Source organism: Lolium rigidum, chromosome 5 (assembly GCF_022539505.1).
Source record: "Lolium rigidum isolate FL_2022 chromosome 5, APGP_CSIRO_Lrig_0.1, whole genome shotgun sequence".
Lineage (NCBI taxonomy): Eukaryota > Viridiplantae > Streptophyta > Magnoliopsida > Poales > Poaceae > Lolium > Lolium rigidum.
In genome coordinates, this window is record NC_061512.1 from 63,110,273 (window position 1) to 63,179,327 (window position 69,055).

The 69,055-nt window shown below is 46.3% G+C and overlaps 9 protein-coding genes across 9 annotated transcripts; 2 read left to right on the top strand and 7 right to left on the bottom strand.

Moving 5' to 3' along the window:
• The first annotated feature begins 969 nt into the window (after window positions 1–969).
• On the top strand, window positions 970–3,936 carry LOC124654143 (RNA pseudouridine synthase 1-like). Its single transcript, XM_047193175.1, has 2 exons — window positions 970–1,312; window positions 3,050–3,936. Exons 1-2 carry the CDS (start codon window positions 970–972, stop codon window positions 3,730–3,732), a joined length of 1,026 nt encoding a protein of 341 aa, XP_047049131.1. The 3' UTR covers window positions 3,733–3,936.
• Window positions 3,937–4,992: 1,056 nt separating this feature from the next.
• LOC124654501 (DNA-directed RNA polymerases II, IV and V subunit 9B) lies at window positions 4,993–6,192 on the bottom strand. Its single transcript, XM_047193501.1, has 4 exons — window positions 6,149–6,192; window positions 5,983–6,058; window positions 5,443–5,601; window positions 4,993–5,353 (listed from the first exon to the last, which is right to left on the bottom strand). Exons 1-4 carry the CDS (start codon window positions 6,175–6,177, stop codon window positions 5,273–5,275), a joined length of 345 nt encoding a protein of 114 aa, XP_047049457.1. The 5' UTR covers window positions 6,178–6,192; the 3' UTR covers window positions 4,993–5,272.
• A 2,951-nt stretch (window positions 6,193–9,143) lies between these two features.
• On the bottom strand, window positions 9,144–11,442 carry LOC124657996 (aspartyl protease family protein 1-like). Its single transcript, XM_047196449.1, has 5 exons — window positions 11,055–11,442; window positions 10,356–10,964; window positions 9,842–10,230; window positions 9,689–9,760; window positions 9,144–9,557 (listed from the first exon to the last, which is right to left on the bottom strand). Exons 1-5 carry the CDS (start codon window positions 11,360–11,362, stop codon window positions 9,355–9,357), a joined length of 1,581 nt encoding a protein of 526 aa, XP_047052405.1. The 5' UTR covers window positions 11,363–11,442; the 3' UTR covers window positions 9,144–9,354.
• An 8,311-nt stretch (window positions 11,443–19,753) lies between these two features.
• LOC124651308 lies at window positions 19,754–26,217 on the bottom strand. Its single transcript, XM_047190408.1, has 8 exons — window positions 25,769–26,217; window positions 25,242–25,404; window positions 24,705–24,905; window positions 22,141–22,383; window positions 21,429–21,576; window positions 21,042–21,107; window positions 20,471–20,639; window positions 19,754–20,381 (listed from the first exon to the last, which is right to left on the bottom strand). Exons 1-8 carry the CDS (start codon window positions 26,196–26,198, stop codon window positions 20,020–20,022), a joined length of 1,782 nt encoding a protein of 593 aa, XP_047046364.1. The 5' UTR covers window positions 26,199–26,217; the 3' UTR covers window positions 19,754–20,019.
• Window positions 26,218–28,881: 2,664 nt separating this feature from the next.
• On the top strand, window positions 28,882–31,757 carry LOC124651309 (GTP-binding protein SAR1A-like). Its single transcript, XM_047190409.1, has 3 exons — window positions 28,882–29,090; window positions 29,983–30,114; window positions 31,164–31,757. Exons 1-3 carry the CDS (start codon window positions 28,962–28,964, stop codon window positions 31,482–31,484), a joined length of 582 nt encoding a protein of 193 aa, XP_047046365.1. The 5' UTR covers window positions 28,882–28,961; the 3' UTR covers window positions 31,485–31,757.
• A 3,560-nt stretch (window positions 31,758–35,317) lies between these two features.
• Window positions 35,318–35,890, bottom strand: LOC124656025 (mavicyanin-like). Its single transcript, XM_047194837.1, has one exon. It carries the CDS (start codon window positions 35,888–35,890, stop codon window positions 35,318–35,320), a length of 573 nt encoding a protein of 190 aa, XP_047050793.1.
• A 12,877-nt stretch (window positions 35,891–48,767) lies between these two features.
• Window positions 48,768–49,387, bottom strand: LOC124658278 (mavicyanin-like). The gene has a single exon (XM_047196653.1). The coding sequence runs from the start codon at window positions 49,385–49,387 to the stop codon at window positions 48,815–48,817; it is 573 nt and encodes a 190-aa protein (XP_047052609.1). The 3' UTR covers window positions 48,768–48,814.
• Window positions 49,388–64,816: 15,429 nt separating this feature from the next.
• On the bottom strand, window positions 64,817–65,509 carry LOC124655348 (stellacyanin-like). The gene has a single exon (XM_047194257.1). The coding sequence runs from the start codon at window positions 65,444–65,446 to the stop codon at window positions 64,874–64,876; it is 573 nt and encodes a 190-aa protein (XP_047050213.1). The 5' UTR covers window positions 65,447–65,509; the 3' UTR covers window positions 64,817–64,873.
• Window positions 65,510–66,655: 1,146 nt separating this feature from the next.
• On the bottom strand, window positions 66,656–67,364 carry LOC124655347 (mavicyanin-like). Its single transcript, XM_047194256.1, has one exon. The coding sequence runs from the start codon at window positions 67,362–67,364 to the stop codon at window positions 66,786–66,788; it is 579 nt and encodes a 192-aa protein (XP_047050212.1). The 3' UTR covers window positions 66,656–66,785.
• Between the last annotated feature and the right edge of the window lie 1,691 nt (window positions 67,365–69,055).

Genomic DNA, 69,055 nt, shown 5'->3' on the forward strand with positions numbered 1-69,055 from the left:
CATTCTGTTATGTGATACCATATTAGTGCTTACTCTAATTCCTGCCGAAGGGCGTCAAACAGCTCCCTCTTGGTCTTTTTCTCAGCGCCAGGAGTCTTCAGAACTTTGCTTTGCTCCACCATCATCATAGTATTTTTCTTCATATCCTCCTGAAATCCAATATAAAAAAAGGGTTTAGTCCCGATGTGCGAACTAACTATTCCATTAATCAATCCAATCTCACATAAAAGCAATGTGAGGAAAATGTGATGAAAAATACATTGCATAACATAGCTACTGGGCAAAAGTCAAAACTTATACATTAGTACATTGTGCAGAATTATCCTGCCACACGAAATTTCCTGTTGATCACATGAAGAAGGCACAAAAAAGAATGCTTCCAAATGACTAGGTGATTTTTTACGCTCAGCAGTAGCACAAAATGCTCGAAAGAGTCCATAGCCATGACCGTGGTGGCTTCTCTACTAATCTATACTCCATCTGCCACCTTGCAATCAGAGACCTCACAACGACGGACCTCGGCACCGAGAGCAAGATCGCAAGCAGGCGGGGGGAGAAGGGGATTAGAAAGAGGAAGGATGTGGTAGAAGGGCCGGAAGCATACGTTGGCCTTGAGCTGGGCGATGATCTTCATGCGGAGCGCGTCGACGGTGCCGTCGTTCTTGAGCGACTCCAGCACCTCCTCCGGCTGCACCACCTTCGACGACGACCCCATCCTGCCCCACTCCCCAAATCGGTAAATCACCCACCGTCACCTCCCGCTCCTCAGCCCTCGAGCTTCAGATTCGCAGCGGAACCTCTTCAGAAGACCGCAGGACGCCCAGGGCAGGTGGTGGGCGCCCGCGGCTCGCCGGAGTAGGCGGGGACGGAGGAGGTTAGGGTTGGTTTTCTTCCGCTGGGGACAGGAGAAGAGAGCGGGGAGCAAGACGACTCTTTTTTTTATTGGGTCCGGTCTCCTCTGTGGATGAAATGACGAGACTACCCCTCCTCCTCCCTCTCCTCTCGCCTCGCATCGCCTCCCCACCGCCACCCGCGCGCCGCATCGCCGTAGCCGCCGCGGTAGCAGGCGTCGAGGACGCGGCCATGTCGGCTGAGTCTACCGGGGAGTACCCGTGCCCAGTGTCCCCTCCCTACCCGGCCGCCTCCAAGGACGTGGAGCTCCGGCGCGCCATGACCGCTTCCGCCCGCTCCGGCGCCTACTCCTCCGCCACCATCGTGTTCGAGGACGAGTGGCTCTCCGTAGTCGACAAGCCCGCCGGCGTCTACTGCGAGGCCCTCCTCTCCGCCCTCCCCTGCTCCACCGAAGCTGCAGGTACATCAAAATGCTCTAGAATATAGACAGATCGCTCAGTTAGTAGGCAGTGTCAATTTTCTTTAGAGCAACCTTTTGATAGTAGCACTGTGATGCTGCTCGTGTGTGGCAATTTCAAGAGTTGTTCTTGCTGGGAAATTCAGATTTGGTTGCTTTCTGCCTACTGTAGACATGTATTTAGCAATGCCAGAGGATTGCACATTTAACTGATCTAATTGAAACATTACAACCAAGTGAACCAACAGTATTGACAATTCTGGCAGAGGAAGACCAGAAACCCACTTTTTCTTTGTGGATTCTAAGAGCAAATGCTTGCAGATTAGTTATGATTTAGGAAGTGGCAATGCACGACTAGTTTGTTGGACAAAAATTGAACTTCCTTTTCTAACAGTATGCCACCTTTTTTTTGTTAGTTATATTTACCTCTGGGAGCTCTCTTGTCGCTGGTCAGGACTTGGTCTCATTCGTAAGATTTGCTCTTATATCAGTTCACGTAGAGTTGGGTTTCTGCAAGTAGTAGTTGATATTGAAAAGTCTCCTTTTACTTGCAGACTTAAAATGCAATATGGATGTAATGCGCAGTTGCATATATACGTGTGGTGATGGACTGATGGCAAGGGTTACAGTAGTCTGCAATGTATGCAAACTAAGCTTGTAGATTGCCTAAATCTCTCTAGTTCGAAGCAGATAAGAATGAGCTACGCAGTGAACTCACTACAAGCTCAATCCCACCAGCTGAATGCTGAAACTTATGACTTCAACTAGTAAGACATGACGCTATGATGATGTGCATAATGCCACAAGCGCACATCTGAAAAACTTTTGAATCTATTCACCATTTCACACGCGTCTACAGTAAGTTTGAGCTTCATACAGCAACAGATATGAACCTGAGCAGATGAAGAAGCATAAGGGTTTTCAGAGTTCTGTAATACTCTAAAAGACTGGAAGGTATGAGTACCTTTGCAGTGTCAGACAGTTAGTTAATTGATTTTCCAAATAGAACCAACCGAAACAAATGGCTATAGGACCGAATTCATCATTTTTCTATTGGATGTAAATTGGATAGACGGGTGGGCCATATTGTGGGACTATATGTTCTATTTTTTCCCATTGGGGAATCGTATGCGCGACCATGTTCTAGTATTCTTGCACGAAATAATCTTGAAAAGTTTGTTGAGATGGTCAAATGAGTTCCCTCACTTGTTAGCAGTTCTTCTGACAGCAATTTTCTTTAGAGCAAGCTTTTGATAGCAACTGATGCCAGGCTAGGAGTTATAACCTGAGAATTCTTTTCTGAAATGTGTACAATTTAACTGCAAATAAACATTCAATATTTTAATACCTGATACTCCTTCCATTCCTATGAATAAGGCGTACAAGCATTGCAATACACAACTTTGCCAAAAAAAAAACTGATCAACCATACCTCGATTGTGTTGTATAAAGTTGATATCGTCGGATTCGTATTGAAAAACTCTTTCTAATGATACCAATTTTATATTAGATAGATAATTTTCATATATTTGGACTAATTCTTGGTCAAATAGAAATCTTGGAAAACGCATGCACCTTATTCATGGGAAAGGAGGGAGTATAGTGTAGGTGTTTAGAATATTTTGGTACAGTTAAAGTGGCCTTCACAATTTAAGGTTGTGACCTATCTATTACTGTGAGTTCCTATTGTTACTGATTTTTTCTATTTCTAACTAAATGAAACTCTTTCATTACCCACAGGGAATCCTTCAAATAGACCTAACCTTCACCTTGCCAACAGGCTGGATCGTGATACTAGTGGTCTCATGGTCATCACCAAATGCAACAAGGTTGCAGGTAAGCTGGTGAAGGCCTTTACTGAGCACAAAGTCAAGAAAACATATCTTGCTCTTTGCATAGGTTACCCACCGTCGTGGGACAAGATTAAGATATGTTCTGGCCATGGGCGATCGAAACACGGTGCTTGGCGTGTGTATGCAATGTCTGATGTTGGCCGAACACTGCCAGGGGGGTCCTCTGTAAGGGACATGAGCACAAAATTTGAATTGTTAGGAACCAATGGTAAAGGACAGTTTAGAGAACCATCTAATGTTGATAGTGATGATATAGAGTTGATTACTGTGCAAGAGAAGGCGGCTGACCATACTTCAAACGGTGATGTGAAGAACGACATGATTTTTGTTAGAGCCTATCCTCAAAGTGGTCGGACACATCAGATTCGTCTGCACTGTCAGTACCTTGGGTTCCCTATCAGAGGGGATGTAAAGTACGGAGGAGTGATCGAGTGGAACGATGTGGCTTGTGATGGTCATGCGTTGCATGCAGAGAGTTTGTCATTTGTACACCCAGTCACTGAATTGCCTGTCACATTCCGAGCACCTCTCCCTTCATGGGCAAATGAAGTTATTTCAACAATGGGATGAAATACCCTGGAGCCTATTTGTGATGCATGGCTCTCCAGTTTTACTGAAAGTTTCGACAATGTTTAACTGACAGAAGCACCTCTTGGATGTCCTCACAGAGAGCAATACTCGTCAGTGATCATGGGAAAGAGAATTCTAACACTTTTTTTGTGGCTCGATAGTAGCTTTATGGGTGAACAATCCTGGACATATGTAATTAATGATTCGAGCAAAATTTTGAATTTCGTTTTTGCTGTACAATATCGAGATTGCTCTTGTAGTATAATTATGAGATACATTGTGTAGTCTGTAGCAAGTGAGATGGTTGTTAAAGCATTATTATAGTACTGCGGTTGTAAGCGTGCATGTTGTACCATAGGGTAATCCAGTTATCCTTTTCTGCTAGACCCAACAAATTTAAGATTCAGATATGTATTTGCTCTATAAAAAAATGGTACTCCTATAATTAGATTGTTTTGGCATCTCAAATAAGATTCTGGACAGACCTGCTCCAAAAAAAGGGGTGGCCAAATTGCAATAATTGTCCGCTTTGCAACCAAATTCAAGAATCGGTTGATCACCTCCTATTTAGAATTTGAGGAAATTTTAGCTTGGACCGGTTTCCATGACACCCACCCATCCACTTTGGCAAACGAGGCAATTATTAAAGATTGGTGGACAAACCTAGCTCTGGAGAAAAGAAAAGAGAGAAGGCTATGGCCTCCTTGATTGTCCTTATGTCTTGGGAGATTTGGAAGAAGTGAAATGCAAAGGTTTTCCGGCATCATGCAACAGCCACACGGGGTTTCTTGAGTAATGTAATATCAGAGAGTAGTTTCTTTAAATACAAAGTCCTAACATGTGTCCTACGCTTTAAACCGCAAAACTATCAACTATTCTTATTTAATGAAAATGGTAAGTCTTTTGCCTTGTTTAAAAAAAAGCCAATCTAAATCATCGTTAGCTTGAATAATTCCACAGTAGCTTCAGCAGTTAATCTCAAGTACAAATAATTCCACCACTATGAATATGATGAAAACTGCGTGTCAAGCTTGTATTTGACCTGGATGAACACACTTTAAGATCTGGATTCAGCAATGTAAAATGTTTCAATATTTTGGCACCTCAAATGCAATTCTGCACAGACCAGCTTGTTGCTTGGTTTTAATGGTCATTTCAGTGATAACTGGAAAACTGTTACCTGTCCGTTCAAATTTTCAAACAGCTGCATAAGAGTATACCAGTTAATCTACAACAGAACAGCCAATGCAAATCAAAATTATTGAGTCCTCTGTTGATTGTTTGCTTGAATGAATGAAAATTCAGAACATGCTCTGTTCTCAAGATTTACTGCTTAAGCTACTGCAAAAATTGCAGAAGGGAACACAACACCAACAAAATTGTCCTCATCCCATCCTTTGATTTGATTGCTTTCCTCTCCAGATGTATTTGAAACATACGAATCAATTAATGCTACTTTGGGGAAACAATCTCTTGGGAAGAAAAAAACATCTCTCTGAATGTTGCATGAGTTGAATTCACTGGTTGGCTGATCAAAATCTCATTCTCTCCATCGATGGCCGCAGCTTGGGTTGCAGCAGACGAAGAACAGCGTCATCCCTTCTTCCCCCCTCGCGGTGGCCTACAGAACAGCAGAACCAAGGTTCAAAAACTTTGTAGCTAAACCTCTGAATAAGATCAACAATTTGTGTTTGGCTTGAATTTGTTTACCTGGAAGAAGACAGCTTCGCCGTGGCCACAGACGGCGCACCGGACCTCCTTGGTGCGGGGCAGAGTCGGGTCGCCGGCGACGTCCTGGAGCACCTGGGTGAACTCTCCGGCGCTGTGGTGCACGATGTTCCTGTAGACACAGTTGTTGTCTGCGACCTCCTGCAATTCCAGAGCATTTCAATTGATACAACAGAAGGTATAGTGTATATTGCACAAGTGAAGGAACAAGACTGTCTAGGTACAACAATAGACTAATCTAACGAGCTCTACTTCAGTAGGAGTATGTCACAAGTTTTTTGACAGCCTTGCGCACTTCCATTTCAACTCAATCTGCTCAATCTCATTTCTTCCTAAGAATAGTACGGTCAGGCCACTCCTCAATTAATCTACCACAGATTGTACAATACCGAAGGATTGCTGCTCTTCTCATCTTGTTCCACAGACATATAGACGGCACAATAGTTTCCAGGAACATAGTGATAAGACTTAAAGGGCGAAGAAATCTTTGGATGGGCTGAGGAGAGAAAGAGAAATAGAAACCTGGTGGTCGCAGTTCCTGCAGGCGAAGAGGAGCGCCTTCTGGTCCCTGTCCTCCTTGGGATACAGTATGTTGTTGCTGCCCCCACACAAAAAAGAAAAAAAGATCTGATGACCAAATCCATCGCCCAAACAAGGAAACAACAAGGAAAGCCTGGCCGCTGCTTACCATTCACGGCAAAACTTCATGGCACTCATGGCTGCTGCTACTGGTTGGGGGGCAAGTTGACGCCTGTATGCTTCCTCCCCTCCTGCTCGCCTCTCTCGGAGCTCAGATCTTTCTGTTTGAGGTGTTTCTCCGGCGGCGGGGAGCTGAGTGGGATGCTGTTCTGGACTAGATTTGGTGGAGGTCGGCTTTCACTCTTCGGGGGAGTGCTGCCTGTGGGAAGATTGAAGTCAGAGAGGTTGGCGACGACAAGAGGGGGTAAAATAGGGAACGTGTTGGAGGAGAATGTCCTTTTCCGATGCAAGTTGTCGCATGGTGTTTCTTCTCCTCTTGCGATGCTGCCTGCGTGTGGGGACACCATATGAGATCCATAGAGGGAAATGCTACGTTTAATGGCATGCTTAACTGAGCCTAATTAATAAATGCATTGATCCACTCCACCATTTGAAACATTGACCACGAAATTAACAGCACAATCCCAAACTCACGCACGCCTCCTCGTCTCTCTCGTCTCCTCCTTCTCTTTAGACTACTCATAGTGGGAGTAACTCACTAAGAATGCTAAGTCATTCAACTCAGCAGAATTTACTTTATGTGGCGAGTGAGTTAATGAGGAGAGAGGAGGATGGAGTAACATAGCTAGTTACTGTAACATCACACTTCTCAAGATACAATGAGTCTATAAGCTAATTAATGAAGACATATATGATACTACTTTGATGTTACTAACCACAATGAAGGTAGTAACATAGAGCAGTAACATGTACATGTTACTACTCTATGTTACTTCCCACTATGACTAGTCTTACTACTTATTGCTTCTCAAGCACGAGCATCGACCAGTTCTTCCCATGGGAGCTCTACCGCTAATTTTAGAGAAAATCTCCAATTTAGTTTATGAAGTTGCCCTGGATGTGCACTTTGGTCATGAATTTGCAAATCGTGAATTATGGATCAAGAAGTTGCCCCCGTGCGAGTGTTTTGGTCATTCCCTCACGACCAATGTTAGTTTGCTGGCGTGGGCAACTACTTTTTTGCAAATTGCCCACTAAAAAGTCAAACCAAGTACTAAAAAATTAGAGAAACAAATTTTAGGGGGCAAATTTTTTTTACCATGTCAGCAAACTAACGGTCACCGTGACGGAGTAACCGGGCAATTTTTTGACCTATAGTTCACAATTTGCAAGTTCGTGACCAAAATACACATCCGGGGCAACATCATAGACCAAATTGGGGGGGGGGGGTCTGCCAATCTAATTCCATCCTAGTCTGGTATTTTTGTCTATTCGTTGATACAAGGTAGTATGTTGTAGGATGCATCCACAGTACATCATCTATTTATTCCGTGTTTTCATCTCAATTTATCACACATGGATCTGCTCTGCTTCTTCCGATCAGACGATCTCCTTGCTGTTTCTTTCCGCTTGTGCAATCCGGCTCCATCAATTCAAGTTGGAGGCCTAGTTGCTTCATAATTTCATTTTCTTTCGTAATTTCCTTTTCTGTAATGTCTTCTAGAATTAGGAGACACCCTTCAGGTTATGAAAAATATCAGAGACCACAAAAGATTGAAGAACTTACTCAATCTCAAAGGAGTGCTCTTGATCATTTTTTTAGCAAAAGAATCAAATGTATCTCATGAAGAACTAATTGAAGATTTTATCTCAAGAAATGTTAGAATGATGTCACATTTCCGCTAAAGAATGGAGTACTTTTGACTTTTATAAGGTCACTGCGCTTACCCATAAGATGTAATTCATGTAAAAAAATTTGTATCACCAACTTGATAATAAAAATATTATATAAAACCCTAATTTTTAAATTGTGAATGGTTACCCATCGACGTATCTTAGTTTCACTTCAGGCGTGGAGAGGGTTCTGAATCCCTCTACCAAGTCCAGGAAGGAGATTGGTTAGAGAAACCGAACTAGCATGTGGTTGTATAGTTGTGAGGGCAGTGGGGCCTCACTCCATTAAAGTTTAAACCATGGAAAAAATAGCGCGTTCTTTCGACGTTTTAGCGGCGCTATAGCATATTTAGAAGATGAACGTTACGCTATGCATAATTTGCTCGCTATGGCGCTAATCTTGTTATAAGCGGTGCTAAGCTCGCTATTTGTTGTATCGTTATAGCGTGCTAGAAAAAAGTTATGGAACTAGAAGCAGCCCACGAGCCCCCGGTTCCAAGCTAGCGCAACTCAACTCCACGTCGGCAACCCACTAGTCGCCACTTTCGACTCCCTACGCAGCGCGGCGGTGGCGGCTACAGCAGCAGCGTAGCCTCCGCGTGCCACGTCCCGACCAAAATCACTAGGAGGACGCGTGCCTCGACCAGGAACTCGATCTGATGTTGGTCTTCGCCGTCAGGTCACCACCTCTTCCGCAGCACGCGATAGTCATATCTAGTTTTATCTAGTACCGTAAAGTAGTTCAGTAGTGGTAGCTGTAGCCCGCACACACCATGGTTTAGCTCTATAGTTCTTAGGTCAGTTCAGCTTTGTACTTCTTAGTTCAGTTCAGTTACATAGTTCGTGTCTTCGTATTTCATATTTTGTCTCTTTATAGAGGAAGGGAAAACGTGTTGATATAATTCAGTAAGAACTAGTTAATTAGTTATGCGTGTATTACTCCGGACAATTTTTTAGCTGGTGAAATCCCGACATATATGCTATACCTTTTAATTTTCTATTTTTTGCGACCTATTTTGAAAAATAGCGTGTTATTAGCACGTTATAACTTGCATAGAGTTTATAGCAGGACCATGCTATTTCATTAGAGCGCTATTTTTTTCCTTGGTACTTTAAACCCTAGGTTAACATTTTGATGTCTTTATAAAGACGAAATATTTTTTAGTGGGAGAGCGCATGTGGTGACTTTGTCAATCAAGACCACCGAATTAGTTTTCTTGAACTCAGTCTCTCAGAGATGTTGGGTAGGATGTGCGTGGGCGCATTTATAGAGGGGAGCGTATATGTATATACGTATTTACGAGTGTACATGTGTATAGAAATCTTTAGCAGGGCACACTCGCGCAAAAATTAAATACACGGCACATGAGCCTCGCCACTGTGATCCTGGTACAAAGCCGTAGAACACTTACAAATCAATCAGTAAAACTCATTCTATAAATGAACGACCTACTGTATGTGGTGTATGAATGTACATCAAAATTCAAGCCCAACTTTTAAATATGTACACCGCTTCTCCCGTCAGACCACGGCCAGGAGGGGAAGCAGCAGCGTGAGGGCGAAGGCGAGTCGGCCTCCGAGGGCACGGCGGCTGCCGCCTGACCCGGGCTGCCTCGGGGACACCGGCGCCGCGCCGGGGTATTCGCTCCGCCGCGGCTGTATTTGAGTCGCCGACGTCGGCCCGGGGGCCGCGCCGTCGTTCTCCATCGTCACGTTCTTGTAACCTGCAGTTGGTCAGTCGGTTGCAACAATTAATCAATCAAGCACTGGTCGATCATACTGCAGTTGATCAATCAGTTACAAACATTCCTCTCTTTCTTGCTGGGATTAGTGCTATGATGATCGATGAACTTACAGTCGAACTCGTGCCAGCCGAGGACGGACCTCTCCCTGTCGAACACCACCTTGAGGCCGGTCATGAAGTTCTCTGCATGTATCAGCAGCAGCCAAACAGTCAGCAACGGAAAGATGGAAGAAAGCAAAGACAGCAGCGTGTGTGCGTGCGTACGGCCAATGATGTCGACGGTGATGTCGTTCTTTAGCACGGCGAGGCAGTAGCCGAGGACGACGACCCGGCCGTCGCTAGTTTGGCCGCCGATGATGACGAAGGGCTCCTTAACCGGAAACACGGCTCCGCCACCGGTCGTGAGGGTCACCACCGGCGTGGACAGCTTCGTTTGGCCGCTGGTCACCTCGTAGCAGTACTCGAAGGGGATGTAGGCGCTGAGGTTGGCCCTCTTCTCACGGACCTGGGAGTTGAAGCTGGTGGCCAGGTCCGTGTAGGCCGGGTCGTTGAGGTAGGTGTAGGACGTGCCGGAGTCCACCACGGCGGTGAACTCCGCCGCCACCGCCTCCCCCGCCACGCTCATCCCCGTCACGCTGATGTTGTACGTCGGGCTGCAGCAAGCAAGAAAGTAGCTCAGACTTTAAAACATGGACTGGAATGCGGGCCCATCTTACTCGACAGTTTGTGCGGTGCGGTTTGTTAGTGGCAAGGCACGACTGACGGACTGAGTACTTACTGTCTGTTGCTGACGATGAAGGGCGTCTCCGCCTGGCCGCGGAGGCCGGCGTCACCGAAGTTGATGCGGCCGAGGCCGTCCGGGCTGAAGCACATGGAGAAGCTGTCGGAGGCGACGAGTCCGGCGGCGGCCAGCACGCTCGGCACCGAAACCTTCTCTATGCCGAGGCCCAGCAGGCCGTCCACGGCGGCGCCGTCCAGGAACGCGCCCGTCTGCACCTGCCCGCACCCCAACACCACCGGCGCGTCCACCGGCTCGCCGCCGACGACGCTCTCCCGTTCCCGGCTGAAGTGGATCACGTCTTCCACGAGCACCCCGGAGGAGGAGGTGTTGGCGGAGACGTACCTGACGGTGTACGGGCAGCTGCTGTTGACGGCGTTGCAGGCGTTGGGCCGGTCGCAGAGCGCGTGGCCGCAGCCCACCGGCTTGCTGGTCGACGACTTCCCGGGGCTGTACGGCCGGAGCGCAACACCTGGCGTTGACGCGTTGTTGTCCATGGGCGCGCAGTGCTTGCAGTCACAGGGCACCCAGAAGAGGTCGCTGCCGGTGTCCAGCGCCACCAGGAACGTCGCGCTCGGCGTGCCCACGGCCACCTCCGCGTAGTGGATCCTGCAAACCAGTGAGTCGATCGATCAGTGGCGGGAACTATGGAGCATGGTCAATGAATGGATGGCTGGTCCGGCGCGCGCGCTAACGTACGATCCGTCGAGTTGGTAGGTGATGTTGCCGTCGGCGAACGTGAGGAGGCCCTTCCCGCTGTCGGCGAGGCCGCGGCGGGCTATGTGGGCGCGGTCGTGGTGGTACAGCGCGGAGTAGTACTCCGGCGAGCCCTGCGCCTCGTCCCACCACGCGGCCGCCGGGTGGCCCCGCGCCTCGGCCCACCGCTTCACCACGGGGGAGGACCGGTGGTGGAGGTCGAACCCGATCCCTGCCGCCTCACCGAGAGCGGCGAGCACCGTGGCGACGGCGACGAGGTGCAGGCAGGCAGTGGTGGTGGAGCGAGCCATGGTGAGCAGGGGGAGGCGTGCTGGGACGGCAAGAGGAGCGCGGTTGGTGCACGCGGCGGCAGCATCGTCGAGCTTAAAGACGCGTACGGGACGGCGATGAAGTCAAAGTCTTCTGTGGCTGTGCTTGTCACGACGTCAACTCTGGCCTCTTGGTGGTGAGACTGGGCAGGCTTCGTCGAAGGATGGCCGGAGGAGGAAGGGACGGCGACTGGTTGGACCGACGTGGCCGAGTGAGCTTCGTGTTGGTAAGGCAGGGGATGGACCCTTCTTGCGATTATGTCCCTATTGTTTCCGCGATTTCTTATGTGTGCCATGTCCCTCAATGTGTTCATCAACAATATTTTGACGGTTTTGCTCATTCTGGGCTAGCTGAGAAATAGATTAATGCCTTGTTAGCTTTTTGCCGTTATATGCAAGTGGGTTCCACCAGCCTTATTTCTTTGGGTGTGTCTAAGTTTTAGTTGGCTGAGACTTAACTTATGTCTTAGTCAGTGTGTTTCGATGTGGGTCTAAACAAAGTAAAAACAACAACAAACACGAATATTGAAGCAGAAACAAAATCTAACAATGTAGCACGTGACTGAGACATACAGCTAGCTGAAACTTAGCAATTCCTTATTTCTTTCCCATCATTCTCAACCTTAGGAGATAAGAGAGTCGGCCACCCAACTCACTGGAGTCGGGCTAACAGGGGGCCAACGAAGAAGAAACATAGCGTTGGAGGTGCTGGTTGCTGGTTGCTGACATCATAGGAGAAGAGAACTGCTTAGAGGCCTAATCGAGGTGGTGGTAGACCGCTGAAGGAGGAGCTCGTGGTAGTGCGGGGAGGCGAGGGGAACCCTGCCGCAAGCAGGGTGGGCGGTGGTGGTTGCAAGGGAGGCGTGGCTCGCCGGAAGGTGGAGAGGAGAAGTGCCTCGCCGAAGTTAGAGAAGAACATCACAGAGAAGGAGAGGTCATGATATCAGTCGGCTTAGTTCTCGGTCGACTGGGAGCTAGAGAGACCCATATTTGGATGCTGAAATTACACAAGATTATTAAGTTCTCAAGATATTATGGTTTTTGGCTCGTCCAAAGTCCAAACCAGGGTCAAGTCTTTTTTTTATTGCGACAGGCTGGTTTTTCATCTGGCGCCGAGAGATGATGTTATTTTACCAAACTACACCATACTTTTCGATATGAAATAATTTTGACTTTGTGCCAGGCAGTTGGAGGTGCCGAGCTGGCCCACATAACCTCCAGTATAAAGAAATTCAAGCATAGAAAAATATGCTGTATTTTTCTTCTTGTTCACTGAACCTGTTCCTTTCGGTTCCTTTGTCTTTTTTTTTTTTTTTTTTTTTTTTTTTTGCGAATTCGGTTCCTTTGTCTTTGCATTGCTCAGGTAGAACATGCAGAGCCGTCAGCTCAATCGTGGCAACTGCACATCGATCGATGCGCGTAGAGTAAAATCTGAATTCAAAGAAGCGCAGAACGTCAACTAGGCAAATAGGATATTACATCGTTATTCTTCATATGTTATTGTAATCGAGATTCGAGTGTGACAAGACAACAAATCGATTGAGTCTAGAAGGACACAAGTTGACCTTGGGATGCAGATGCAGCAAGGTGTTGCAAGCTAAGCCCACATCAGAACTGTAGCGCTGTTTTGTGCATGACCAACCGACCGAGTCCACGGTTTCGTACTATCCCGTGCATCTACGTGCAGAGCATGGTGACATCGCCGACCAAGCTCCTGGATAACACAATGTCATGACTCTCGTGCACGTTGGTAACTCCTATGGTTCGCTTGAATTCTACGAAAAATTAATCGACCAAATAATGCAAAGTAATTGGAGAGAATACATCTTTTCCCGCGTTCAATTTAGTTTTATCTTTATTATTTCCTCATATCCATAATAAATATTTAGAATTAGCTCAATTTAGTCTAAATGGAAGTTGTTGATTGTGCTACATCATCGTTCAACACTTAACGCTCATCGTTACCCTACTAGGGAAACAACTATATATAGATGAGTTACTCGTGGCCAGGGCGGAGCTGGACTGAAAATTTCCCTGATGCACGTCCAAGCTTGCAACCTTGCTAGCTGATTTTTTTTCCTCCATGATGCAACTTTTCTCACGGTAATCTGATGCACTTGCCTTATAAATCTCACAAAGTAGTAATAATTTTTTCTTTTACCTGCATCAGGTCAGCCTATGCAGATCCACCCCTGCTCGTGGCGCATCAAAAAAGTAGTGCCGCCACAACTATATAACTGCAACGCACTAGGAAATGATGTGTGTGCCCTATGGCGCACCTCTAATACTAGTGTGCCACGCCTATCCTTTGGCCTAGCTGGTAGATGCGCCCCCCTTAGCCGATTTTTTAGATTCTTCAAAATTAAAAAGGAACATAGAGTTTTTCAAGTTTTAGATTTCGATACAAAAAAAGATTACCCGTAGCGCACCAAAATGGGAGTGCGCCCTACTCCCGCTAAGTAAGCCATATCCTCACCCCCATCCACACAACCTTTATCCTTCGGATCCTTCCTCTCTCACCTTTCTCTTCTTCCTCCCTCTCTCTCGGACACATGAGATATGGAGGCTTTCCTCTCCGACGACCCCTGCCTCCTTCTCATGCCGCCTGACGTCGCCAGCCTCCAGCGATGGCCCTGCCTCCTCAAGCGTCGGTCCTACCTCCTCAAGCATCGGCCGTCCGCCCACCCCTCAATCCTCAAGCGCCAGCCATCGGCACCTGCCTCCTCAAGCGTCGACCGCCCATCCCTCCCACGTCCCTCCTCTCCGCAGCCACATTCCCCTCCCTGCACCACGGCTAGGGTTACGATAATGAACATATTAATAAACAATTCGCAAAAAACGGCAAAAAATTGCAAAGAAAAATTGCAAATAAATTGAATTTAAAAATGTACCCGTGGTGCACCGAGTTTCCTTACCCGTGGTGCACGACGCGGTGCGCCACAACTACCTGCATTACCCATGGTGCACCAAACCATGCACCACGACTACTTTCTACCAGTGGCGCGCTAGCCGTGGCGCACGGATGATGTTCCACAGGTAGCAAAATCCGATGCGCTAAGATAACCTTTTCCCTAGTAGTGTTACACGTATCGAGACCGCCAATTTGCATCGGATGTCACAAAGTTTTCAACATAAAAGTAAAAGTAAGTTAAAAAAATCACCACACAATCCAAAATCAGAAATTTAGTTGTTTTTCCCTAACTAATTCATCCTACGCTATCGAAAAATCTTTACTGCTCCTTACATCTAATGTATAGGTCTTAGGTGTATCCTTAGTTAGGTTATCAATACTAAAACTATATGCACTGGAACGGAGAGAGTATTAAAGCGTCGGTGGTATGACAGTTTTCTTATGGGAAGCGCAGGCCGTCGGTCGGCGGATCTGGGCGTGAAAATCGGTTGCAGTCCGCGCCGTCCGATCGTGATCTAACGATCAGCATAAGCCACGACGTAGTTTTGCATTCTGGTCCTCATTTTTTGAGAAATCAACCCGCGGTCCTAACTTCTTCGGCTAATACGGAAGGGGTGTACCTTTTAGGCCATGTCTTTCCCGATATTTACAACAAATATGCCACCGTGCAGATTTATCCCTAGGACTGAGGGTATTACAACAAAAATAATCACCCGGTATACAAAAAAAATACCATTACAACAAAAATGATTGAACATTTATAAAAATGTAAAATTACAATAAAGTGGTTAAACAAAATAGTTTTTTGCTCCATATTTATTTGCAACAAAATTCCCCAACAGTTTTATCAAAAGTCATAGTCTATTACAACAAAATATGTATGTTTACAAAAAGTGCAAAGTGGTCAAGCAACAAATAATATGCTACAAATTAAATTACAACAAAAATCACCTACTATTTTATCCAAAGTCACAAATGGTTACAACAAATAAAAATTCACTTGGTTATTAGCATCAACAAAAAAATAAAAAATGTTATCTCTTTACAACAATTGTTAACAACAATTCCTACAAAAATTACTGGTTGTTTACAACAATAATTCATCATCTTACTCATGTGTTTTACAGTGAAAACATTGTTGGACCTAAAAAAGTAAGCCCATATAAACCGACGAGCGAGCCAGGACGACCGATCGCTGGTCGTCCCGTATATCGCAACCAAATCAAATCTCGGTCAGCTATCCTCGCCTAAAATATCCTCCTCTAATCCCGTATCTGTCAGTTGTACCTGCAGTTTACTACACCTTCCTATCCTCGCACGATGTGTTACACTTCCGGCAGCGGAAGGTCAACACCGGCAGCCTGGTCGACCCTGTCGTCATTGCTGCTGCTCGTAGACAACTGACTCTCAGCGGCCTGCAAACCAAGCTAGGCGCAATAGGCAATACAACAAGAGTACACCACACAGGGCTACGACACATCATCTGATTACGTAGGTCTGCTTCCGTCAAGATTATTATTAAGGTAATTTCTTCTAGTTCTCGTGCATCGATCAGGTGTCTGGGCTCGCCGTCCGCATCAGTTGTTTCGCGCTTGCTCGCCCTGAGTGGCCGACGATTGTCATCTGTTTCTGATCTTGTTGCCGTGGATAGGGTTTGCGCATCAGGTACCTTCTCTTGGCTCAGATTGGTCGACGGCTTTATTTGTTTTATCAATATACTTAAAGTTTATCAAAGAAGATGAATTTCTATATTTCTTTTCTTGTGTGGGCATGATCCCCAAGAGTTATACAGAGAGAATGTCAAAAAACTGCGGGAAAGAAGTGGGATTCCATCACCCAGCATCTGTCGAATCACACTCCACCCGACCTTTGCCAAAGAGCATCTGAAGAAGATATGGCTGGTAGTTTCCTCTTCTCCGCAAAGTGCGCATCGCCCATTCAATGGCCCTCTGCGGTGTGCAATCAACTCTGTCATCGGCAGTCTGTCCAAAGCTAACTGCCAGGTGAAAATATGAACTTTTAGCGGGATCTTGGCAGCCCACATGTCCCTAAAGTGGGCCACTGAAGCTCCGCGAGACAGCGCATTGTACATCGAGCTAACCGTGTACACTCCAGAGGGATCAAGCGTCCAGGAGACCTTGTCGTGACCAAGAAGGAGGTGTGTGTTATCTAGGAGGGCATGTTGCTGATCCCATTCCGCTCTACCCTGTCCATCAAGGGTCCGTCAAGTCTGAGGTGGTCCTGTCCTTCACATGGCTGAGCTACCGAGATCCTCTGATTCTCACAAATACTAAAGATAAGCGGGAAGCGCTCCCTCAACACTCCCCCACCTCAGCCCATCTATCATACCAGAATTGAGTCTATTGACCATTATGGACTTCGTGCTTAGCCCCGATCTTGAAAAGGTCTTTGATCTGATGCAAGCTATTCCAGAATGCCGAGCCCCCGTGTCCTCTACATGCAAAGATATCTTCCGTGTCAGTGTATTTTGCCCTAATCAGCCTTGCCCAAATGGATCCATCGTCCTGATACAGCTTCCACACCCATTTTAACATCAAGGCGATGTTCATCTTCTTGGAGTTGAGAAGGCCCAGCCCTCCCACTTCGCGAGGTCTACACACTCCCGGTCAGCTAACCTAACCATATGGTATTTCCGTTTAGGGCATGTCCCCTCCCAGAAAAACTTGGCTCTAAGGGTGTCAAATCTTGCATGGATCCCGTCCTGAAGTAAGAACATTCCCATTGTGAACATTGGAAGGCTGGCCATTGCGAACATATAGAGGCAAGACTTGTGACTTCATGAGGCAAGAATCATAATGACTTGGAATACAAGAAGCGTTAGAATCCTTAAAGAGCTCCTAGTATATATTCTAACATCTCCCTCTGTCGTAGCGGAAAGTAAACTGAAGCGAACGATTACGGCTGGATTTGAAGTCTCGCATTTCCATCATGTCTTGTCATCATCAGTGTCCTCTTATGGAGCCTTCTCTTCCCTCCCGCAATCACGACGGAGTGTCATGGACGCAAGTAATATGACGCGGACGCTTTGACTGGGTTTGTTGCCGATGACTTGTTGTAGATTTTCTCCTTTATGTCGATGTCGGGGTAGTCGGTCGTGAACTCGTGATGTAGTCATGCTCGATGATATAGTCATCGTAGGTGTAGCCATTCCGGGCGCAAGACGGAGGTTTAGTCATGGAAGAGGAGGCACCTTGCAGATACATTCCGAGACCGACATTTTGCATCTTAAAAGGTATCGTCGGGGCCATGTTTTGCACCTTGAGGGGTACCGTCGCATGATATTTAGCGGATGCCAGAGAACGATGTAGTAGGTGAGTACAACTAGTTTTGTCTCGACTTGAGGTAGTCCACCAAGCAGACAACAAATTATGCGCGAGGATGGAGTGTGTGACACGTGCATGGTGCGCCACCGATTCATGCACCGACTTGATGCTTGAGATGCGCGTGCAAATTAAAGTGATGGCAGTGTTGCCGCACAGGTGGAGATAAGAAGCGGCAGCACAAGGCGTAGGTCGTCGATGTAGAGTCGACGTGCGAATGGGGTTTGTTGTAGCCAACCAGATCTGATCGCCGTGGAGCCAAAGCGACTCGGTTGTGATCCGTGTTTCGGCGTCCAGACCGCATGCGTGTGTTGCCCTAGCCAGGCACGTGAAAATGGTCCGACTCAGATCTGGCCTTAGACTTGGCCCTGTTGGCCTCGAGGCCAATTTAAAAGTCCATAGGCCGGCCCATTACTGAAAAGTTAATGACCTCCTTGGCTCGATAGGTGTTCCGGGTCGACCCAAATTTTAGCTTTTGTAGCAATTGCTCTGGCGAAGGATGTCGATGCCCGACGCGTTAGGGTCACGAGTGATTGTAAAAATGTCATCCAAAGCATAGCAGAAGGCATGATGGGAGTCTATGCTCAATTTGTGCGGGAGATTAGAGATCGAGGCCCGCAACGAGTTCATCGAGCTTGAGTTTAGTCATGAAGGTCGTGGATCAAATAAAGAAGCGCATAGCCTGGCTCGTAGTGTAGTTTATGAGAGGCAGGGTCGTAGAGTTTGGTTGTTAAGGACCTGTTTGGTTCCCAGCCACACTTTGCCAAGCCAAAGTTTGGCAATTTGGCATGTGTTTGGTTCTCGCCACACTTTAGAGCTGCCACACTTCACTATCCATATGGCCTACTTATCATAGAGTGATTTTTTTGCCAACTTTTGCCACACTTTGTGGCTTCCAAAATCCCAGCCACACTTTTGTGGCTGCCACACTTGCCAAAATTAGGCTTGGCAAAGTGTGGCTGGGAACCAAACAGGCCCTAAATCCGCCGGAAGGTGATTGTATTCCCCTGTTTATGGAGGTTTAATAAAGGCGGTGAATCTAAAAAAAAATAGCTTATGTACATTTGTTTTTTTACAATGTCCACACTATACTATACCATTCTTTAAACGGAATGGCTAGAAATCAGGCGCCTGATTTTTAGTATGTGTATCAGTCGACGCTTTTAGCCTTTGGATTTTGCCTCGCGATTTGTGCAGTGTGAGAACGTAGTGAGTTTCCACTAGGTTGAAACTGAGAATTTAATGAGTTTCAACTAGGTTGAAACTGATAATTAGTACTATTTTTATAAGTTACAACTATATTGAAACTGAGATTTGTCACATGACATCAGGCGACTGAGACATATTATGTCTCAGTCGCCTGAGACCTAGACTCGCCCTTCTTTAAAATAATTGTCATAGAACAATAAACTAGATATGAATTACTCCTTTCGTCTATAAATAAATGTGTGAGGTTTATCTAAATCTAGATGTATCTAGACACTAAATAGCATCTAGACATATTTAGATTTAGATAAATCTTAAAATCTATTTATGGCCAGAGGTAGCATAAAGTTTACAAAGGAACCACAGATCAACTTCAGCTCTTTTTCACATCAAGTTTAAAATGGTACTCCGTGAACCATGGAGTACATTAATCTGATCAAGTATGGTACGCTGAAGGCTGATCGGTAGACTTGATCGATCTGGTGATGTACAGAGCCAAGGGAAGCAGTACTCGTGAAAGAAAAGAAACAAGAGGCGCACATCGGTACATGAAGAACCAAGGTGTGTTTTTGTACACAAGTTCTGCGCTGTTCGCCGAAGCTATCAGGCAACAGAAAATAGTATTCAGAGCTAATCAAGCTGTACTTGTGTACCCATGGATTCCAAGTCTTGTATGTGGGTCGATTCCGCTGACCCAATGGGTCACTCAGTGCCATCCCAACTGGTCCGATTTCCGTATGAGGCCGATCCAACAGCCAAGTTTTATGGGTTGGGTCCGGATGGGTCGGCCCGGCTTATGCCCATCCCTAACTTACATGACATGGCAGCTTTTGGTCTGTCTTTTTTTTTTTTTTTTTTTTTGCGGGTACCTTTTGGTCTGTCAGCATAATAACTACTCGAAACAACAGCTTGTCAAAGTTGAAAACACTAGATGGGCACAACATATTTAGCACTATGGCTATATACGAGTTCCAACCTACATTAGCTCCTTGTGCAAGGGCCTAGCGCAAACAACAGCTTGCCAAAGTTGAATCCTGACTGTTCTAACCTACATTAGCTCTTTGTGCAAGGGCCTAGCGCAAAACTGTGTTCTCTCTGAATCAAAGATACACGGTTCTGGTATATATATTCTTCTCTTCGAAACCAGAGCTGTCCAAAAACAGGACATGATAAGCCGGCTCCTACCGTCTTGTTGGACTCTTGTACGGCGGGAGAAGATGGTACCTTTTCACATGATCTTTCCTTGACCTACAGTGTGACACGAGCCGCTCGTCATCCACCTCCCCGGTGTCCGATAACTGCACGCCATAGTCCAGCAATCTCCTGACATCCCTTGGAATGGGGCTTTGCCACTGGCCGTCCCACCAAGCATGCGGGAGGAGCGGGGTTAAGGCGCATTGGTGCAGCTGGTGCGGGCAGCTCAAGGGTCCGGCGTATCTGTTCCAGACATGGCCCCAGCCAACCTGTGTGGACAGCCCATCCACCAATAGATTACTGTGGATGCTGCTTAAGAATGTGAAGTTTGCTCCTGAGGGCCCGTGACCTAACACCCAGCAAATTCGCAACAAACTAAATCAGTTTGGAGACTACAAAATAATAATGTTTCGGCGAGAGGAGCACAAGGATCTGTACCATGCATATTTGCTGCAGCTAATGCCGCAATGAGCTGCACATAGGTTGTTCCCACACGTCGGTGTGCCCCAGTGACAACTGCGTACCTGGCGCTTGAAGCCAGAAAGAAATCAACAAAGGCTGCCCACCTCGGAGCTGATCCCCAGTCTTTTGAACGAAAACCCAAGGGCTGCACAGGAGAGTTCACTTTACTTGCGGAGAACACAAATGCGCTGCTTGGGATGGGCTACCAAGTACCAAGTACATGATGTAGAAATGCTCATACTTAATAATGGTGTTAACTTAAGTGGATTGTACCATAACTGCAGTAGAAATCGTTTTATTTACTTATTCCTCAACTGCAATTGTTCAGTGATTCGGAAACTAGAGAATATGAAAAGTTCATAAAACATCACAAGATTCTAGTGTCTGGAACATGTGTACTACCAATGCAGTACATTTATGAAACTTGGAATATGTCTGATCTTGATTATACTTTATAAACATAACATTCATTCCTCAAGATTTCAGCAAGTAGCTATAACCTATCAGAAGATGTAGAGGATGAAGTGAAAATCTTTAGGTAACATACCTTATCGTTACCATTCATCTCTACATCAATACGCTTGGCAAAGAGTTTGTAATCAAAATAAGTTACCTGCCCAGAATGTATAGAATAGTTAACCGATTTTCCAAAAATTGTAAGGTGTCAGGTGGGATCGCCCTAAATCCCAATTTGCACTAGAATTGCCAAAATGAACAAGAAGTGGGATTTAGGCAGGATCTCACTTACATCTCTACCAAATTAATAACTAATAATATACTCCCTCCATTCCATACTAGTTGTCGCTGATTTAGTACAAAGTTGTACTAAATCAGCGACAACTAATGAGGAATAGAGAGAGTATTAATCTAACATGACCCGCAATGCTCACATCCATACAAAGTTCATCTGAGAATATTCAACCAAGCAACTAACCTCTGCAAAATCACTGATCTCTTGCTTTATCTCCTTAACAAATGATGGTGTGTCTGAGATCAATGCCACCCGAGGTGTCCCTTTCAAACGAGAAATCTGTATAGCTCTGTGAATGCAACTAACTGCAGCAGTTTTTGCTCGTACTGGCCTAGTAACAAAATCAGTTATCTTCAGCTTCCCAAGTCAAATGATGCGGAACAGTTGCAAATAAAGATGATCTGCATGGCATAGGTGTCGACATTCTCATGCTGAAATATAAGGTGCTAGGACTTTTACTCAGCAACTACCATATGCATCTCTTTGTCCAGCTTCTAAAATAGTGATCAATCATTACTCTCAAATTCTGAGTTTTTTTAACTATCCTCCTTGTTGAGAGCAGTGGGCATGAGATGACATACTTTGTATTTCTCACCAGAATGGAAAGGACTAAACTTAAGTTCATAAAGTTATACACCAGTAAGAAATAACCACAAAAGATTGACTAAGGTTAGGGTCTACAACTTCAGGTAGGGAGCAGAATATATATGTTGTGAAGTGTAGAAGTTCGGACTTAAGTTGTAGGACTAAGGTTAGGGCCATTTCCATCAGTTCGTACTTTTGGTTGCGTTAGCTAGTGCATGAAGCCTCTATTCATGTGAATATGATGTCAATAGTGAATGTTGAAGAGTTACAACAGTTTTATATAATTCATGCAGCATATAGTATTTCATACCTATTGGCCATCATTCGCATGTGCAGAACAATATCTGGACTTGAACCGTTCAATGCCCACTGAACTGCTTTCTGCACAGTCTGGGAGGGAGATATGATTACTCGCATAAGTTCCCCAAATGTATTAGGACGGGCATGTAACGAGCCCAGGGATCCAAAAAGTGTTGACGCAGCAGTTTTGATTTTGGGATGAATATTTTTCAGAAAGAACTGTACCCCAACTGCATCAGTTGTGCCATCAAACCTAGTGTTGTGGACATACAACACATGTCAGCATGCTTTGTTCTGTACATTTAGCTTTCTCATGAACATTTGGTGAACAGAAAAAAAAAATCTAAGCAAACAAAACAGAATATAAATTGAAAATTGAGTTATGTCAGTAATGAACTTAATTTATGGATAAACATGGAAAAAATGATGGAAAAAAAAGAAAATATTCATTTCATGCGGTATTTGTATTAGACCCTGGACTGCACCACTAGCTGGCCCATACGGCGCTACAGGGGAACCATCTGTCTTGTTTCTAGTCAGATTGAAAGCAAACGTACTTGTAACTAACATCTTCTAATGGTACATCAGCAAAGGAGTAGGAACCCTAGATATATCTCCTGTGTTTGGGGCACCTCATGCATCGTATTCCTGATATTTTCCTCTACATATTTTGCAAATTACGGAAGTGCTATGAGAAGTCATCTGACAGGTGGCAAAATTTTAAGCTTAGAGCCTGAAACTCAATATAAAGAAGGGTGGACTGAATAGAAATTAGAAATACCAGGCAAAATCATTTAATGGTTGGCACTTCTTTTAGGCCTTGTTTACTTCTAGTAAATTTGAAGTGTATTCCAGGGGATTATCCTGGATCCCGAAAAATCCTCAATAGTGCGTTTACTAAGTATGTATTGGATGGGATAGTCCCAAGATGTCCCTAGGGTTGCAGGCGGGATCCCGTGAAAGTCCCGCTTCTAGTTCATTTTGTCATTTTCTAGTTCAAAATTTTGGGCAAATTTTAAACTAGAAAATGACAAAATGAACTAGAAGCGGGACTATCGCAGGATCTCGCTTGCAACCCTAGATATCCACCATAAACCCTCTTATTTTTGTCTAGATTAAAACTCTCCGTCATACTGCTGTATTCAGGTGGAAGTGTATTTGAGGGGATTGGAGGTGATTGGGTGCAATGGAGGGATTCGCCAAATCCCCTCCCATCCCGAAACCCCTTGGGCTGGAAACAACAAAGAAGTAAACCAAGCCTTAGCAGTGTTTTAAAGTTCATAACCTTCATTAAGGTATATTGGGTAAGCATTGCGTCATTAAGTGTTTGATTTTTCTTCTTTTGCTTCATGAAACAGGGACAGTTTCGAACATAACAGAAACTGAGGGAATCACTGCTTTTGGGTATAGATCTAGCGTCTGAACATAATAAGATTCAATAAACCATCCTTGCCAACAAAATCTTCAAGTTACTCGGTACTATGGTACCCGATCTCAAACTATATGCATCTGTTAAGGAACAGCTGTGTGCATCAAGCTATCAACCAATGAAGATGCTGGGCTATTCGCCTCCTTTTCTGGGAAAAAAAAAGGCCTCGAAAAAATTCTGAACATGTAGTAAATCAGAAAATAAAAGGTTTAAGTGTCTAAACAGGTAAACAATTACATTTCAACAAAATAAAATTTATTTGTACTGTACTAAGAGTCCAAAAGGATATTTCAAACAAAGAAAATCATGATGTTTATACTTGTAATGTCAGCTCATATCATTGCAGTTGCTAGAAGATAATTAAACTTTTTTGTTCCCAGAATGGAGAACGGAAAACATGATCAGGAATAGGTGTACGGTATTTTACCAAAAGAAAGTGCTAAAGTTTTCTATTGTAAAACAGTAAATGGAAAATCACAAAACCGAAAGCACAGACGTTGACAGATTCATATCTATACAAGCACTGCCAAGGCATCTGACTCGAAGAACCGAAACAAGAGAGATCTGAAGAAAATTTGACAACTGAAATTGTTTCTCAATTCATTGTTGCTCTAGCGTACACTAAACATCAAATTTGGTAGTCCAAACACAGCAGTCAAAAGGAAGAACCATCTTGAACAAGTTGGGAGGAAATGAAATGCTTAGCACTTAGCATTCAGCACTCAATGATTCAGGGTACTAACTTCAGTTTGATGTAATATCTATATTGCACATTTACTTTCTCCAGTTCATTCTTGCAAAATAACCATTATGAATATCTAGAAGTAAGCATAAACCTGTAAAATATTCCCCACATGAAAAACCTCATTTAATTAGCTTTTCTTTTAATTTTTCTGACTGCAACTGCATACGCACATGTCAATGCACAGGAAACAAGAACTAACTTGCACACAGAAATTGGGGATTGACCAACATCTTTGTATTTTCTACCTAACACCTTGAAATGATTTGCATCAAAAGTTTGGCAAGTGTTAAAAGCAAGAAATCAAATCATGCCTGGAAGCTCGAGCAAAGGGGGAACAAGAAAAAAAATAAGTGTACAAAGAGTGTAACTGATTGTATTAGTTTGCAAGTGTAGTGCTAACCAGATGATTGGATCTTTCCAGCTATTCCAGTCACTACAAAGGACATTCGTCTCTGATGGATTTTCAAAATTATCAACCCTGACATTCAGATCTCTACCATATGTTTGGGCACATCGGTTTTTCCTCCATAAATGCTTGATTTCTCCAATAGTAAATGAGTGGTCGGTATAAGAAATGTACTGTCCAAAAGGATATAATCCCCTGCTAAACAAACAGACAGATGGTAAGAGGATAGTGAGGATCAATAACAACAATTTACATGCTACATTTCTAAACCATTTGCATCAAATTACGATACGGCTTCACAGTGACTATGGCACCTAAGTATAAAATCAAACTTAGCACTAAATTTGCTTTTGCTTGGAACCTAAAGACATAAGTGGGAAAGCATCATAGATAAGAAGAAAAGCAACTTGAGTGCAAATGTGTGCCTGGTTTGCCCAATGATCAGGGACTGGATTAACATAACACTCAGAGCATAAGTGGGAAAGCATCATAGATAAAGAAGAAAAGCAACTTGAGTGCAAATGCGTATGCCTGGTTTGCCCAATGATCAGGGACCGGTTTAACATAACACTCAGAGCTGCTGCGGTCAGTATCTTGTACATCTCATTGCCAAACCCAGCTTCAGATGCTTTCCCCAACACAAAGCCTTGTCTGCAGAATTCAAGTGCAGGCAGCGATCTGACCCTCGCAGCTCCTGACAAGTTAATTGAAGAAGTAAGCATCTGGGCTGTTCAACCAACCTACGAACTGCAAGTTTTTCTATTGAAAACTAGGCCGGCTAGCCATGGCCTCTTGACAACATCGAGTAGTTCTAATTGTTTATGCTGACGAACGAAAAAACACAACGCCGATATAATTTCGAAATTGGATTACAGCAGGAACGAAATGAGAGCTGCATTCAGATCCAGACACGGGCTATGTTTTGTTTTGATAAATGGAATCCAGACCTGTCCACGAGAGTGGGAGAACAGGCAGTACTGATAGAATGAAACAACACTAGTACAATGCAAGGGCATGCGAAACTGAGGCACTGGGTCAGGTTAGTGAGTATTACGCACCGTGGAGCAGGAAGTGGCGCCGGATGAGCTCGCGAACCCGGAGGCTGGCGGCCTCCGTCGACGCACCGCCGGCGGCAACCTCCCCCATCCTCTCCACCGTCGCGCACGTAGCCCTGCCGGCCTCTCCGGCCGCCGGTTTCCCCGATCCCAGGGTCTCGTGAGGCGGTTCAACATAGAGCCCGTCCGAGAGGGCGGATACGGGAGGCGGGTCAAAGGAGGGTTCTTCCGAGAAGGTGGCGGAGAGGGGAGGCGGCTCAACGGAGAGCTCTTCCGAGCTGGCCAAGGGGAGGGACGAAGAAGAGGGGGGTTTGAAGGGTGTAGGCGCCTGGTGGTGGAGGAGGAAAAGGGCGGCGGCGGAGACGGCTGCCAGGAGGAAGGCTCGCCGGAGCAGGAGCAAGAGCGAGCGGCCGCGAAGCCATCGCCCCCGCATGAAGCTGGCTGCGATGCGAGTGTGGATCTAGCCAGCCCCCAAATGGACCGCGGCGCCGAGTCGGCCATAAGCAACATTCCTATTTTAATAAGAAACTAAACTTTCATTAAAATTTTGTTATATAATACAAATTTTGTTGAGGTTCATCGTTCTAGCGACGTGACCAGCCTTTGCACGTTAAGGTCGATGCGCCGCCGCTCAAAGTTCATGAGCAACCGACTAGCCTCCTCCATTCGCGCCCTCTCGCGGAAAATGTTCATGACACGGGCTAGGATGACATCGTCGCGCTCCTGCCAGGTTTGGGCAAGACGCTCCCAATGCGTCGTCTCGCAGGACTCGAGGATGGCCTTCTGCACTAGGCCTGCCAACCGTGGCCCATATATATTCCGGTCCTCATCCTCCGCCTCACTTCCTCCTCGTCTTTTGCGTCAAACTCGTTGAAATAGTCATAGTCCAAAGGGTCCTTCTGTAGTGGCGGTGGATGCAACTCGGTGAGGCAAGTTGCAAGTGAGGAGGCTAGAAGCTAGGAGAAGTGTGGGGCAATTTTTCGTCATAGGGTGACTCGGTGATACCCCTGGTATTTAGCTGGTGGGGTGATGTTTCTGTTTTTAGGGCATAAGGCTCTTGCGGCATGTTTCTTGACCCATTCTTGAGTTATAGGTATTGAGTTGTGGATTCACATTTTGTTATGCATGCTCTTGGCATGACTATATTAAATAATAAAATATACATATGTTTATTGAACTGTCCCTCGGAGACACGGTCGAGAAGTGCCATGCATGGTTGCCCCCGTCCTTTCTTTCTCTCGGTCCCACCAGGGCAGGCCTCTTTGGAGCACCCAGTAATAGCTCGTCGCAAAAAAAGGATTGATGGTCGAGTCCCCTGTATGAAGTCAGTGGATTCGAGTGAACTAACGGTACTACATATGCATCGGTTAATGCAGAGGTCGGGCTTCCCCACTTCAAAAAAAAAGTCAACCCATGCTTGAGTCTCCCATTTCTATATGTGAAGCCGATCGGTGCACAGCTTTACCTCTCCCACCTTTTCAGTTTCAGTCATCTTCTCGGTAAAAAATGGCATTCACACGTAACCTTAGAGACCGTGTCAAAGTTTGAAACCACATGACAAAGGAGATGACATCTAAAGTGTCACTGAGAAATAAGTATACGATAACAACGCCAAATGCCAGGTGCTTGCTGATGTTTCCATGGATGAAGGCAGCCTAAACATGGAGCCGATAATCAAAACAGGTGTTCTGTTTGACAAAATTTTAGATATGATTTTTGTTGGATTCAATTTTATAATTTCTAAGAGCACCTCTAGCAGATCCCTAAAATTTAGTGGAGGAAACGGTGCTGCAAAATAGAGGAGGATAAATTTGCTCCCCTATATTTAAAGGAACAAAAACAATTGACATGATTTTGCAAATACCTCAAACATACAAAGTTTAAACATGCATACATATTATCCAAAAAAATCATATTAATCAAGTTTGATCCAAAAGCACCCATCATAGCATGTATATGTTGTGGACCCACCACCACCTCGGCCACTTATCCGGCCATCACCACCTTGGCGAGCTCAAACACCACCACCACCACTCTCTCGGGCCAAGATCTTTGCCTGGGTAATCTCCCAATATGCCCTAGCTTTGTCATCCATTGAGCTATGGTCCATGAACATGATGGTGCAGTCGGCATCCTCCCTCTCCTTGGCCAACGTCTCCGCCTCAACACCGGCGCTAGAGGCGGCTTACCCACGACCGTGGTTTTGCTAGTGGCCGTGTTGGTCACTCCGCCGGCCGCACCAGTGCGGTGTTTCCCAACCTCTTCCGCGGCATCGACGATGTTGCGGGGGTCGAATCGGGCGCTAATTCTTAGCCCAGAAACTTTTGTGGGCATGCGGGGATGAGCACCGGTGCCACTCCGGCCGCGTTGGGGGAGAAAGGTGGCGGCAGCGATGACGGGCGGTGGTTTTGGGCGGGAGTGGCAGCCAGTTGAGCGGGAGCTCAACTTTTGGGGAGGGACTGCGGCGAGGAGGAAAGACAAGAGAGGCGCCTTGATTTTTAGGGATCACTATCCTATCTTTCCTCCAATAACCTTTTTTCGGCTTCGGCTAGAGTCGGCTTCGGCCGTTAGCGATGCATATTTCCTTCTGTAAGTCTTTTTGTACTTCTGCTAGAGATGCTCTAAGCGAATATTTTGGGCATTTTTTTTCCTAGGCAGTTATGTACTCTCTCTGTCTAAAAATAGGTGTCTTAACTTTTTTAGATTCAAATGTATCTATAATTAAAATGTGTTTCGATACATCTGTATCTACATAAATCTAAGACACCTATTTTTAGACGGAGTTAGTATATTATATCATTCCTTAAAAAGTTCTTAAATTCTCAACAAAATGAAGACAATTCATTCTTTTTTTGGAAATAAATAACTTAAAAATAAAATATTCCAACTATTCCTTTCACATGGTGATACATTCCAACTTTTGACAACTTTGGTGCTCTCCTTGCTAGAAACAAAAGGAATCCGCGAGCTGCTTGGCCCATTTCCAAAACAACCAACTCCCACCTACTACTCTGACCTGCGGGCCCCACTGCGCCCTGGCCTACCTGTCATCCTCATGGCGCTCCTCCTATTAATGCCAGCGTCAGCGGCGCGGTGGCCGCCACGTCACCATTTGATCCCTTCCGTCGAGATCCGTTAAGAGGCGCCCTCCTCCTACTCCGGCGACAGAGAGGGAGGCCACCGACGGCGACCGGAGATGTTCCTTGTCGACTGGTTTTACGGGGTTCTGGCGTCGCTGGGGCTATGGCAGAAGGAGGCCAAGATCCTCTTCCTCGGCCTCGACAACGCCGGCAAGACCACGCTTCTCCACATGCTCAAGGACGAGGTCGGGAATTTTTCTCTTCCTTTCTGATTACTTCTGTTGTTCAGGATTGATTTTGTTTTCCTCTGTGGAAAAAAGTCTCGTAATTTGATGAGATCGTGATGCATCTTGGATTGCGATGGGTTACGACGGGAGTAATTGTGTGGTTCCTTCCCTTCCCTTTCTGTTACTCCGTAGTAGATTTTGGTGTGCAATATCTGTAAGTTATAGATCGAAGGGTGTGTTTCTAGTTGAATTTTAGAGTTGGAGATATTTGTGCTAGCAGATGTTCATCTCAAGGGTTGAGTGATCTTTTGAGCCTTCCGTCTAAAAAAGGGTTGACTGATCTTGGGGATTTTTATTTCTGTTATAGAACATTTTCATACAGTTCGTGGATTTTTCACGTTGTGTTGCAATAATTCTCATTTTCCTTACACTCGGGTGGCTTCGATCGCATGTGGAAAAAATGATTCCCCATTTAGGAAGAGTTAGTGGAGTATTGCCGTAATTCTTTGTTTCCTGTTGAGGATAGTTTGGACGGATTTGGTTGCTGAGCTGCGTCCTTTCTGTGGCACTGGATTGCTTGCCAGATCTGGGTTATTCCCATAATGCACAGTATAAATTTTGCTTCTTTTAGTCATCTGTATGTTGATTTTTTTTGAAAGCCAACATCCTAATTCTAAAACAGAAAAGGATATCTACCATGCTAATTCAGATCTGGTGCAAACGCTTCTTCAGAGAATTTAAATTTTATTTTAAATTCAGTCAGCTGACACACTTCTCAATATAATGATCATTTTTACTGTTAATCAGTACCAGGTGATTGATATAATTGAGTTCAAGCAAATGCAAAATCTCATGTTTTGCTCCTGTTGACTGAATAAATTTGTTCTTTGTTTTGTGTTCCTTCTGGCAGAGGTTGGTTCAGCACCAGCCTACGCAGTATCCAACTTCTGAGGAGCTGAGCATCGGGAAGATCAAGTTCAAGGCCTTTGATTTGGGAGGCCATCAGATTGCCCGCCGTGTTTGGAAGGATTACTATGCTAAGGTATCATGTTCCTCTCTTTTTTTTTATGTAGATGAGTTATTTGGTGTACTGTTATATCTGTTTGTGTTTTTTCTCCTGTGGTGTAGTTTCTAGAAGTGCTGTGCTGTTGTTTGATACGATTTAATCTCCTTATAAGACATAGTATGACAGTAGCATGCTTCTGCAACCTCTGAAAGTTTTAGCAAATGTCGTTATCAGTGGAGAATAGTTGGCACTGATGCACACCAGAATACCTTTTCTTCCCACATGTAACACCACCTGCGTATTGTGAAATATTTCAAGTTGACTGGTGGGGTTAGTGCATTGAACATCAAGTAGCCTACTCCTATATGCTATTCCACAATTGACTGGTGGGGTTAGTGCACCTGTCACGATCCATGATATAACACTAGAGATATATGTGGAATGTGGCAATCTAGCTGCTTATATAAAGGGGGGAATTTGCTTTCATATCAGTCTGTGTTATCTTTTGAAATATTAGTGTCGTCTTATTTTTACATTTTTAAAATGTATATTAGCAGAAATATTCTTGTGACTTTATTTCTTATCTGTTTTATATGTTTTCTTTTGCCCAAAATTGCTTCGTGCTTTCTTACGAGGTAATTGTTTTGGCTTGTTGGATAAAGGTGTTTATATTACTATATATGATGTGTGATAATACAAAGAAACTTTCACCTTCACTTCGAGTGTTGCAGCAGGATCAGTTTGGTGACACAAATGGATGCATAGATATCAGATCAACTCAACAATTTAACCTCATTGGACAAGGCATTATAAAGAATATCATACAATTAGGAATGCTCTCAACAATATTTATTCATAGTTTCATACCATAACACCAGTCTCAAATTCCACCTTGCAGCCAAGAAGACTTGACTGCTTAAGCGTCAATTTTAGTACATTATGCATATGCTCCTGTTTCCTTCGTGAATGGTCATCTCTGTTCTTCCTGATGATCTTGTTCTGATTTAGAAATGTACTTCTGTGATTTTGTGTAGTAGTGCGGCAACAAGTATTTATTTCGCCTGTATGATGCTATCTCTTGCCAGGTTGATGCCGTGGTGTACCTCGTTGACGCGTATGACAAAGAGAGGTTTGCCGAATCCAAGAAGGAGCTTGATGCCCTCCTCTCAGATGATTCACTGGCAACTGTTCCCTTCCTGATCCTGGGGAACAAGATCGACATCCCCTACGCCGCCTCGGAGGAAGAGCTCCGCTACCACATGGGGCTAAGCAACTTCACAACCGGAAAGGGCAAGGTGAGCCTGAGCGAGTCGAACGTCCGCCCCCTCGAGGTCTTCATGTGCAGCATCGTCCGCAAGATGGGCTATGGCGACGGGTTCAAGTGGATGTCACAGTATATCAAGTAGAGCGGCAGGCAGGGGTGCGTGTTGAAAAGAAAGTGTTTAAAGTAGTCATGATGGTACTCCTGTTCTACCTTGCCTTGGCACAAGAGAGTTAGGGAGCTAGCTGGTCATGGATGTTCATGGTGCTAGTACATATATGTGGTGTAATGGATTCAGCGCAAAGTTCATGGTCCTAGATTTTTTTTGTTCAGTTACAGTGTGATGTTAAAAAGGTGATATGCTTTAAACTCCATTGCTAATGACACTCTGAATGATGATCATAGCTGTTACCTGTTATAGTGTTTCTTAGGGCATGAGCAATGGTGGCATACACAACTAGTTGCTCCATGTAAAAAAGTTATCAGAACCAACATAGTGAATTTTATCTCTCCAATGCAAGCTACAACTTTAGTTAGAAAAAAGAGAGAAGGGACCCCACAAATATGACACTGTGCATCTTTTTCTCTCTCCAAAAAACATGCTTTTAAGGCTTAAGATCCCACTTCCTGAAGAGGAGGCTGCCTCCTCATCCGAACCTACTTTGGACCACCCGAACCTAGCTAAAGGTGTGAGGCAGTAACTCTAGGGCAGTGCATTGGACATACCCTTACTCTCTTATTTCTGAAGTTGTTGGTGAGTTTGTGCGTACTGTAGTACCTGGTGCTGACGTGCTGCTACATGTCAGCCAAATTCTTCATCGGCCTTCCCACTGAATTTGACATAGTTTTGTCATTTCAATATATCGATCCAGAAGATTTATATTTGCGGTTTAGTGTCTAATCTGCAGCTAATTCTTGTATTTAACTCTTGCCAGACTTGTGTGTCTTCCAAAATTAAGGCTGAATTCACACTCGATTCGTACTAGTATCTTTGAAATTTAACTACACACAATTTATTTGCGGGCTTTTTTAAACAAGAGGCAACAGGTGCACTTAACCACCTTGGTAGTTGGGGCAACACATCTCCTGCCAGCTTTCCAGATGATATTTTTTGCTTGTTTCCCACACCCTCAAAGAACCACAAACGGTGTTCATAAAAGGGGATCATGTCCTAGATTTTTCTTTTCTTCCGGTTACAGTGTGATGACACTCTGCAATGATGATAGCACATCATTCCCTGTTTGTAGAGTTTTATATGTTGTTGCCTCTAGTTCGTACTAGTACATTGGTTTCCCTAAAATTAGTAGACTGAATGTTATGTTATCAAGACTGAAATCTTTAGGGGTGTATTCATGGACAATTGGAAGCCCCCGCGTCGCTCCTCCTGGAGCGACTCGGGCGGAGCCAAGATCTGCACCACCTAGCCGCCCCTCCTCCAGATCCTCCTCCACCGCCGCCGGTGGATGCCGCCGGGCAAAGCCCGTGCGGTGGCCGGTGGCGGCGGGCCTTCTCCCCGTGGCGACGCGAGCTTCCTCCCTTCGGTGATGCTGGCGGCGCTCAAGCGGGCGTTGGTGTGCGGGCGAAGCCGGCCGCGCCCAAGCGGGCTTTGGTGCGGGCGAGGCCGACCACGGCACGGGGAACTAGAGCGCCCCCGGCCATGTCCTCGTTGGGCCCCCCACTGCTCCGCCGCTGCCACTGGCCTCTCCGGCCTCCAAAGCTTGGGGGGAGCTCGCAGAGGGGTTCGTCGGCCGGCCGCGCCCAAGCGGGTGCCGGTGCGGGTGAAGCTGGCCTCGCCCAAGCGGGCGTCGGCATGGTGGTGGGCCGGGATGCGGTGGTTCCAAGCGGAGCGGCGAAGGTCAGCAGGTGCGGTGCGGCGCGCTGCTTCGCGCCTGGCTGCGCGGGCTGATTGGGCCAGATCTGGGCCGCGCGGGCCGCGTCCTTCGCGTGGTGGCACGATACTCTGCTCCGGCTGCTTTCCAGTCATGGTGTGGCGGCGTTGTCTCCTTTGCTGGCCAGGGCGACGGACAGGGCGAGCGGGTGGCCAAGCGGCCTTTGCTCCGGTTCCAGGGACCTGGCGGCTCGGGCAGGAGGCTGCCTGGTGGACGGCTGGAGGCAGGTGGGGTGCGCACAGGCTCTTGATGGCCGGAAGGGATGCCGGTCATGAAGCCGTCCTTGATGGTGCTCCGGCGAGGTTTGTGGAGAGGTCAGGTGTGACTGAGGTGTGCCGGGAACTCAGGTTCCAGCGAGGTGTGCAGTTCTTTGGATGAAAATCTTGCTCGACTTCCGTCGATGCCGGTGATGACGTCACTTTTGGGTGTCGTTTGCCTTGTTGAAGGCGTTACCGAGGAGATCTAACACTTCTTCCACTCTTGGATCTTGTCTTTTGGTGAAAACCTAAATCCGCGTGTCGGATTGGCGATGGCGGCATCCGCGATGTCGTTACTTCGATGGAAGCATCATTTTGGAGACATGATGCTGATGGGAGCACCTGGGCTGTGGTCTAGCGGCTGGTCGGGCGCTTTCAATGGCGGGTGTTCTTCGACTCAGTGGTGTTGGGTATCGTGGGGTTGCCCCGTGGTGGCGGTGGCAGGAGCACTCTCGACATGTAGGCGGCGCCAAACGAGTCCTGTTTTCCGCCCTCTCAAGACCGGAGCGGCACATGCCGCCTCCCTTCGGTTATGTCTTCTCTCTCCGGTGTTGTTGAAGCCGGCGAACAAGCTCGTGGCAATGGTGTTCGATTCAACATGATTGGAGTGACCTTGGGGCTTTTGCAATGAAGTCGAAGATGTCCCACCGTAAGCACGAGGGATGATGTTCGGTGACGCTGCTTGTCCCGGTGGTGTACTTCTCTGTTTGTGCCGCCCATAGCCTTTCTGGCGCTCTTTATGTCTAGTGGTGCTCTTGTTGTTGTAAAGGTTTTCGCCCGGTTTTCCTTAATAAACTGAGCAGTTTTGGGTCTCTGTACCTTTTCTTCTAATGCAATGAACACAGCAGTTCTCCTGCTGTTATTCAAAAAAAAAGAAATCTTTAGGAGTGTTTGTGTCACAGAGGTTCGTGGTGCGAATCTAATTTTGAATCTGAAACAGTAGAAGAGGCTGCTACTATCGGTTTGAATTTATAACGAATAGCATCGACGGGATCCAACGAACCCAATGGACGGGGCTTTCGGTCACCAATTGGTGGAGCATGATGACGGACGGCTCAATTCCAAACCGCAAGGCATCTCTCTCCTTGTCATCTGGAAAATTTGGAATGAGAGAAATGTCCATGTCTTACGCAACAAGCATGCGCCCCCCTCCATCATCTTGGATGTTATTAAGTGTTATAAATGCGACAAGCAAATAACGAATGATGAAAAAGGAAATCTCAGCGGAGACACAAGATTTTAACGCGGAAAACTCCTCCAACACAGAGGGGGCAAAACTACAGGCGTCAACCAGCAAAACTTCACCGTGGGTTATCTTATAATGTGATCAACCCTAGCAGGCAGCTTACAAGAGGTATATATAGGCGGTGACATTGATCCGTAAGACGGGCCAAGCTTACCCAGCGACGAGCCTCACTCAGCTCGTTAGAAGTTAGCCCCCCTTTAATATAAATTTGGATCACAATATAACATTAAGAAGGAAGCCCTCTTATGGGTTATCGCGGGTGCTAAGTGCTTGGGTTAAATAATGCCGAGAGAGTAATCTCCATCATCTTGGATGTTATTAAGAAGGAAGCTCGCTTGTGAGTTACCGCGGGTGCTAAGTGCTTGGGTAAAATAATGCTAGGAGAGTAATCTTACTTTACTTGCTTGTTCAGCTTTTGCCCCCGTTTCAAAATAGAAATTATAACAAATAGCTCATCAATTTAATAAAATCAATAAGTTCATAATGAATCAAGGTATATAACAGAAATGCTTTGAATCCAAGCGTACATGTGATCACCTACACGGCTACACGGTGAGAAAAGCATAGAAATATCACTCATTAATTTCTAGTAGAAAACCATGAAACTGGCCGTGAAGACAGCTCCCAAATATAGTCCCACTGATCCAGTCCCAACTGACACTGCTGAGCTCGACGGAGGCATTGCCTGGCCGCTAGTCGAGGGCGTGATCTCTACGCTCGGCATGGGCGCCACGGCCGGTGCAGCCGAACCTGCGCGAGGGCTCACAGGCGACAGGGCACCACCGGGTGTTGCTTCCTCAATGTCTATACGGACCTTCATGCCAGCGTCGCAGTGCCCTGGAACGCCGCAGATGAAGTACCTGCTGCCAGCGGCGGTGAGCGGGACGATGTCGTTGCCGGTCTGGAAGGAGGCGATGGGGCTGGAAGCGGAGCACGCGTCGTAGTCCGCCTTGCTCACCTCCACCACGTTGTGTGCCGCTCTGGAGTACCTGAACAACATCTGGTCGCCGGCGCGGAACTTCAGGTTGGAAGTCCACTGGACATAGTTCGTCTGGGTATCCCACGACCCTCTTGGCGCGCCGACGGTGTAGCTGGCACCGAGCGCCGTCCCTAGAACCGCTAAGGTCAAGGCGATGACGAGGAGAGCTCTGGTTGCCATCTAAAGAGATTGTGGTTTTCTGTCTTGCGAGTTTGTTTCAAATGGTCGGAGACTGAGGTTTTCTAACTTGTGAGTTTGTTGCAAAGGGTCGGAAACAAGGAGATGATGATCGTGTTGTGTAGTGTGTTATTGTGTGGGATGTATATATATGTGTTGGATTGTTAGGTGTAAGCGTGTACGCGATCAGCGTGAGAGTTGGTCGTACAATATGGTCAAACTTGCGCTTTGACTCGTTAGCTCACGCATGTACACTAAACGTAATCGTAATCCTGTTTGGACGCGGTAGTCGCCAGTTAAGCTGACTGTGTCATCTTCGGCCGCTATAACCATCTTCGGCCGCTTCCCTTGTGAACGATCGAAAAAAGGTCAGATCAATCATTTGGGAACGTCATCGTGTGATGTTGTTTCTTGAGCGTGCCTCTATGCAGCCACGTCCTTCAAATACCGGCTTCCAATTTTTGTGTGTTTAAGGTATATGAAAACACAACTAATTTAAATATCGGTTTTGCTATGTCTCAATCAACTGAGATTTTTTTAAGTCTAAGTCATTTACAAAAATGTGCTTTGAGTTGTACTTTTATGTTAAAAAAGTGCAATTGCACTTTTCTGATAGAAATATGCAACTGAACCGAGTTGCATTTTTTTTGAACTGCAATTGCACTTTTCTGAGTTGACTGAGACTTAAGAAAATCTCAGTCAACTGAGACATAGGCACACCCTTTAAATATAGCACACAAATATTCACAAAACAAAGTATAGCACACAAATAAATATGTTTGACAATATTATTTTTAGACTGAAATTTAACAAGCAACTAACCTAACAAATAGAAGTTGGGCTAGATCAAGGGTCGGCGCAATTGATGCCTCTCCTTTAAGCCTCCATAGATGCTCTACGAAATCAGTGTCGCAGATTTTGCATACATGCCAAGGAAATCAGCAAAGTCCGCATGCACCTGATGATCAACCTCTACAAAAGGGTCCTGACACTCGTAGGGACCAATATGCCTGGCTCGGGTCTTGCGGTCATTCTCGATCATCATGTTGTGCATGATCACATAAGCTTGCACCACTTCCCACATTTGGCCGTGAGACCAGCAAAGAGCAGATACCGAACAATAGCAAATTGAGATTGAAACACACCAAATATCTGTTCGACATCCTTCCGACAGCTCTCCTCGCGCTCAACAAAGTGGATATTCTTAGGAGCCCGTTGGCGCGGAGATTGTTTTGACAAATGTTGCCCATGCTGGATAGATATCATCATCTAGACAGTATCATTTGGTATATTGGTGTCTATTGATCTCATAGTTGCATGGTAGAGCATGACCTTCCACAATTTTCGAAAATACCGGAGAGGGCTGCAACACGTTGATGTCATTGTTGGATCCCGCCATGCCAAAGAAAGAATGCCAAATCTAGAGGTCATAATCTGCCATAGCTTCAAGCACAACACTGCAATATCCATGACGATATTTGTACAAACCTTGCCAAGCAAACAGGTAGTTCTTCCATGACCAATGCATACAATAGATGCTTCCAAGCATCCCAGGAAATCCTCTCGCTGCATTTTGTGCCATGAACCTAGCAGTCTCTACTTCAATTGGCCCTCTCAAATAGTAGGGGCCAAACTTTCACAACACGACTCGACATAATTTGTTCATACATTCAATGGAAGTGGACTCAATCTTGCGAAGGTAGACGTCGTCATGTGCATCGGCAGGTGGTCCATATGCAAGCATCCTCATGGCGGCGATGCATTTTTGGATCGATGAGAAGCCAGCCGTGCCAACGGCGTCGTGCTTCAGCCTGAAGTAGGGGTTGAACTCTCTCACGCCATGAAGGATTTCCATGAACAAGTCCTTGCTCATCCTATAGAGCCGCTAAAAATTGCCGGCTTGTGTTGAAGTGTCCGAGAAGTATATGATACGTCTCCGACGTATCGATAATTTCTTATGTTCCATGCCACATTATTGATGTTATCTACATGTTTTATGCACACTTTATGTCATATTCGTGCATTTTCTGGAACTAACCTATTAACAAGATGCCGAAGTGCCGATTCTTGTTTTCTGCTGTTTTTGGTTTCAGAAATCCTAGTAACGAAATATTCTCGGAATTGGACGAAATCAACGCCCGGGGTCCTATTTTGCCACGAAGCTTTCGGAAGTCCGAAGAGGAGACGAAGTGGGGCCACGAGGTGGCCGGACTACGAGGCGGCGCGGCCCAAGCCCTGGCCGCGCCGGCCTGTAGTGTGGGCCCCTCGTGCCGCCTCTTGACCTGCCCTTCCGCCTACAAATAGCCTCCGTTGCGAAAACCCCAGTACCGAGAGCCACGATACGGAAAACCTTCCAGAGACGCCGCCGCCGCCGATCCCATCTCGGGGGATCCAGGAGATCGCCTCCGGCACCCTGCCGGAGAGGGGAATCATCTCCCGGAGGACTCTACGCCGCCATGGTCGCCTCCGGTGTGATGTGTGAGTAGTCTACCCCTGGACTATGGGTCCATAGCGGTAGCTAGATGGTTGTCTTCTCCCCATTGTGCTATCATTGTCGGATCTTGTGAGCTGCCTAACATGATCAAGATCATCTATCTGTAATTCTATATGTTGCGTTTGTTGGGATCCGATGAATAGAGAATACTTGTTATGTTGATTATCAAAGTTATATCTATGTGTTGTTTATGATCTTGCATGCTCTCCGTTACTAGTAGATGCTCTGGCCAAGTAGATGCTTGTAACTCCAAGAGGGAGTATTTATGCTCGATAGTGGGTTCATGCCCGCATTGACACCTGGGACAGTGACAGAAAGTTCTAAGGTTGTGTTGTGCTGTTGCCACTAGGGATAAAACATTGATGCTATGTGTAAGGATGTAGTTGTTGATTACATTACGCACCATACTTAATGCAATTGTCTGTTGCTTTGCAACTTAATACTGGAGGGGGTTCGGATGATAACCTGAAGGTGGACTTTTTAGGCATAGATGCAGTTGGATGGCGGTCTATGTACTTTGTCGTAATACCCAATTAAATCTCACTATACTCATCATGATATGTATGTGCATGGTCATGCCCTCTTTATTTGTCAATTGCCCAAGCTGTAATTTGTTCACCCAACATGCTGTTTATCTTATGGGAGAGACACCTCTAGTGAACTGTGGACCCCGGTCCAATTCTCTTTACTGAAATACAATCTACTGCAATACTTGTTCTACTGTTTTCTGCAAACAATCATCATCCACACAATACGGTTAATCCTTTGTTACAGCAAGCCGGTGAGATTGACAACCTCACTGTTTCGTTGGGGCAAAGTACTTTGGTTGTGTTGTGCAGGTTCCACGTTGGCGCCGGAATCCCTGGTGTTGTGCCGCACTACATCCCGCCGCCATCAACCTTCAACGTGCTTCTTGGCTCCTACTGGTTCGATAACCTTGGTTTCATACTGAGGGAAACTTGCCGCTGTACGCATCACACCTTCCTCTTGGGGTTCCCAACGGGCGCGTGTTGAACGCGTATCAAGCAGCTTTTTTCTGGCGCCGTTGCCGGGGAGATCAAGACACGCTGCAAGGGGAGTCTCCACTTCTCAATCTCTTTACTTTGTTTTTGTCTTGCTTAGTTTTATTTACTACTTTGTTTGCTGCACTAAATCAAAATACAAAAAAATTAGTTGCTAGTTTTACTTTATTTGCTATCTTGTTTGCTATATCAAAAACACAAAAAAATTAGTTACTTGCATTTACTTTACTTGATTCATCATGTTTCCTTTTAATTTTACCACAAAAGACATACCGGTAGGACGTGGGTCTATAGTTGGGAGAAATAATATAGAAGAATTCTTCAATCATGTTAGTACCATTGAATATTTTGAAGATAGACACTTGGTAGACCTTGCGCCTACTTATGAAATTGCTGCCGCGCATTTAGTTCGCCTGTTGGAAACTAAATTTGTTAATCTTAATCCTATAATCCAACACATGTTTCTCACACTTGGTGATATGGAAGAAGGGGAAAAGAAAGATTTTGTTTTAGAAACCCTTTTTAGAGAATTTGGTGGTCTAGCAAGAGAAGCTAGAAAGGTCTTTGCTAAATTTAATATGCTTGGTTCTCATACTAATTTTGTTAGTCTCCTTGAAAAGATGGACATGGATAGAATAAGATACACCAATAATATGGATGATGGTGGGGAGATCAAAGCACCAATACCATGTAAACTCCTAGCTATGAATGATGCACTAGAAAATAACTATGCCTGGCTTGTTCCTGAAAATTTGTTTGACGAAAGTAGCACGCCTAAGACCAATGAAAAGGGAGATGCTAAAACTTATGTATCCAATATACTATGCCTGGTTGAGAAAGCTCCACATCCCGCTGTAGGAGTACCACCCTTCGATAATACTTGATACACACTTTCTGCGCCTAGCTGAAAGGCCTTAAAGAAAAGCGCTTGTGGGAGACAACCCATGTTTTTACCTACAGTACTTTGTTTTTATTTTGTGTCTTGGAAGTTGTTTACTACTGTAGCAACCTCTCCTTATCTTAGTTTAGTGTTTTGTTGTGCCAAGTAAAGTCTTTGATAGTAAAGTAAGTACTAGATTTGGATTACTGCGCAGTTCCAGATTTCTTTGCTGTCACGAATCTGGGTCTACCTCCCTATAGGTAACTCAGAAAATTAAGCCAATTTACGTGCATGATCCTCAGATATGTACGCAACTTTCATTCAATTTGAGCATTTTCATTTGAGCAAGTCTGGTGCCATTTTAAAATTCGTCAATACAAACTGTTCTGTTTTGACAGATTCTGCCTTTTATTTCGCATTGCCTCTTTTGCTATGTTGGATGAATTTCTTTGATCCATTAATGTCCAGTAGCATTATGCAATGTCCAGAAGTGTTAAGAATGATTGTGTCACCTCTGAATATGTTAATTTTTATTGTGCACTAACCCTCTAATGAGTTGTTTCGAGTTTGGTGTGGAGGAAGTTTTCAAGGATCAAGAGAGGAGTATGATGCAACATGATCAAGGAGAGTGAAAGCTCTAAGCTTGGGGATGCCCCGGTGGTTCACCCCTGCATATTCTAAGAAGACTCAAGCGTCTAAGCTTGGGGATGCCCAAGGCATCCCCTTCTTCATCGACAACATTATCGGGTTCCTCCCCTGAAACTATATTTTTATTCCATCACATCTTATGTGCTTTTCTTGGAGCGTCGGTTTGTTTTTGTTTTTTGTTTTGTTTGAATAAAATGGATCCTAGCATTCACTTTATGGGAGAGAGACACGCTCCGCTGTAGCATATGGACAAGTATGTCCTTAGTTTCTACTCATAGTATTCATGGCGAAGTTTCTTCTTCGTTAAATTGTTATATGGTTGGAATTTGAAAATGATACATGTAGTAATTGCTATAAATGTCTTGGGTAATGTGATACTTGGCAATTGTTGTGCTCATGATTAAGCTCTTGCATCATATGCTTTGCACCCATTAATGAAGAAATACATAGAGCATGCTAAAATTTGGTTTGCATATTTTATTTCTCTAAGGTCTAGATAATTTCTAGTATTGAGTTTGAACAACAAGGAAGATGGTGTAGAGTCTTATAATGTTTTCAATATGTCTTTTATGTGAGTTTTGCTGCACCGGTTCATCCTTGTGTTTGTTTCAAATAAGCCTTGCTAGCCTAAACCTTGTATCGAGAGGGAATACTTCTCATGCATCCAAAATACTTGAGCCAACCACTATGCCATTTGTGTCCACCATACCTACCTACTACATGGTATTTTCCGCCATTCCAAAGTAAATTGCTTGAGTGCTACCTTTAAAATTCCATCATTCACCTTTGCAATATATAGCTCATGGGACAAATAGCTTAAAAACTATTGTGGTATTGAATATGTAATTATGCACTTTTTTCTTATTAAGTTGCTTGTTGTGCGATAACCATGTTTACTGGGGACGCCATCAACTACTCTTTGTTGAATTTCATGTGAGTTGCTATGCATGTCCGTCTTATCTGAAGTAAGAGAGATCTACCACCTTATGGTTAAGCATGCATATTGTTAGAGAAGAGCATTGGGCCGCTAACTAAAGCCATGATCCATGGTGGAAGTTTCAGTTTTGGACATATATCCTCAATCTCAAATGAGAAAATTATTAATTGTTGTTACATGCTTATGCATAAAAGAGGAGTCCATTATCTGTTGTCTATGTTGTCCCGGTATGGATGTCTAAGTTGAGAATAATCAATAGCGAGAAATCCAATGCGAGCTTTCTCCTTAGACCTTTGTACAGGCGGCATAGAGGTACCCCTTTGTGACACTTGGTTAAAACATGTGCATTGTGATGATCCGGTAGTCCAAGCTAATTAGGACAAGGTGCGGGCACTATTAGTATACTATGCATGAGGCTTGCAACTTATAAGATATAATTTACATGATACATATGCTTTATTACTACCGTTGACAAAATTGTTTAATGTTTTCAAAATCAAAGCTCTAGCACAAATATAGCAATCGATGCTTTTCCTCTATGGAGGACAATTCTTTTACTTTCAATGTTGAGTCAGTTCACCTATTTCTCTCCACCTCAAGAAGCAAACACTTGTGTGAACTGTGCATTGATTCCTACATATTTGCTTATTGCACTTATTATATTACTCTATGTTGACAATATCCATGAGATATACATGTTACAAGTTGAAAGCAACCGCTGAAACTTAATCTTCCTTTGTGTTGCTTCAATGCCTTTACTATGAATTATTGCTTTATGAGTTAACTCTTATGCAAGACTTATTGATGCTTGTCTTGAAGTGCTATTCACGAAAAGTCTTTGCTATATGATTCACTTGTTTACTCATGTCATATACATTGTTTTGATCGCTGCATTCACTACATATGCTTTACAAATAGTATGATCAAGATTATGATGGCATGTCACTCCAGAAATTATCTGTGTTATCGTTTTACCCGCTCGGGACGAGCAGGAACTAAGCTTGGGGATGCTGATACGTCTCCGACGTATCGATAATTTCTTATGTTCCATGCCACATTATTGATGTTATCTACATGTTTTATGCACACTTTATGTCATATTCGTGCATTTTCTGGAACTAACCTATTAACAAGATGCCGAAGTGCCGATTCGTTGTTTTCGCTGTTTTTGGTTTCAGAAATCCTAGTAACGAAATATTCTCGGAATTGGACGAAATCAACGCCTGTGGTCCTATTTTGCCACGAAGCTTCCGAAGTCCGAAGAGGAGACGAAGTGGGGCCACGAGGTGGCCAGACTACAGGGCGGCGCGGCCCAAGCCCTGGCCGCGCCGGCCTGTAGTGTGGGCCCCTCGTGCCGCCTCTTGACCTGCCCTTCCGCCTACAAATAGCCTCCGTTGCGAAAACCCCAGTACCGAGAGCCACGATACGGAAAACCTTCCAGAGACGCCGCCGCCGCCGATCCCATCTCGGGGGATCCAGGAGATCGCCTCCGGCACCCGGCCGGAGAGGGGAATCATCTCCCGGAGGACTCTACGCCGCCATGGTCGCCTCCGGTGTGATGTGTGAGTAGTCTACCCTCGGACTATGGGTCCATAGCAGTAGCTAGATGGTTGTCTTCTCCCCATTGTGCTATCATTGTCGGATCTTGTGAGCTGCCTAACATGATCAAGATCATCTATCCGTAATTCTATATGTTGCGTTTGTTGGGATCCGATGAATAGAGAATACTTGTTATGTTGATTATCAAAGTTATATCTATGTATTGTTTATGATCTTGCATGCTCTCCGTTACTAGTAGATGCTCTGGCCAAGTAGATGCTTGTAACTCCAAGAGGGAGTATTTATGCTCGATAGTGGGTTCATGCCTGCATTGACACCTGGGACGGTGACAGAAAGTTCTAAGGTTGTGTTGTGCTGTTGCCACTAGGGATAAAACATTGATGCTATGTCTAAGGATGTAGTTGTTGATTACATTACGCACCATACTTAATGCAATTGTCTGTTGCTTTGCAACTTAATACTGGAGGGGTTCGGATGATAACCTGAAGGTGGACTTTTTAGGCATAGATGCAGTTGGATGGCGGTCTATGTACTTTGTCGTAATGCCCAATTAAATCTCACTATACTCATCATGATATGTATGTGCATGGTCATGCCCTCTTTATTTGTCAATTGCCCAACTGTAATTTGTTCACCCAACATGCTGTTTATCTTATGGGAGAGACACCTCTAGTGAACTGTGGACCCCGGTCCAATTCTCTTTACTCGAAATACAATCTACTCGCAATACTTGTTCTACTGTTTTCTCGCAAACAATCATCATCCACACAATACGGTTAATCCTTTGTTACAGCAAGCCGGTGAGATTGACAACCTCACCTGTTTCGTTGGGGCAAAGTACTTTGGTTGTGTTGTGCAGGTTCCACGTTGGCGCCGGAATCCCTGGTGTTGCGCCGCACTACATCCCGCCGCCATCAACCTTCAACGTGCTTCTTGGCTCCTACTGGTTCGATAACCTTGGTTTCATACTGAGGGAAACTTGCCGCTGTACGCATCACACCTTCCTCTTGGGGTTCCCAACGGGCGCGTGTTGAACGCGTATCAAGCATTATACATATTGTATAACATGGTATGACCCTCCAAACACTACCAGGGCTTCGACTTTCTTATTCTCGGCCTGGAACCTCCATGGCACAACCTCTTCTTCTTCTCCTCGACATCATCAAGAATTTTTTGAAGGGAAGAGATGATTGCCAAGTGCCCCCGAACGTCGTCGTAGTAGGCTAGTCTTTTTCTTGCAGACCGACCCCACAAACCAACACTAGTCTTTTTGGCACACATTGTCCTTACTTGTGCGCATCCAGGACCAATTTCTCAGTCTGTCACCCATCTTCAAATCTCTCAAGGCCAATCATCCTTAACCTCGGAGTTCTTTGGAGATGAGCTTCCGGAAAAAAATGCAACTTATTGATATGAGTATCCTATTAATTTATTGAGCCCTAGGTCAGGATGCCACCCTCATCCCCCTTAGAAGATCGACGTCCTCGATGTTAAACCCCAATCTAGGAACTTCCCCTCTTGGCACACATCTGTGTGTCCAGTGTCAGCACATGTGACATGACGTGTGCCACGGCGGGCTACACCAGCCATGTGCCACATGCCCAAACCCCTGACCCGCACACGTCTGTGTAACCGTGAGGGTCATACCTGATACCAAATGTAACACCCCGACCACCCCTGGCCGGGCTTGTTACCCCTGAGAGCTATCTATGATCTCCTAGATTGGCCCCACATATCGGCACAAGTATTTTCTGCGCACTTTGTCCTCACTTGTGTGCACCCGGGATCGATTTTCAGGTAGGACACCCATCCTCAGATCGTTCTAGGCCAAACATGCTTAACCTCGGAGTTCTTTGGAGATGGGATTCCGGGAAAGAAGATGAAACTTGTTGATATGAATATCCTATCAATCCTATTGAGCCCTGGGCCAGGGTGTCACAAAGTGTCAACAAATGCAGGTTGCAGGATCACCTCGGTTCGGTTTGGAGCTAAGACGGAAATTTGGGGTACAACCAATGGTTCCAACTTGGTGGGAGATGTTGAAGACATGTCTACAAGCGATGGTGGAAATACAAACTGAGAAAAGGAACAAATTATTAAATCACTACAAGATCTAGCATGGAAGTTTACCGAAAATGGAAGATGCGACAGAGGGGTTGGCCGGCAATGAAGTTTCGGAGTGGTGGCTTGTTCGCGGAGAGCTTTCAGCAAAGCCCCGATGCGAATGCTGGCGGTGTGAGCTGAAAGCTCCTGGGCGGCGATGTGCGGATAAGAAGAAGTGGCCAAGGAGGGGAGGGTGAGACTGGTTTCATCATTACCCCTCCACACTATTTATAGGAAGAGCCAGAGATGTGTGTATCTCATGCTACCATGGGAACTCAAATGTCTCTACCATTAGATTGTTGACACGTGTCCTAGTGCCCTAGCGGTAAATTTTCCGCAAAGCATTTTACCGTTTAAATTGCCTAATCTGAAGCCTAACAAGGTGAAGCATAGGATTCGCCCCAATTTTTTTGGTAAGATCACAACGATGCCTTTCAATAGAAGAAACGAAAATTCCGCAAAGTGACCATTGGAAGGAATATTACCTGGATCCAACCCGATCAGAGTTGGGTCTAAGGAAAAGATTATGTTCCCCCTCATTGCAAGACGGAAACCTATATTATGGGCGTTATTTGAGATTCTTTGTTGATCCTTCATAACAGAAATACAAGTGCGACCTGATCTAGGCGGAAGAACATGCGGATCTTGAAGACCTGGGGTGTGTGGGGTAGTTACCTACATCATAGTCTCATACCGGCAAGCCCAGGTGGCCCTCATATGCTGATTTGACCTATGGCCTAACCGGGCGGTCCACCTGCTGATTGACCAAGGTGGAAAGTCCAGCTAGGATTACGCAAGGAGGATCCATACCGACCTAGACCGGGCGGAATGCTTAACTTGTACGACAAAATGCATTCCGTATTAAGATAGAACGTGGTATCCTTGGGGCACACATAATCTCATCATTGTAACCGCGCACACGTTTCCCTAATTGTGAATTATAGCAGTAGTAAGGTCTTCTCATCGCCGTTCGATCCGAAGCTTGGTAACTGCTTGTGCCTCCCCGTCGTGATGGCTCCCGCATTATGCCCTACTCTCTATCCTTCCGCTCATGACGTACTCGTCGATAACACAACTATAATATTCATGATTTTTGAATCTTACACACCTCGTGCCCTTGGTCTTTGGGGCGACACACCCTGTGCTCGCTGACGAGGTGATATTTTCTCTACTTTCCCTCCCCTTCCGAAAAGAACCGTGAACAGTATTCGCCAAAGGCGATCATGCTCTAGATTTTATTAGTTCAGTTATCGTGTGATGTTGAAAAGGTGATATAATTTAGATTCTCCATTGGTAGTGCTCCATGAGACTTTGAATGATGATCATAACATTCCTTATTTCTAGAGTTTTATATGTTGCCTCTTGGTTATTACATTATTTCTCTTTAAAGTAAACTCTGTAAGGACAGTATGGTAGACTGCATGTTCTGTTCTGTGTTCAGTAACTAAGATTAAATGGCATATATTTCATGTTTTAATTATACGTACAAAAATCATTATTGGATGTTTGTGTCACAAATAAGGCTAGATGTTCAGAGCGAGCTTTACTCCGCCCGAGCTTTTTGCGGCTCTTGGCTCAGCAGGCTCGGCTCGGTCGAGCATCTGCAAAGCCCGAACCGCGCCTATTTTTCTTGCATGTGGGACAAACGAGTCAGCTTGAGGCGAGCAAATTTCCGGCCAGTTGAACACTGACTCGGACGGAGCCCACCCCGAGCTATCAAGTTTCGTGGTACGAATTTATCGCAAATAACTCTTCCACTTAATTTTTTTTTGAACAAGATAGGTCCCGACGGACGGGGAGCATGCATTATATCGTCGGTGGTGCCACATTTACAAAAAGGATCTCAAAGAAATGGAAAATTACAACCAAGTCCCTATATTTGCAGTAAGCACCCTACAAAGACGCGCAAAAACGCGATCGAGTCCATTGCCGACACGCTCCAGGAACCTCGAGCACCTCCTCTGCAGGGTCGTCGCAGCCACACGCATCCTCTCCTCCCCCTCGCCACCAAGGCCGGCCAGGAGGAGATGGAGACGGACCAAGCCACCGAAGCAGAGATGGCGAGGGCGCTTATTGAAGCAGGGGCGCGGCGGAGAAGCAGACCTCCCCGTCTTCCACCATGGAAGAACAGCGGAGCCTACCAGCGGCGCTTGCCTGACGCGGCGTCGACACGCCAGGCAAGGAGAAGACCCCTGCCTACCACCAGATTCGCAGCTACTGGCACCATCCTTCCTCTTCTCCTCGCCTCCAAGGCCGGCCAGAGGAGGAAGAGATGGAAGCCCAACAGCGCAGATCCAGGGGTAGCAGCTGTGGATCTTATACACGGAGATTGCTGGGGTGGCAGATCTCGTCGTCTCCGACCACCGGAGCTCGAGAAGACGAAGCCACACACACAGACTGTTCAAGATCTGATCCATAAGATCTTGAACCCTACTCCAAACTACCGGCATATAGCCGAAAACTAAAAAAAAGAAGGTTAAAATCTACTCCGGCACCCCTCCCTCGCCATCTCCGGCCGGCAAAGCCGCCAAAGAAGACTTGGGAGAGGCTCGGCCTCTCACTCGGAGCTATCAAGGAAGAAGGGAGGAGAGAGAAGGGAAGGGGGGAAATGAGCGCATTAGTCGTGGTAATTCGGTCCTCACTCTTCCACTTAATAAATCAAATCATACTAAATCAAGGGACAGAATACCAATGCTATGAATCCAAGTATACATCATATCTGCTAAATGTCGAAAAGAATAAAAGAAACACCATTCGTTAATTCTAGTAGAAGACCACCACACCAGCCGTAAAGGCAACTCCCAAACATAGCCCTAGTGATCATCCAACCCCAACCAATACCACTGAGTTCGACAGAGCCATCACCTGGCCGCTACCGTTGGTCGAGGGCGACGTGGCGCTTTGCATTGGTGCCACCGCCGGCGCGGGTTCGCGGGGGCTCACAAGCTACGGGGCACTGGTGCTGCCGCTGGGTGTTGCTTCCTCAAGGTTGATACGGAATGTCATGTTCAGTAAGCAAAACTGAAATGTGCGCCTTTGAGGTTTCCATTATATACAGAAAAGATCATTATGTGTGTTTGCATCCCAAAAGTTTGTAGTATGTTTATTTTCCACCAGTGAAACAGTACAAGGGGCTCCTACTATGGGTATGAAAAATTATCAGAAATAGCTCATCACTTGTTGATAAAATCAAATCATAAGAATCAAGGTACTAACAAAACACAAATGCTGCTAATCCAAGTATACATGTAAAAAAGAAAACTAGATACATCACTCCCTAATTCTAGTACAAAGCCATCAGAGCGGCCGTAAAGACAACCCCAAAACATAGCCCCAGTGATCCAACCCCAGCTGAAACCGCTGAGCTCGACGGAGGCATTGCCTGGCCGCTAGTCGAGGGCGTGATCTCTACGCTCGGCATGGGCGCCACGGCCGGTGAAGCCGAGCCTGCACGAGGGCTCATAGGTGACAGGGCACCACCGGGTGTTGCTTCCTCAACGTCGATACGGACCTTCATGCCAGCGTCGCAGTGCCCTGGAACGCCGCAGATGAAGTACCTGCTGCCGGCGGCGGTGAGCGGGACGATGTCGTTGCCGGTCTGGAAGGAGGCGATGGGGCTGGAAGCGGAGCACGCGTCGTAGTCCGCCTTGCTCACCTCCACCACGTTGTGCGCCGCTCTGGAGTACCTGAACAACATCTGGTCGCCGGCGCGGAACTTCAGGCTGGAAGTCCACTGGACATAGTTCGTCTGGGTATCCCACGACCCTCTTGGCGCGCCGACGGTGTAGCTGGCACCGAGCGCCGTCCCTAGAACCGCTAAGGTCAAGGCGATGACGAGGAGAGCTCTGGCTGCCATCTAAAGAGATTGTGGTTTCTGGCTTGTGAGTTTGTTTCAAAGGGTACTGAGGTTTTCTGGCTTCTGAGTTTGTTTCAAAGGGTCGGAAACAAGGAGATGATGATCGTGTTTTTTTTTTTTTTTTTGAGAAACAGATGATGATCGTGTTGTGTGGTGTGTTGTTGTGTGGGGATGTATATATATGTGTTGGATTGTTAGGTGTAAGCGTGTACGTGATCAACGTGAGAGTTGGTCGTACAATATGGTCAAACTTGCGCTTTGACTCGTTAGCTCACGCATGTACACTAAATGTAATCGTAATCCTGTTTGAACGCGGTAGTCGCCAGTTAAGCTGACTGTGTCAGCTGGAAATTAGTTTAATCATATACCCACGAGGCCATGAGGTGATCAAGAGGGATGGGAATAGGCTGCTCCTAGATCGATCAGGACGCCGGCGCACTTACCAAGTCCGCGGCAACCGCAAATATGTTTGGAGATGAATCTTCTACTATAACAATCTTCGGTCGCGTCCCTTAAACGATCGAAAAAAGATCAGATAAATAATTTGGGAACGTCATCGTGTGATGTTGTTTCTTGAGCGTGCCTCTATGCAACCGCGTCCTTCAAATACCGGCTTCTAATTTTTTGTGTGTTTAGGGTATTTGAAAACACAACTAATTTAAATATAGCACACAAATATTCATAAAACAAAGTATAGCACACAAATAAATATGTTTGACAATATTATTTTTAGACTGAAATTTAACAAGCAACTAACCTAACAAATAGAAGTCGGGCTAGATCAAGGGTCGGCACAATTGATGCCTCTCCTTTAAGCCTCCATAGATGCTCTACGAAATCACGTGTCGCGGATTTTTGCATACATGCCAAGGAAATCAGCAAAGTCTGTAGGCACCTGATGATCAACCTCTACAAAAGGGTCCTGGTATTCGTAGGGACCAATATGCCTGGCTCAAGCTGCGGTCATTGTCGATGATCATGTTGTGCATGATCACATAAGCTTGCACCACCTCCCATATTTGATCGTGAGACCAACAAAGAGCAGGATACCGAACAATAGCCAATTGAGATTGAAACACACCAAATATCTGTTCGACATCCTTCCGACAGCTCTCCTCGCGCTCAACAAAGTGGAAATTCTTACGACCCGTTGGCGCGGCGATTGTTTTGACAAATGTTGCCCATGCTGGATAGATATCATCGGCTAGATAGTATCATTTAGTATATTGGTATCTATTGATCTCATAGTTGCATGGTAGAGCATGACCTTCCACAAGTTTCGAAAACACCAGAGAGGGCTGCAACACATTGATGTCATTGTTGGATCCCGCCATGCCGAAGAAAGAATGCCAAATCTAGAGGTCATAATCTTCCATAGCTTCAAGCACAACACTGCAATATCCATGACGATATTTGTACAAACCTTGCCAAGCAAACGGTAGTTCTTCCATGACCAATCCATACAATAGATGCTTCCAAGCATCCCAGGAAATCCTCTCGTTGCATTTTGTGTCATGATCCTAGCAGTCTCCACTTCAATTGGCCCTCTCAAATAGTAGGGGCCAAACTTTCACACCACGGCTCGGCTGAATTTGTACATACATTCAATGGAAGTGGACTCACCCATGTGAAGGTAGACGTCATCATGTGCATCGGTAGGTGGTCCATATGCAAGCGTCCTCATTGCGGCGATGCATTTTTGGAATGACGAGAAGCCAGTTGTGCCAACGGCGTCGTGCTTCAGCCTGAAGTAGGGGTCGAACTCTCTCACGCCATGAAGGATTTCCATGAACAAGACCTTGTCATCCTATAGAGCCGCTAAAAATTGCCGGCTTGTGTTGCAGTGTTAGAGAAGTAGACATATTGTATAGCATGGTATGACCCTCCAACCACTAACAGGGCTTCGACTTTCTTATTCTCGGCCTAGAACCTCCACGGCACAGCCTCTTCTTCTTCTCCTCGACGTCATCAAGAATTTTTTGAAGGCAAGAGATGATTGCCAAGTGCCCCCGAACGTCGTAGGCTAGTCTTTTACGTGCAGACCGACCCCACAACCCAACACTAGTCTTTTCGGCGCACATTGTACTTACTCGTGCGCATCCGGGATCAATTTCTCAGTCTGTCACCCATCTTCAAATCGCTCTAGGACAATCATCCTTAACCTCGGAGTTCTTTGGAGATGAGCTTCCGAAAAAATGCAACTTGTTGATATGAGTATCCTATCAATTTATTGAGCCCTAGGCCAGGATGCCACCCTCATTCCTCCTTAGAAGATCGATGTCCTCGACGTTAAACCCCAATCTAGGAACTTCCCCTCTTGGCACACGTATTTGTGTCCAGTGTCGGCACATGTGACATGCCATGTGCCACGACGGGCTACACCAGCCATGTGCCACATGCTCAAACCCATGACCCGCACAAGTCCGTGTAACCGTGAGGGTCGGCTCTGATACCAAATGTAACACCCCGACCACCCCTGGCCGGGCCTGTTACCCCTGAGAGCTATCTATGATCTCCTAGACCGGCCCCACAGACCAGCACTAGTCTTTTCTGTGCACTTTGTCCTCACTCGTGTGGACCCAGGATCAATTTCCTGGTAGGACACCCATCCTCAGATCGTTCTAGGCCAAACATGCTTAACATCGGAGTTCTTTGGAGATGGAATTCCGGGAAAGAAGTTAAAACTTGTCGATATGAATATCCTATCAATCCTATTGAGCCCCTGGGCCAGGGTGTCACAAAGTGCCAACAAATGCAGGTTGCAGGATCACCTCGGTTCGGTTTGGAGCTAAGGCAGAAATTGGGGGTACAACCAATGGTTCCAACATGGTGGGAAATGTTGAAGAATGTCTACAAGCGATGGTGGAAATACAAACTGAGAGAAGGAACAAATTATTAAATCACTACAAGCTCTAGCATGGAAGTTTACCGAAAATGGAAGATGCGACAGAGGGGTTGGCCGGTGATGAAGTTTTGGCGTGGCGGCTTGTTCGCGGAGAGATTTCATCAAAGCTCCAACACGACGGCTGGCGGTGTGAGCTGAAAGCTCCTGGGCGGCGCTGTGCGGATAAGAAGTGGCCAAGGGGGGAGGGTAGGACTGGTTTCACCATTACCCCTCCACACTATTTATAGGAAGAGCTAGTGATGTGTGTATCGCATGCTACGGTGGGAACTCAAACGTCTCTACCATTAGATTGTTGACACGTGTCCTAGTGCCCTAGCGGTAAATTTGCCACAAAGTATTTTACCATTTAAATTGGCTAATCTGAAGCCTAACAAGGCGAAGCGTAGGATTCACCCCAGATTTTTGGTAAGATCACAATGATTCCTTTCAACAGAAGAAACGAAATTCCGCAAAGTGACCGTTGGAAGGAATATTCCCTAGATCCAACCGTCAGAGTTGGGTTTGAGGAAAAGATTATGTTCCGCCTCATTGCAAGATGGAAACCTATATTATTGGGTGTCCTTTGAGATTCTTTGTTGATCCTTCATAACAGAAATACAAGTGTGAACTGATCTAGGGTGAAGAACATGCGGATCTTGAAGACCTCGGGGGTATTCTAAATTGGTATACCCGCAACATAGTCTCATACCGGCAAGCCCGGGTGGCCCACATATGCTGATTGGACCTATGGCCTAACCGGGCGGCCCACCTGCTGATTGACCAAGGTGGAAAGTCTAGCTAGGATTACGCAAGGAGGATCCATACCGACCTAGACCGGGCGGAATGCTTAACGTGTACGACAGAGTGTATTCCGTATTAGGATAGAACGTGGGATCCTTGGGGCACACATAATCTAATCATTGTAACTGCGCACACGTTCCCCTAATTGTGATATATAGCAGTAGTAAGGTCTTGCCATCGCCGTGAGATCCGAAGCTTGGTAACTTGTGCCTCCCCGTCCCGATGGCTCCCGCATTGTGCCCTACTCTCTATCCTTCCGCTCATGACGTACTCGTCGATAACACGACTATAACATTCATGATTTTTGAATCTTACACACCTCGTGCCCTTGGTCTTTGGGGTGACACACCCTTTGCCCGATGACGAGGTGATATTTTCTCTACTTTCCCTTCCCTTCCAAAAAGAACTGTGAACGGTATTCGCCAAAGGAGATCATGTCCTAGATTTTATTAGTTCAGTTATTGTGTGTAAGGGTATTTTACCCTTATCCATTATTTTGGTATCTATGACACCGTGCTAGAGTATTTGGACTAATACATGTCTACAAGATGACTTTCAGGTATTAGCCAAAGAGGTATGATGGTGTAGCAATGGAACAAAAAGGCAACGGGAGACCCCCCCCCAATTTGACGAAAAATCAGCAAGTTTTTCAGAGCCTGGCCGGTCCCAGATCCGGTCGGACCGGCCCTGGCACCGGACAGCCCGGTCACCAACCGTACCCTGCACCGGTGCCATCCGGGCATGTTCCAGTAAAGAGGGCAAGCCCTCCGGTCGGCGTCCGGTCGCCAGCCCGGTTTGGACCGGCTGCTCCGGTCCATGGCCCGGTCGGACCGGGCACCAGACCGAGCGGCCCGGTCTGCAACCGGCCTTTGCGCCTGTGCCATCCGGGCGCCATCCAGTAACCTCAGACGCCTGCCCGGTCAAGACCCGGTCCCAGCTCCGGTTGGAAACCGGCCGGCCCGGTCTGTGGCCCGGTCTGATCGGGCTGTGGACCGGCCTGTCCGGCGCCAAATCCGGTCGACCGGGTTTCTCGACGAATCTGCTGATGTGGCAAGTGACCAACGGCCGTATTTCGAAGAACACTATAAATAGGCCTTCTCCTACCTCTGAACAGTTAGGCACTACACTACAAGCTGTTCTTGAGCTCTCTCTCTCTTACTCCATTGCTAGAAACACCAAAAGCCTCAGATCTCCCTCCTCCTCCACTCAAACTCAAATCCCTCCGGGGAATCACTAGAGGAGGACCCGATCTACCGTTCTACCAAGCCAAATCTCATTCCCCCTTGTATTCATTGAGAAGCTTGCTTCCTAGGGTTCCTTGGAAACCCTAGGTGGGCAAGAGGAGTCCGGAAGCATCCGGGCCGTGGATTTGCTCCGGGCAAGATTGTGAAGGTTTGGAGGCTACCTCAAAGTCTACCACAAGTGAGTGAGCTATTCCTTCGTGGGATAGGCTCCGGAGAATAGGGTGAGCCTTCGTGGCGCGGGGAATCCTTCGTGGGACCTCCACTCCTCCAAACGTGACGTACCTTGTTGCAAAGCAAGGGAACACGGGAATACATCCTCGTCTCCGCGTGCTATCGGTTATCTCTAACCGAACTCCTTACTTGTGATTTAACTACCTGTGAGAGCCTTCGTGCTCGAGTTAGTTGTATCCTCATATAGGTTGCTTCACCTAGTTTGCATTAGGCTCACCTTTATATTCCGCAAAGCCTAATATTGCAAAGAAAGAATTAAAATCTGTAGAAACCTATTCACCCCCTCTAGGTTTACCATCTCTATACTTTCAATTGGTATCAGAGCCTGGACTCTTATTAAGGGCTTCACCGCCTTAAGAGTGAGATGGATAAACTATTCGAGGGTCTAGATGAAGACTCTAACCTTTCGGTTAAAGAAATGAAATCTAGATTCTTGGCATATGATGCCGAGAAGAAGAAAAAGGAGGATGAGCTACAAAGCCAAATGGCAAAGATGTCTGCCATGCTTAAGAACTTGACTAGTGGGCCTTCTAGTACGGCTTCGGCCTCACTAGGGAGCTATCGCCAAGTCAACCATGAATATCCCAAAAACACTTCACCCATGCCTCATATAAACCATAGTGGGAATGTTCCCCATTTTGATGGAACTCACTTTCCTTTTGGAAATCTTCTATGGAATCTCATATTCGCAGCTGCAGGCGTGGAGTTGTGGGAGATCATTGTTCATGGATACCGGGAGCCACAAGATCCCATTCGGTTGACCTCCACCGAATTCTACAACCGTCAACTCAACGCCTCCGCCCGTGACAAGATTAGGAGTGGCATCAACCGCAAGCTCCTTGATCAAGTCAATGACATAGAGTCCGCTAAAGAGTTGTGGGATCGAATCGTAGTACTCCAAGAGGGAACCGATTTGATCCAATCCGCTCTTTATGAGACCGCAAAGCAAGAGGCTCATCAATTCATGATTCGAGAAGGAGAGTCCGTGGCCGATGCTTATGCAAGACTTGGTGCTCTTAGAGTAAGGGTCAAGGGACTCGGTGTTGAGAAGTACAATGACGGCTTCGAGATGAATGAAGCATTTATAAAGTCCAAGGTCATTGCTATGATTGCCGTCAAACAAGAAGACACCAATCTTGCACTCAACTTACAAATCATGACCAAGAGTGCCGATCTCAACTCCGATGATCTAGTCTCCTATGTGGCCGCCAATGAAAACATGGCCAAAGCGGGAAAGAGGCTCATGGCAATGAACCGTGTTGATGAAGCCTCACACAACCATGAAGCGCCACGCAATCTTGCTCTCAAAGCTAGGGCCGATCATGGAGGAGAAGAAGAATATGAATTTGAAGAAGAGGAAGAGATGACCTCAACTAGTGACATTGGTACCGACTTTGCCTTCTTTGCCAAGAAGTACAAGGGAAAGCTTCCAATGCTCTTCAATGACAAGAAGAAGAAGAGAACTTGCTACAAGCTGTGATGAAGATAGCCACTTTGCAAATGAGTGCCCTTATGAGAAAAGGGTAGACAAGCCAAAGTTCATCAAAGGGGTCAAGCCAAGGTTGAAGCCAAACCCAATCAATGATCGATACAAGAAGAACAAGGGAAGGGCTTTTGTTGGAGCCGAGTACTTGTCCGATGAAGAAGAGGAAGATGAGGAGAAGGAGGCCGGAGTGGCCGGTTTGGCTTTTTCTAAGCCCGGGTCACTCTTCACATATGACTACTCCAAGGATTACTCCACGGAGAATGATATTGGCTCTTCCTTCATGGCAAGAACAACTCAAGACGATGACTCCGATGACTCTCTTCCCTCTACAATCGTTGGCTCTTGTCTAATGGCAAGAGAAACCAAGGTAATGGAACCTCCACCTTCTCTATCTAGTGTTCTTGATGATGAAAATGAAAATCAAGATGAATTAATTGTGCTTAAGGAACTTTATAATGTTAGATGCACCCTTCGTGGTGAAGCTCTTGTCAAGTTTGATTTCTTGATGGACTCTCTCAAAGAAAAGGATGAGTCCATTGAGGAATTAGAATATCAATTGAATGAAAAGGAACGGAGATTCGATCTCCTAAGACAAGAGCTAAAAACCGAAAGGTGCATATCTCAAGGCCTTAAGCAACAAATTGAAACTTATGAACTTGATAAAGTTAAGGACCTAGAAACTATTGATAGGGCTCAATCTTTGACTCAAGTGCTCCATACCTCAAAGGAGGAACTTGAAGTTGCTCATGCTTATCTCACTAGGGATCTTGACCACCTTGAAAGAGCTAACAAGCTTGTAAAGGATGAGCTCAAGAAACTTGGAGAGAATCATGACCTACTCCAAGAAACCTACATGAAAGCACTTGAATCAATGAAGGATCCCATTGTTGTTGAAAAGCATGCTAGTTCCCCTACATCTTTTACTAGTGAGCATGCTAAGCTTGTTGAGGAACATGTTCGTTTACAAGAGGAACTCTCTTTGCATGTTGAGACCAATGCATATCTTGAATCCTTGGTGACTAAATATGGTCTCGACTATCATCCTAATGAATCCTCTTGTGAGCATGCATCTATTCTTGAGGAAAATGTTAGGTTAACAAAGGAACTTGCAAAGTTCACCACCGCCAAGAACAAGATGGGTTTGGATGACCTCTTGAGTAAGCAAAGGTCAAACAATCAAAAGTTTGGACTTGGATATGTTCCCAAGTCTCACAAGAAGAAGAACTACAACAAGGAGAAACCCGCTCAAGATAGGAACAAGAAGGTCACTAATAATGGCAAAGCCTCAAGGGGCAAAGCCACTAGTGGTGACCGCACGGGGCCAAACGATCACTATGCATTATTTGTTGATTATTATGGTGATGTTTATGCTAACTATGTTGGCCCTCCTAATGGCTATGCTTATAGAGAGTACTCAATTTGGGTACCAAAAGATATTATTGCCATTGCAAAGGAACCCATTAATCGATGGGTTCCTAAATCCTCTACTTGATTTTGTAGGGGTATGCCTCCGGTGGTCCAAAATGGGTGTTTGATAGTGGATGCACCAATCATATGACCGGAGGAAGAGGTGTGCTTGATCAATTTATTGAGGATATCAACAAGAAGTCAAGCATCACCTTTGGTGACAACTCAAAGGGAAAGGTACTTGGGTATGGCAAGGTGGCAATCTCTAAGGACTTGTGCCTTGAGACGGTCATGCTTGTTGAATACCTTGGTTATAACTTACTTTCTATATTTCATCTTGCCGATGCCGGTTACAATTCATATTTTACTAAGTATTATGTGCAAGTCTTTAGGAGTGACAATCTCAAATTGGTCCTTGTTGGACATGTGGAGAACAACCTTTATGTGGTTGACCTCTCGAAAGAGAGCCCCTCTCCCTCCACATGTCTAATGGCGGCCAAGCATGATGAAGGATGGTTGTGGCATCGCCGCCTTGGTCATGTTAACATGAGAAATCTTAAACAACTCCTAAAGGGTGAGCACATTGTTGGACTAACCGGCATTTCTTTTGAGAAAGATCGTGTATGCGGTGCATGTGTAGCCGGAAAACAACTCAAGAAGAAACATCCTATCAAGAGTATTGTCACCACATCTAGGCCTTTGGAGCTCCTTCATTTGGATCTCTTTGGGCCATCACATTATGATACTCTTGGTGGAAGCAAGTATGGACTTGTCATTGTTGATGATTACTCAAGATACTCTTGGGTCTTTCTCCTTAAGTCTAAGGATGAGACACATAGAGAGTTCATCACCTTCGCCAAGAAAGCTCAACGTACATATGAATCCGAGATCAAGGCGATTAGGACCGACAATGGCACCGAGTTCAAGAACTATACTATGCAAGAGTTTGTTGATGATGAGGGCATCAAGCATGAGTTTTTCGGCGCCATACACCCCTCAACAAAATGGTGTTGTTGAAAGGAAGAACCGGACTATCATTGAGATGGCAAGAACCATGTTGAGTGAATTCAACTCACCCCACAACTTTTGGGGAGAGGCCATCTCTACGGCCGTCCACTACTCCAACCGGCTCTTCCTCCGTCCCCTCCACAACAAAACTCCATACGAGCTTCTTACCGGTAACAAGCCTAATGTCATGTATATTCGTGTCTTTGGATGCAAATGCCTTGTTAAGAACAACAAAGGAAAGCTCGGTAAATTTGAAACTAGAACCATAGAGGGTATATTTGTTGGATATGCGGAGAACTCTCACGCCTATAGATACTACAACCGTTCCACCGGGACTATTGAAGTATCTTGTGACGTGGTGTTCTTGGAGGATAATGGCTCCCAAGTGGAGCAATTTGATCCATGTGTTGCAGGTAATGATGATGATCCATCTAGTGCCATCAAGCATATGGGCATTGGACACATCCGGCCCATGGAAGTTCATAATGATGATCAAGATGATGGAGTAGATGTATCAAGCACGCCACAAGTGGAGCCTAGCTCAACTCATGCCGAACCATCAAGTGCAACTCAAGAATCATCCTCTACTCAAGATGAGTCACGTTCCGAAGAACAAGAAGAAGATCCCCATTCCACGGAGCAAGACCATGATGATGATCAAGAAACATCCTCAACTCATGATCAAGCTCAAGTGGTCCCTCATGATCAAGTACTAGCAAGAGATGAATTCATTGATCATGAAGGAACCATTCGGAAGATCAAGGCCGCTACAAGGGCAAGTGACATGAAAGTGGATCAAGTCCTTGGTAGCATCTCAAGAGGAGTGGTAACTCGTAGACACCATGCATTACTTATCACTTATTGTCAACATCATGCTTTCGTGTCTAGTTTTGAACCACTTAAGGTACATGAAGCCTTGGTCGATCCGGATTGGGTAATTGCCATGCAAGAAGAATTGGAGTGTTTCACTCGTAATGAAGTATGGTCTCTAGTTGAGGGACCCAAAGATCATCGCATCAATGTTATTGGGACCAAATGGGTGTTCAAGAACAAGCAAGATGAGAATGGCATTGTCATACGAAACAAAGCAAGGTTAGTGGCGCAAGGGTTTGCCCAAATAGAAGGTATGGACTTTGAGGATACCTTTGCGCCGGTAGCCCGTCTTGAAGCTATTCGTCTTTTGCTTGCATTTGCATCTTTCCACAATTTCAAATTATTTCAAATGGATGTGAAAAGTGCATTTTTAAATGGTCCTCTAAAAGAAACCGCATATGTGGCTCAACCCCCGGGTTTCGAAGACCCAAGCCGACCCAACCACGTGTATTTACTCCATAAGGCACTCTACGGTCTCAAGCAAGCTCCACGTGCTTGGTATGAGTTCCTTAGGGATTTCTTACTACATGATGGGTTTTGCATGGGTACGGTCGATTCCACCCTTATCACCAAACGGGTTAAAGGGGGTGGCTTATTTATATGTCAAATATATGTTGATGATATTATCTTTGGTGGAACTAACCCCAACCATAACAAAGCTTTTGAGCTATTGATGACTAGGAAATTTGAGATGTCCATGATGGGAGAGTTGAAGTTCTTCCTAGGCTTCCAAGTGAGGCAACTTGCAAAAGGCACCTTCATCTCTCAAGAAAAGTATGTGAAGGACATGCTCGAGAAATTCAACATGACCAATGCAAGCCCAATGAAGACACCCATGCCCGTAAAGGGGCAACTTGGTTCATGTGACGGTGAGAAGGATGTGGACATAAAGGTATACCGCTCCATGATAGGATCCTTGCTCTACCTTTGTGCCTCTAGGCCGGATATCATGCTAAGTGTAGGGATGTGTGCTCGTTTTTAATCCGCTCCCAAGGTGAGCCATTTAATGGCGGTCAAACGGATTCTAAGATACCTTGTTCTCACTCCTACTCTCGGGCTATGGTATCCAAAGGGGTCAACCTTTGAACTCATTGGCTATTCGGATTCCGATTGGGCCGGTGATAAGGTTGACCGGAAGTCTACCTCCGGGGCTTGCCAATTTATTGGCCGGTCATTGGTGAGTTGGTCATCCAAGAAACAAAACTCCACCGCCTTATCCACCGCCAAAGCCGAATACATATCCGCGGCATCTTGTTGCACTCAATTGTTATGGATGAAGCAAACCTTGAAAGACTATGGTGTGTCTCTTGGTACGGTGCCTCTTCTTTGTGACAATGAAAGTGCAATTAAGATCGCCAATAACCCGGTTCAACATTGTCGCACCAAACATATTGACATTCGCCATCACTTCCTACGTGATCATGTTGCCAATAAGGATATTGATCTCACTCATGTGGGAACAACCTACCAATTGGCGGATATTTTCACTAAGCCTTTGGATGAAGCCCGCTTTGTTAACTTGAGAGGAGAACTAGGTATTCTTGATCCTAAAAACTTGGATTGATTAACTTCTTGCACTATATTCTTGCATTTATCTTGCTATCTAGCTTAGAGACATAGCACATATGGGGATAGTCATCCTACCATGTCTTGGTAAGATGCATACCTATGTGTGCAACATAAATAGACCCAATGTCATTATATGGACCCAAGCATGTCTCTTCGAGGTCTCATGACATTTGCGCTTTCACATAGGGGAGTAATCCCCCGCCCCTCATTGAGCCTTCATTACAACTTGATTTGACTATATAAGGCCAAATGATCTTATTGCAAAAATCATTTCAAAATGACTTATGATTCTTGATATATATATATATATTTCGACTCATACCCATTGTTGCTATTTACATCTTGTTTGGATTTTCCCTCCAATGGGTATGACTAGAGAACCTTGTGTTTTCTAATCCCATGTCTATGCTCATCTCATCATCATCTATCTATCTATATGTACATGTCATCATCTGAGCATTCACACACTTTTACACAAAGCATAGGGGCAAAACGAGGCAAAAATGAGACAAAACTGGGTGGCCGGTCTCTGGCCCGGTTGGACCGGTCTCTGGACCGGACCAGCCGGCGCCAGGTCCGGTCGACCGGGCGCCCGACCGGCCGTGCGGGCTGTTATGTCTTGGGAGAGGATACCCCTTGGGGATCTTCTTCCTCATTATCCCCCACCTCTCAAACCTCCATGGCCGCCGCCTCCACCATCTCCACCACGCCCTAGGCACTTCCCACCACTAGTTTCTCCCCAAACTTCACACAACCATAGATCGGGATCTCTCAAGCCTCTTCACCAAAGGATTTGGTCCCTCTCAAGCTATTTTGGGAGATCTTGGGGATTTGGTCCTCAAACCTTCTTCACGAGTTCTTCCTGCTCACTTGGGCAAAGAGGACGATGTCTTCGGACCTGCTCGTGCACCTTCTGCTGATGCTGATGATGAAGAGGATGAAGGTGATGAGGATGACAATGGCGAGGATGATGATGAAGAGGATGACGATGAGGATGGTGATGGCAGCTCTCCATCCGCGGGGCACGAGTTCTATTGATGGGACGCTAGCATCTCTCCTCTTTTCTTCGCCTTTTTGGTGTTCCGATGCCAAAGGGGGAGAAGAGAGTAGAGTCTAGAATCACGGGTTCTTGATTGTCACAAGCCATGGGAGTTGCTTTATTTGGATTTTATATGGCTTGTGCGTATTTGCTTTGATTTCTCAAGAACCATTTGCTACTTTGAATAATTCATGTATGGATATGTATGGACGACTATTATGTGTGCTACTCTATGTTAGGATAATCATGCTTTATGCTTATATATCTTGATATACTTGTCCATACCATGCTTGTTTCCTAAAGATATTGGGGGAGCTTCTCATATTCCACAAATGGTGCACTTTGCATTCAAACGCAAATTCTCCAAGTGCACACATTATGGGGGAGCTGTCGTAATATCTTATATGGAATCAAGGTTTAGAGCTTATCATAATATCTATATGTAACTCTAGCTCGGTTTGTCATCGTATACCAAAAGGGGGAGATTGTAAGGGTATTTTACCCTTATCCATTATTTTGGTATCTATGACACCGTGCTAGAGTATTTGGACTAATACATGTCTACAAGATGACTTTCAGGTATTAACCAAAGAGGTATGATGGTGTAGCAATGGAACAAAAAGGCAACGGGAGACCCCCCCAATTTGACGAAAAATCAGCAAGTTTTTCAGAGCCTGGCCGGTCCCAGATCCGGTCGGACCGGCCCTGGCACCGGACAGCCCGGTCACCAACCGGACCCTGCACAGGTGCCATCCGGGCATGTTCCAGTAAAGAGGGCAAGCCCTCCGGTCGGCGTCCGGTCGCCAGCCCGGTTTGGACCGGCTGCTCCGGTCCATGGCCCGGTCGGACCGGGCACCAGACCGAGCGGCCCGGTCTGCAACCGGCCTTTGCGCCTGTGCCATCCGGGCGCCATCCAGTAACCTCAGACGCCTGCCCGGTCAAGACCCGGTCCCAGCTCCGGTTGGAAACCGGCCGGCCCGGTCTGACCGGGCTGTGGACCGGCCTGTCCGGCGCCAAATCCGGTCGGCCGGGTTTCTCGACGAATCTGCTGATGTGGCAAGTGACCAACGGCCGTATTTCGAAGAACACTATAAATAGGCCTTCTCCTACCTCTGAACAGTTAGGCACTACACTACAAGCTGTTCTTGAGCTCTCTCTCTCTCTCTTACTCCATTGCTAAAAACACCAAAAGCCTCAGATCTCCCTCCTCCTCCACTCAAACTCAAATCCCTCCAGGGAATCACTAGAGGAGGACCCGATCTACCGTTCTACCAAGCCAAATCTCATCCCCCCTTGTATTCATTGAGAAGCTTGCTTCCTAGGGTTCCTTGGAAACCCTAGGTGGGCAAGAGGAGTCCGGAAGCATCCGGGCTGTGGATTTGCTCCGGGCAAGATTGTGAAGGTTTGGAGGCTACCTCAAAGTCTACCACAAGTGAGTGAGCTATTCCTTCGTGGGATAGGCTCCGGAGAATAGGGTGAGCCTTCGTGGCGCGGGGAATCCTTCGTGGGACCTCCACTCCTCCAAACGTGACGTACCTTGTTGCAAAGCAAGGGAACACGGGAATACATCCTCGTCTCCGCGTGCTATCGGTTATCTCTAACCGAACTCCTTACTTGTGATTTAACGCACTGTGAGAGCCTTCGTGCTCGAGTTAGTTGTATCCTCATATAGGTTGCTTCACCTAGTTTGCATTAGGCTCACCTTTATATTCCGCAAAGCCTAATATTGCAAAGAAAGAATTAAAATCTGTAGAAACCTATTCACCCCCCCCTCTAGGTTTACCATCTCTATACTTTCATTGTGTGATGTTGAAAAGGTGATATAATTTAGTTTCTCCATTGGTAGTGCTCCATGAGACTTTGAATGATGATCATAACATCCCTTGTTTCTAGAGTTTTATATGTTGCCTCTTGGTTACTACATTATTTCTCTTTAAAGTAAATTTTGTAAGGACAGCATGGTAGACTGCATGTTCTGTTCTATGTTCAGTAACTAAGACTAAATGGCGTATATTTTATGTTTTAATTATACGTACAAAAATCATTATTGGATGTTTGTGTCACAAATAAGGCTAGATGTTCGGAGCGAGCTTTACTCCGCTCGAGCTTTTTGCGGCTCTTGGCTCATCAGGCTCGGCTCGGTCGAGCATCTGCAAAGCCTGAACCGCCTGTTTTTCTTGCATGTGGCTGTGGGACAAACGAGCTAGCCTGAGCCGAGCAAATTTGCGGCCAGTTGAACACTGGCTCGGACGGAGCCTAGCCCGAGCTACCAAGTTTCGTGGTACGAATTTATCGCAAATAGCTCTTCCATTTAATAAATCAAATCATACTAAATCAAGGTACATAACACCAATGCTATGAATCCAAGTATATTTGAGATCTGGTAAATGTCGAAAAGAATAAAAGAAACACCACTCGTTAATTCTAGTAGAAGACCAGCACACCAGCCGTAAACTCAACTCCCAAACATACCCCTAGTGATCATCCAACCCTAACCAATACCACTGAGTTCGACGGAGGCATCACCTGGCCGCTACCGCTAGTCGAGGGCGACGTGGCGCTTGGCATGGGTGCCACCGCCGGTGCGGGTTCGCGGGGGCTCACAAGCGACGGGGCACTGGTGCTGCCGCTGGGTGTTGCTTCCTCAAGATTGATACGGAATGTCATGTTCAGTAAGCAAAACTGAAATGTGCGCCTTTGAGGTTTGCATTATATAAATAAAAGATCATTATGTGTGTTTGCATCCCAAAGGTTTGTGGTATGTTTATTTTCCACCAGTGAAACAGTACAAGGGGCTCCTACTATGGGTATGAAAAATTATCAGAAATAGCTCATCACTTGTTAATAAAATAAAATCATAAGAATCAAGGTACTAACAAAACACCAATGCTGCTAATCCAAGTATACATGTAAAAAAGAAAACTAGATACATCATTCGCTAATTTTAGTACAAAGCCATCAGAGCGGCCGTAAAGACAACCCCAAAACATAGCCCCAGTGATCCAACCCCAGCTGAAACCGCTGAGCTCGACGGAGGCATTGCCTGGCCGCTAGTCGAGGGCGTGATCTCTGCGCTCGGCATGGGGGCCACCGCCGGTGCGGCTGAACCTGCACGAGGACTCATAGGCGACGGGGCACCACCAGGTGTTGCTTCCTCGACGTCGATACGGACCTTCATACCAGCATCGCAATGCCCCGGAACACCGCAGATGAAGTACCTGCTGCCGGCGGCGGCGAGCGGGACGATGTCGTTGCCAGTCTGGAAGGAGGCGATGGGGCTGGAAGCAGAGCACGCGTCGTAGTCTGCCTTGCTCACCTCCACCACGTTGTGCGCCGCTCGGGAGTACCTGAACAACAGCTGGTCGCCGGCGCGGAACTTCAGGTTGGAAGTCCACTGGACATAGTTGGTCTGGATATCCCACGACCCTCTTGGCGCGCCGACGGTGTAGCTGGCACCGAGCGCCGTCCCTAGAACTGCTAAGGTCACGGCGATGGCGAGGAGAGCTCTGGTTGCCATCTGAAGAGATGTGGCGGAGACTAAGAGATTTTCTGGCTTGTGAGTTTGTTTCTAAGGCTTGGAGGCGAGGAGATGATGGATGGTGTTGTATGGAGTGATATTGTGGGGTTGTATATATAGGTGCTGGATCGTTAGGTGTAAGCGCGTACGTTATCAGCGTGGGAGTTGGTCGCATAGCTGGGTCAAACTGGTGTTTTGACGCATTAGTTAGTTCCCGCCTGTACATGAGATGTAGTCCCCACTTGACTGCGTCTTCAGCTGGAAATTAATTAATCATATACCCATGAGGCCATGGAAAATACGCTGCTCCTCGATCGATCAGGAGGCCTGATCACCTACCAAGTCTGCAGCAAGTTTTTGGAGATGAATCTTCGTCGTAATGTGTTTTATGTGTTCTATGATTGCATTTTACTGTCGTCAGTTTTGTCACTAAGTTTTATCACTAGTATAGTTTTTCACCCAAGTTTTCACTCTTGGAAATCAACATGCGCAGTTCAGAGTTTAGTTTCTCTAGATATTCTACTTTTTGCGTTTTATTCACGGATGACTTGTGCATGAGTTTTCAAAATTAATCGACTCGTCAGCATCTTTTGAAATTCTACAACATGTAGGATTTTTTTAAACGAAGGCAAAATATGTGTCTTATCTATTACTTAATTAATTAGCGATAACACGGGGGAGGGGGGGGAGGGGCAATGGTATTGGGCTGGACTCCCGGCACGTGCCTACTATAGCCAGTCACATGCTCAAAAGGCACACGTGTCTAGTATGACCACACTGGCATCGCAGACGAGTGGCACGCACACGACTACTAAGTGGGCCTCGGCTACACCCAAGACCAAAATTATCCGCAGCGTACTCCTGCCGGGACACGCGACTAGTACAACCCTATCGGTCATGCTCCACGAGACTTTGAAAGATAATGGTAACATTCCTTGTTTCTAGAGTTTTATATGTTGCCTCTAGTTTTCTTAAAAGTATTAAATTGAGAACCATGTTCATTTTTTTTGTAAGTCCAGTACAGTAGACTGTATGTTCTGTTCAGTAACGAAGACTGAATTGCGTGCATTTCGTGTTTTCATTATACATACAAAAATCATTATGTATGTTTGTGTCACAAAGGTTTGTGGTACGAATTAATCCCTTCCATGGGATTCCCGATTGATCGGTTGGATACACCGAACGAAAGAAAGAAGACATTGGTATGAATTAATCGCAAATAGCTCTTCCACTTTATAAATCAAATAATAATGAATCAAGGTACAAAACACCAATGCTCTGAATCCAAGTATACATGAGATCGGCTAAATGTCGAGAATAATAAAAGAAACACCACTCTCTAGTAGAAGACCATCAGACCGGCTGTGAAGGCAACTCCCAAACATAGCCCTAGTGATCCAACCCCAGTAGATACCGCTGAGCTCGACGGAGGCATCGCCTGGCCGCTACCGCTACTTGAGGGTGACGTTCCGCTTGGCATGGGCGCCACCGTCGGTGCGGCTCCACGGGGGCTCACAGGCGACGGGGCACCGGTGCTGCCGCTAGGGGTTGCTTCCTCAACGTCGATACGGACCTTCATGCCACCATCGCAGTGCCCTGGAACACCGCAAATGAAGTACCTGCTGCCAGCGGCTGTGAGCGGGACGATGTCGTTGCCGGTCTGGAAGGAGGCGATGGGGCTAGAGGCAGAGCACGCGTCGTAGTCCGCCTTGCTCACCTCCACCACATTGTGCGTCGCTCGGGAGTACCTGAACAACACTTGGTCACCGGCACGGAACTTCAGGTTGGAGGTCCACTGGACATAGTTGGTCTGGGTATCCCACGACCCTCTTGGTGCGCCGACGGTGTAGCTAGCGCCGAGCGCTATCCCGAGCACCGCCGCGGTTAAGGTGATAACCAGCAGAGCTCTGGTTGCCATCGATCTGTTTAAAGAGACTGGTGGAGAGTGGAGACTGAGGTTTACTGGCTTGTTTCAAAGGCTTTGGAGGCGAGAGATGATGATCGTGTTGTATGGAGTTGATATTCTGGGGGTGTATATGTAGGTGCTGGATTGTTAGGTTTAGGCGCGTACGTGATCAACGTGAGAGTTGGTCATGCAACTTGGTCAAACTGGTGTTTTGACTCTTTAGCTAATGCCTGTACATGAAACGTACTCAGTTGAGTTGACTGTGTCAACTACAAATTAATTAATCATTCCCCCGTGAGATGCTAGTATCAAAGATGGGAGTAGGCTGATCCATCGCAACGCGGGCAGACCTACCAACTCCGCGGCAAGTGCTGGAGAAGTGGAAAAGAACCTTCGTCGTAATGCACTGTAAGAGCATCCCAATCGTTGGCGCTCCTCACGCCTAAATCCGGCGAAATTTTCGTCCGGATTGGAGGAAGATTTGGCGTGGGGAGGAGTAGTTTCCCAGCCGCATGCCCAGGCGAAGTCGACGATGCGAATTTGAAAAACGGAAACTTGACAAACTACGGCTAAAAACGGGTGAATATAGACTAAATTTAATGATATTTATTATATAACTGGCGGAGTTCATACATAGAGGCCGAATTCGACTATATTTCGAATTCGGCTAGGGGAATTCAAATGCTAATTTTAAAACACGGCGCTCTACATGCCGAAATGGCGATAGAACACCGTGTAGTCGCCGCCGTCGTCGTCGGAGCCGTCGTCCTTGACCTTCGGCTGCGCGGCCTGGCTGCTGCTGTCCTGGCCGGCGTCTCCCCACCCTGGGGATGGCTTGTACCATTCGTCGTCGGAGGACTCGAGGTCGACGAAGGGGACAGCGACGCCAGATGGAGGTGTCGCGGGACGGCGGTAGCGCGCGACATCGTCGTCGGCGGTTGGAGCGGCGCGGGCGGCGGAGTTGGCGTGCGGCGGCCGGGTCCGGCGGCCGCCGCTGCTGCTCCGCCTCCTCGCGCTCCCAGTCGCGCCTGGACCAGTCCAGTGCGGCGTCGTCCGCGCGCTTCTCCTCCTCCATGTCCTTCAGCGACCTGGCGATCGCCTCCGCCATCGCGGCGTCCTCCGCGCGCTTCGCCTCCTCCTCGGCGAGCTGGTTTGCGGCGGCCTCTTTCTTCGTCTTCTTCCGGCCGCTCCGCGGCGCGGAAGGCTGGTCGCGGATGACGAGGGCGCCGCTGCTGCGCCCTACGGTCGGCGGCGGAGACGCCGGCTCCTTCTTCACGCGCGCCGGCGTCGAAGGCGACGTCGCCTCCTTCTTCACCGGCGCCAAGGATGACCTCGGCGCCGATCCGGAAGACGACGAGCTGGCAGCCATGCGCCGTGGCTGCCAGACGTTTCCCCGGCGGTGGCTCGCCGATGCCCTCGATGCAGGGGGCATCGTGAGCACTGGGTAGTTGCCGCCCTCGATGTGCTCGAGGACGTTCGCCAGCGTCCTATCCGGCGCGCTCCACCAACGTCGGCGGCCCGCGGCGTTGTTGCACGGAGGCGGAGGCGGCGGGCCGTCGTATGAGGCGAGCTCCCGCTCCCACCGCTGGAGGAAGTAGGAGTTCCACGCCGTGTAGTTGTCGGGGTGGTGGCGCGGCTCGGCGCGCTCCTCGTCCGTCATGGTCATCCGAGGCGGCGGCGGGATTGGTACGCCGCCAGCACTG

Excerpts from the sequence above, each read along its gene's own strand:
- LOC124654143 (XM_047193175.1), top strand. The coding sequence starts at position 970 with ATGACGAGACTACCCCTCCTCCTCCCTCTCCTCTCGCCTCGCATCGCC. Across the intron at positions 1,313-3,049 it reads CTGCTCCACCGAAGCTGCAG|GGAATCCTTCAAATAGACCT; the intron begins GTACATCAAAAT and ends CATTACCCACAG.
- LOC124654501 (XM_047193501.1), bottom strand. The coding sequence starts at position 6,177 with ATGAGTGCCATGAAGTTTTGCCGTGAATG. Across the intron at positions 6,059-6,148 it reads ATGAAGTTTTGCCGTGAATG|CAACAACATACTGTATCCCA; the intron begins GTAAGCAGCGGC and ends GTGTGGGGGCAG. Across the intron at positions 5,602-5,982 it reads GCAGGAACTGCGACCACCAG|GAGGTCGCAGACAACAACTG; the intron begins GTTTCTATTTCT and ends CTGGAATTGCAG.
- LOC124657996 (XM_047196449.1), bottom strand. The coding sequence starts at position 11,362 with ATGGCTCGCTCCACCACCACTGCCTGCCTGCACCTCGTCGCCGTCGCC. Across the intron at positions 9,761-9,841 it reads CACCGTCGACATCATTGGCC|AGAACTTCATGACCGGCCTC; the intron begins GTACGCACGCAC and ends TGATACATGCAG. Across the intron at positions 9,558-9,688 it reads CGGCTGGCACGAGTTCGACT|GTTACAAGAACGTGACGATG; the intron begins GTAAGTTCATCG and ends GACCAACTGCAG.
- LOC124651308 (XM_047190408.1), bottom strand. The coding sequence starts at position 26,198 with ATGCGGGGGCGATGGCTTCGCGGCCGCTCGCTCTTGCTCCTGCTCCGG. Across the intron at positions 24,906-25,241 it reads CTGATCATTGGGCAAACCAG|GGGATTATATCCTTTTGGAC; the intron begins GCATACGCATTT and ends TTTGTTTAGCAG. Across the intron at positions 20,382-20,470 it reads AGCTGCAGCAAATATGCATG|GTCACGGGCCCTCAGGAGCA; the intron begins GTACAGATCCTT and ends GCTGGGTGTTAG.
- LOC124651309 (XM_047190409.1), top strand. The coding sequence starts at position 28,962 with ATGTTCCTTGTCGACTGGTTTTACGGGGTTCTGGCGTCGCTGGGGCTA. Across the intron at positions 29,091-29,982 it reads TCCACATGCTCAAGGACGAG|AGGTTGGTTCAGCACCAGCC; the intron begins GTCGGGAATTTT and ends TCCTTCTGGCAG. Across the intron at positions 30,115-31,163 it reads GGAAGGATTACTATGCTAAG|GTTGATGCCGTGGTGTACCT; the intron begins GTATCATGTTCC and ends ATCTCTTGCCAG.
- LOC124656025 (XM_047194837.1), bottom strand. The coding sequence starts at position 35,890 with ATGGCAACCAGAGCTCTCCTCGTCATCGCCTTGACCTTAGCGGTTCTA.
- LOC124658278 (XM_047196653.1), bottom strand. The coding sequence starts at position 49,387 with ATGGCAGCCAGAGCTCTCCTCGTCATCGCCTTGACCTTAGCGGTTCTA.
- LOC124655348 (XM_047194257.1), bottom strand. The coding sequence starts at position 65,446 with ATGGCAACCAGAGCTCTCCTCGCCATCGCCGTGACCTTAGCAGTTCTA.
- LOC124655347 (XM_047194256.1), bottom strand. The coding sequence starts at position 67,364 with ATGGCAACCAGAGCTCTGCTGGTTATCACCTTAACCGCGGCGGTGCTC.